Source organism: Tripterygium wilfordii, chromosome 10 (assembly GCF_013401445.1).
Source record: "Tripterygium wilfordii isolate XIE 37 chromosome 10, ASM1340144v1, whole genome shotgun sequence".
Lineage (NCBI taxonomy): Eukaryota > Viridiplantae > Streptophyta > Magnoliopsida > Celastrales > Celastraceae > Tripterygium > Tripterygium wilfordii.
The window spans coordinates 309,360-364,101 of NC_052241.1; the positions used below are offsets into that span (position 1 = coordinate 309,360).

Genomic DNA, 54,742 nt, shown 5'->3' on the forward strand with positions numbered 1-54,742 from the left:
ATTAGTCGTAAAATGTCTCTCGGATGAACCTATTACAAATTAAAATACATTTTTTTAATAAAAGAATGATATCTCCATAAACTAAGAATAAAATCAAACGATCTTCTCCAAAAATCATTGTCCCCTACGTGTATATATATAAATAGGCCTCCAGGATATCTTATAGTTATAGCCATTGAATTAGTTGGCCATATATATTGCATGCCCATACCTTTAACTTTAATATATATGATAAATCGTTATACATATATATGTGTGTGTAATTTAATTGATGGAGGGATAACTTGAACACAAGAGTCCTCTTTTTATTTTGTATTGTGTTTTTCTTCTTTTCATAGTCGGGTGTTCTGTCTGGTGTAATATCTTCGGTGTCCATTGGTATCAATAGATATTCGTTCGTTTCGTTCGTTGATGGATCTTTTCTTGATAAATTTTGTCTATCCATTGAGTAGTGAAAAATACCATTCGAGCAATAAGGGTTTTTTTTTTACCTTCCCTTCAAAAATTGATGGAGGAATCGATCATCCATTAATGTTCATAGCATTTTAAGGAACCAATATTTATGATATAGGTGTCTACATCGCTAGCCACTTGTTATAAACCATAATATGATCCATATATCTCTCTCTCACGTTCAATCAGTCTTCTTGCCAGCCAAACAAGTGTTATATATTAATATATATACACACACTTCTTACAGATATACTCTTGTTATATATATGATCACATAAAAAACAAGAGTAATATATATAAATTATGTTTTGTTTTTGTAAATTAAGTTTTTTTATAAGGTTTTTTTTGTGAATTAATTAAGACTAACAGCTCCATTCGATTGAACGTGATCAAAACTTTACGAAAGTCATTGGTGGGCCAGGCCCATCAGATTCTGTTCACATCACCCACGAGGGCACGAGAGCTTTCTACCCTGGAGCCTGGTTGGCGAACACTACACTACACGTTGCGATACGAACGGGGGTGACGTGGCAGAAGATCTGGACACGTGTGAGGGAAGTGTGATTGTCGGGATTCGGGGATAACGAGGAGGAAGGATTGCATTAGTGAGTGGCTTCGACTTCGCGAGCGTGCGAGACAGAGCAGTCAAAAATTGACGGAGCCTGGCTTCCGGTGATCGTGCTAGCTAGCTACACATCATCATGAGACATTATAATTGTTAGTGAAAATTTATCCACCATCTCGTTGTTATCTATGTGATGATACGGGATATTGTTAGACCTTTCGCGATCCTCTTGTTTCGAAACTACGGTGCAATTATGTGCCACCGTCTTTGATGAGTGTTTCTGGACTGTTGTGTATATAATGGTTGTTCTTGTGGGTTTTTCATCTTTACGGTAAATGTATATATATGCATGGATGATTGTTGTTGTACGGCATGAACATTTGCAATGTCTCCTGCCCATTTTGCTGTAGCTTGTCTCAGTATGTGTTGTCACATTTGGGTATACCTATTCTACTCCTTATCTGGGCATTTGTTGCTTTTGTCGTGTTCTTCACTTGGTTATCTATCTCATATAGACTCAAGTTCTTGACGGATACTTGATACCATTACTGTTTGATCAACACCGTATGGCGTAGCACGATAAGTGATGTATACTTGTTGATTGAGGTTGAGGGGGTAATAGATTAGTGTTTGATTTTTAGGTTCCGCATGCCTATAAAGAAATATATGCTATTTACTCTAAAAGTACATTTATAAGGGATATTTATACAACAAAACTAAAACTTTAGGGGTCTTATTTATATTTTCCTTAAAAGTAAATAAATAAAAAGTGGCCCTAGTGTGCAAATACTAATTTCATGGTTCACGTCAAAAGCTAAAAAACACAAAATGTAGATGGCTCGGCTCACATGGCCTCGTCCCTTCCCTTCTTAACACTCTCATTTATAGCCCATTTTGCTCTCTCTTCTTCATAACTCAATTGCTCATGAACTCTTTTTTTCTCTCTATATAAAACTTCCACTCTTCATCTTCCACAGCTTTTTATTCACAAATTTGTTGAGTTTGAGAGACGATAGATCTTGTTGTGAATGGCCATTACTGCTAATAATAATAATAGAAATGGGTTGTCAAAGAAGTTGAAATGGAGATCAAGAAGAGGGAGGAGGGGGATTCGTCCCCGGGGATTGGTGATGAGAATGAAAGTGAAGAAATTGCAGCAGCTTATTCCGGGAGGCCAGGGACTCCGAGCCGATCGATTGTTGTTGCGAACGGCTGATTATATTGTGCGTTTGAGGTTACAAATTCATGTTTTGCAAGCTCTTTCAAAGATTAATTACACTCCATGAGCATCCTCTCCCTTATTTTGTATCTTGTTCGTCCTTTCCTTTCCTTTCCTTTTCTCTCTCTCCTCTTCTTTTTCTCAGGGTTTAATGTGGTTAATTATTAACTAAGTATGTAAATCCTGATACAGAGAAACTTATTAAATTTAATTAAACGTCTTCTCTGTTATGGTTAAGTGTATGTTCATGATCTTCTCTCAACCTCCTTACATAATTGTACCATCAAGAGAGGGTTTTAAAGATTGAGTTTTGTTTAACATATGACGCATAAATCATCAACTCCTTGTCTTCCAATTAATGGCATGTCTATATAAATGCAAATATTTATGTGTGTGTGTGTGTATATATATATATATATATATATATGTTCAAACACTTGAGTAAAAAGGACAAAAAATCATGCAGGTCTTGAGCCTAAACATACTTAGAGGAAATGTCAAGTTTCTTTCCAGGACGGACAATCAAATTATACTCTAGTCTTGGCGACCTTCTTGAGTTGTTTTTTCATAAATATGTTTCAGTCCATTAGTTGAAGAAACTTCTAATTAAAGCTGAAAAGTCGATATTTATGAAGAGAGTTCAACAATTTCAAAACGTCAAAAGGAACCATCGTACTCTATTTATTTGTTTTAGATGTCTAACTTGTTAGTTTAGGCTCCGTGAAAATTTTCATATAAATATGATACCAAAAGAATAAGTTTTATTTAAAATTGGACAAAAAATGCGAAAAGTTCATCTTTGAAGAGAGTTGAACAAATTCAAACCATCAAAGGGGACCGTTGTACTCTTTATATTATTCTTAAATATCTAACTTGCAAGCTTAGGCTCCGTAGAATGTTTCGTACCAAAATGATTTCCAAAACCTACTTTTGTTTAAAATTGGATAAAAATAAAGATAAAAAGTACATCCACGAGAGAGTTGAGCAATTGCGAACCATCAAAGAGAACCGTTACACTCTTTTTATTATTTTTAGGTGTCTAACTTATTAATTTAGGCTCCGTAGAACGTTTACTATCAACATGATGTCCAACGATCTAGTTTTGTTCAAAGTTAGATAAAAAGAAAAATCATTTATTGAATAAGTTGAGTAATTTCGAACCATCAAAAGAACCGTTCAGAATAGATGGAGCGAATTAATTGCTGCTACAACAAATAAAGTATTGCCATGTCCATAAAAACACTGCCAGTGCAATATATGATTGAAGAAAAAAACATGTCAAGTGTGGTCTTGGCGAAGTGGGAGGTTGAACCGTCGGTAAGAGACCCCACCTGCTTCTACTTGAGGTCCCACATGAAAGAATGGTCAAAAAGGTTTTCTTCCTTATTGACTTTGAAAGAAAGACCAAACGAACACTTGGTTTTATGGGCCGACTATATCTCGGCCTCGTAACAATTTTGCGGGTCAATGATCCAATTAATCAAGCCCGTCTATATGTATCCAGGCCCAAATGAGATTTATATTATTTAAAATCCTTCAATTTTGAGTTTGGGCTTTACGAGTTGGGCTTTCTTTGAAAGTTCTAGGCCGGAAGACTGGACTCCTCTTCAAAGCCCAAGTATTATATCTCAAGTGGACACCAAAACCAAACATGAAAACCGGAGATTTTTTTTTTGTTTTTGTTTTTAGGAAAATTATATTTATTTATTTTTTTAGTTGTTTGTTAGAATGTAAACATTAATATCAAATGAAAATTTTAACACAAAATGTAGGAAAAATAATAGGCAAGCCCATTTTAAAGATAAACTTAGTCAAATATATGAAAATTAACTATTTTGTTTTCTCATAAAATATTTTTGACAAATATGTTATCCCACATCAGAAAAAATGTGTAATTTATTCCTTCTTATAAGGACAAGCACATCCCTTTACAAATCACTTAAGCCTTTTCACTAGCTTTGTGAGTTGGGCTTAGCTCACTTGTTGGGTTTGTTCACGAACAAACTCGTGAGGATAGTTCGATATATTCATGAGAACCAGAATCCCAAAGCAAACAATATAATTAGTTGTTTGAGGTATGCATGTTAGTTTTTAATGGTAATCGAGAATGATATCATATAAATTTATTATTTGAACATCCGATATGAGCCTAAACTAAGATATGTCATTCCCGCGTGTATAAAAATTTCCCACATAACGACCAGGTAAGTTGAGCCAAAGTCCAATGTGTGGGCACAAAAATATTGCCGTCAGTGTGCATGCATGTTATTCTCTCTCTTGAGCACAACTATTCATTTCCATATTGTAGATACTAGATATACAACATTAGATTCAAGTCCTTAAAATATTGAAAAACTGATTTGACCCATCCCACGAACTCAATATTATCTTGAAGATGTGATTGTTTACATTATTTTAATACAAACTTTTCTTCTTGTTCCTATTTCTAATGAGCACTTAGACCATCACACATGACATATAAGTGATGTAATTGCTTGGACATGATCAAATATTGTCTTGTCTTTACGTATACCTGCTCTTGGCATGAGGATGACTTTACAAATGGAAAAAGGAAAAATGATAAAAGATCCTTAAAGTTGGAGTTGGGTTGGATGCATATGATTCAAGTGAATTGATGGATTACTTATATGTTTTACATAGTGCACATAAAATCATGTATGTATAACCCAGCAACTCAGATATCAATCACCGATGGGATAACAGGACCAGCTGCGGGGATTCTTAAAATTACTAATTGAAAAGAATTTATAAAAGTACTAACAAAAGAAAAAGAAAAAGAAAAAGAATGGACCTTAAATTTTGGAAGCTACTAGCATGCCTTCTTTCCTCCTCATCCTTTACATTCCAACATATATAAAATCTTAAACCCTTTATGCACAAAGAGCGCTTATTGCTCTTGTTAGTGTTTCTTTTTCCACTGGCTGTCCTAGGGGCTTGCTCATCAAGTTAAAAGTGCAGCTCCATTATGGCAGATTTTGCAAGTACTGAGGTAGGTAAACTGTAACCTTGACATCTCAAAAATATTCGAGTTTTTCCCTTTGATTCCTCTGTACACAATCAAGGACAGATGGTATTTTAGTGTCTAAGCATCAATCAAGATTTATATTTTCCACTGATGAACTGGGTTTGTTGTAATTGCAAGAAATAGTGTGCCTATTGCTTATTTGCTTCATTAGATGAGTTGGTTGTCATTTCAGAAGAAGCGGCGAGAGATATGGTCTCAATAGGATTTATTTAGGGGGTGGGGGAAATTTTGGTGTTTTGGGTGTGCTCATGTCCTAAAATGTCTTGGATTCGATATCAAATCAAGAAGAAAGACGATCTCTTGATCTATTCATCTCAATCTCTGGTATCTTCTGCTTCTTCTTCTTCACCATCATTGCCATATAACAGTGATTACCATAAGCAATCTGCCTCGTTGTCTTCATCTGGTAACAAAGTGAGCCCAGCAATTCTATTCATCATAGTTATTCTAGCTGTAATATTCTTCATATCTGGTATTCTTCATTTGATTGTAAAATTTCTTCTAAGGCACAGATCTTCCTCATCAGTATCTGAATCTAACAGATACCCAGAAATGTCTGGGTCTGATGCTTTCCAGAGACAGTTGCAACAGCTATTCCATCTTCATGATTCTGGTCTAGATCAAGCTTTCATAGATGCTCTCCCTGTGTTTTATTACAAAGAGATTGTGGGTCTGAAAGAACCATTTGATTGTGCTGTTTGTCTGTGTGAATTCTCAGAACAAGACAAGTTGAGATTGCTTCCAATGTGTAGTCATGCTTTTCACATTGATTGTATAGACACATGGTTACTGTCTAATTCAACTTGCCCACTTTGTAGAGGGACCCTATACATGCCTGGGCTTGCCTTTGAAAACCCAGTTTTTGATTTTGAAGGTCGAAGGGAAGAAGTTACCATTCCAAGCACTGGAGAAATTGGGGTTCATCTTGGCCCTAAACTTTCAGACAGTGAGATTGTCAATTCAAAGAGGGTGTTCTCTGTGAGGTTAGGGAAATTCAGAAGCACAAACAATGGAGGAGTAGTAGTAGCAGCGGGGGAAGGAGGAGGAGAGGGAGCAGAGAGAATAAAGGCAGAAACTAGTAGTAGCAATAATTGTAATAGTATTAATTTGGATGGGAGGAGATGCTACTCAATGGGATCATACCAATATGTGGTTGCTGATTCAGACCTGAGAGTGGCCTTAGTTCCAACTAGAAATGGTACTAATGGCAGTATGAGTTTAGTGAAGAGGAGAATTACCCAAGATTTGAATTCATCAGTTGATGGAGATTATGAGGGGAAGAAGATTAACATGAGAAGTAAAGGTGAAAGCTTTTCTGTTTCCAAGATATGGCAATGGTCCAAGAAGGGTAAATTCCAAAATTCTGCAGAAACCCATATGGGTTCTTCTCCTGTTACTGTGGGATTACCATGGAGTGAGAGAGACCGAACCCATCATGACACTTGAAAGTTTGGAATATCAAAGTTTACTTTCTTCCTTTTGCTTTCTCTTTTTTGCTTTGAATATAAATCTTTCTTTCTACTGCAATGCACTATCTGCTTGTAACTTAGCACTTTATAAAATATGGCGATGTACTTTTATCTTTCCCAGTGAAATTCCAGTTAGTATGAGTAATTCAATCTTTTGGCATAGTTTTGGACAACAGAATAATTGCAATATCTCTTGCAATGTTTGACAGAGGAAGATGCATCGTTAATAGCTATTGAACTTTGAGCGCCTTTTTAGGCAGTGAGAGAAGCTTGAACTAGATAGAATGGGAGTCAAGTCTTCTTCTTCTTCTTTTTTTTTTTTTTTGGGTAATTTGCCATTTCGTGACAGCCAGATCCAAACGTGGGAAGTTGGGATGTTCGACTCTTACGCATAGTGGGTCATCAATTTAATCATGGATCAAAGTTCAGTGCGTGAAATAGGACTCTTAACTCCTCTTAAAAATAGGGTTGTGCCATTGGCCATTGTCTCATGAAATCTAAAAAAAATATTTTTTACTAATTCGAACGCTCGACTCAAGGGATCGAAACAACTTAAGGTTAGTCAAGTCACTAACCTTCATGGGTTTTAGATTTCTCGAGAGTTTTTTTTTTGATAAGAAACAAATTCTCCTGCTTTTTGGTTGGATGATAATGGTGGGATATGTGGGAAGTGGTTTGAGGGGCCTCTCATGATTTTTGAAACTACATCAATTGTAAACAGTAAATTTTAAGTGGATGGTGGGGGTCCTTGAATGCCATGCCAATATAATAACCCGTCTCTTCTGCAAAATGGTTACCATTCGAGTATGGAACTATGGATTGCATCATTATAAAACTCATACTCTCTCATGTATTAAATTTAGTGCCGTCTTATTCCAGGACAAGTTATTACGCAACTTTCGTTAAATCTAAACTCAGGATACCAATCCAACTCGCTAAACTCAGTTCATTAACCCAGTTTGCTCCACACTAATAACAAATAAGATCGGATTGAAATTCGTATGGGGAGGAAGAGATCAACTTAGGCAGTCAATCCAACTCGCTCCACATTGGTGACATATAAAAAGGGCCAAAAATTGTATGAGGAGGACGAGACCGAAGCCCATACGGAAAGAACAAGACCGAAGGCCACAAAGAAGTTAACTCTACGAAGCCGTTCATGAGTCTTTGACACATGCACAGAAATAACGCCTAAAAACTCATTTGCGTGAGAGTTAAACTTGTGATCACTCAAATTTACAAAAAGGTATCACAATCAACTTTATCATACCAACCAAAAGCTTCTTTGTTTTGTTTGTTTGCAACTTTGGCCTTCCATTGACAAGTCACAAGAAAAGATAAATTAGGTGAAGTCGGTCGTTGAGAGGGAAATAAGTTGCTTTTGTCTTCCACAAAAGTCGACTAGGATCGTGGGACTGTGATCAGTAGTCACATGATGAGATGAGACTGCTAAGATTACTGTCATTTATATTAGTAAAGATTACAAGAATCAAAGTGGTGATGTATGAGTAGTTGGTAAGATGACACAATGAATCAGCACTTGAAAACAATGTCTATTGTTATGCCGTCTCTGTCACGGTGTTGTGACAATAACAATAATGATAATGCAACAGCTGTTTACACAAATTTTGAGAGGGAGAAAAATTCTTTATCATACATTTGTTAATGGGCAGTTGGGGTGGAAGAGTCGTATGATAAATAATATAAATAGCTAAACAAATATTAGACGGTCCCTCAAATATATCATCAGTCTAATAACAAAAATTTTGGCCTGTTATGTTGTATGCCAAGTTCTGTTTCTGCTCTGAAGAAGTCAACTATGAGCCAACAAAAAAGTTCCACATGCAAAAACCTAACTGTTGATATAAATTTTCTACAATTATGATAGGGATCCAACAATTGATATTCTAGTTATTCCAACTACTGAATTGTACGCACATAATTTAATATATATCATATGATATGAGATATGTAGAACTCACGTATTCACTTGAATCACGTGCATCCAACTCAACAACTGATTGCTGAGTCGTACCCAACTATTGCTATCCCAACTGCTAAATTATACACACATAATTTTATATGTGACATGTAGAGCCCACGTATTTACTTGAATCATGTGCGTCTAACTCAACAAATGGGATAACTACTGGATAGAAATTAAAAAAAACTCAATGAACTTCTAATTCAGGCTCTTTTCTGCAAAAATCAAATTTTTCCCCGGAAAAAATCAGTTCAACAGCTTCTTTGGGTAGAAATAGAAAACATTTACAGCACAGCCTAATATCGAAAGCAAACTGATCACAGTTAATCTCCAACAGCTCACAAGTTCATAGAAAAAATCGAACAAAGAAGCTCCAGTAGACTATTTCATTCAACATGAAGAGGATGATTCTTTAATATTTGGAGAATCTTTTTTCCTTGGCTAACCAGATCAATGGTAAGCAAATGAACCAAATAAATATATTAATTGAATATCTTCAATGTAAATAAAACATACAATGTCACTGTTCAACCCAAGGAATTCCAACTTTGAGGGGGAAAAGAAAACGGGCTTTGAATTCATAAACCACACATTACTGGCAAAAACAGGGCCTCAAATATCTAACCAGACACGAGTTCCGTTCGCTCGGTAACTCAGAAATGCAAAATTCAGTTCCCAGCGCTACAGATGTTTATATATAATGTACAAAAAACAACCCTTAATGTGAGGACGTTTTGAAGGAAAGTGTGAAGCCATATGATATATCCCAAAGACAAAATCTTTCACCAATTGCTGCAAAGCCATGAGGAACCTAGAAGAAATTGAAATGAAGTATCAAACTGAACTACTGCTACAAACAGTGACAAGCTGCTTCCCGATGGATTTATAAACCATGATAACATTTTTATGTAATAAGCAACCTCACAAATCGCGAGGAAAATTGTTGATTTGTCCTTCCTCCAACACATCTTTGTTGTTTGCCTTGTAAGCTACCCTTATTCGCATAACAAGGGATTTCTGAAAATAAAATTTGGAAAAATAATAAATACTGTGGAAATACTCAAACAAATAGATCAAGACTAACATGCAGTTTGGCGTTGCTGGTGCTTATTGGGAAGAAGCTTTTAAAAGCACATGACTAAGCTGCTTCTATAAGAAGCTGAAAAAGAGGGCTTAGGTGACTAAATCTCCAAAAGCGGATTTTTAAAAGCAATAAGCTGTTAGGCAAATGATTAAAAAAAAATTGAAACTGTTTGGCAAATATTTATATGAAATGCTTCAAACTTATTCAAAAAGACCATAGCAAACATGCAATTTTAAATCAGGTGAGAGCAACAACGAAAATGTCAGCAAATTTGTTAGTTTTAGGGTAATTTTAATATTATAAATGCAATAATCTAAGATAAGCAACCTCATATTCACCCTAAGCTAATAAATCTTTCCAATAAAATGTCACTTATCAATTAAAGTTTGAATGACAGTTTGGGAAAATGACTCCCAAACCCATTTAGCTTAATCAGATGAATGGATTTCCCTAAAAGTTTCCAAGGAGCATTAGACAAGTTTCCGAGATGCTAATAAAGCCAGCCGACTGGACATAAACCTATTTTATTTTAAGCAGACTTTTGCCAGCTCATCATAGCGAGTAACATATGGCACTGTTTCCACTCACTGAATCTAGGGAGGACAACTATATGCAACCTTACTCTCACATTACAGAGAGTCTGGTTGGTTTCAACTCATGACATCAAGGACCACAACGAACAATTTTGTCACTACTTCAAGACTCTGTACCCTCTAATTTCAGTACAACATGACAATAAACAAAGAAGCCTACTTCTAACTCGCTTATACAATATCATGAAATTAGGAAGTGCAATGCACATAATGATGCAAAAAACAGACCATATACCTTTCCATGCTGGCTGTTCGTGACTCGCAAGGTCTGATTGATGGTACCAATACCACTTGCAGGTAGAGTGTTGCTGCTAGCTGGATCTAAGTGCAGTTGAAGAAACTGTAAATTTGCAATGGAGAAATCAGAATTGCCTGGCAAATAAATGTAAAAATTCTAGTAATAGTCCTTAGTTTATCAAGTTCTTAGTAGAGTCTTATTTACTTACGAAGTCTTGTATGTAAGGGCTATAGTCGGTGATTTTAAAGTATATTAAACTCAAATAGTCTTTCAATAAGTTTCCCATTAAGGAACATAGTTAGAATTACGAGTTAGTCTTGTTAGGCTTGGGAAATTTAAGAATCTAAAAATATTTATGTCTACTACTCTTATTTGACAGATAAATCTGATAATGGACTATTGAGTATTTGATTTCCTTTGAGGGCCGTGGCCTTAGCATCTCTCTCTAATTGGTGAGGCACCTAAGCGTAAGCGATGGCTAGCGGTAAGGATGATGAACAAACCAATCTTCTTCCTGGCGCAGTTGTTCCTGTTGCTAATCAGTACTGAGCTGTGTAACCTTGTTGCTAAACCCTTTCCATGCTCCAGCTGGAAAGACATAACGAGACGAGGATGACATCGAGACAAGGAGCTAACTGTTTCATTAGCATGCTCTTCTAGTCGCTATATATATATCTTTCATTCTTTGTTTCCACAGTTTTATCGGGAACTATTCACAGGAGTGTTCACAGCACCCACAAATTCTTTTCCTATCATTCACGTCAAAATTTCCTTTTAATACCATTCTTACTCTTCCCTTCAATACCATTCTTATTCTTTCCCAGTCTTTCCACACAAAGTCCAATCCTTTCCTTGCTGGCTGCTGCCAGACCTGATTTCTACCTCCGAAACCTGAATTTACAGCAATCCCTAATTTCCTAAGCCCTAAATTCACTCAAAAACACTTGTAGGTCAGAGTTTCTAAATCATATCACATCAGGAAAACTCTTGAAGTTGCCATCAGTCACCAACATAATTTTATTATAAGTAACGATGAGCCTTAATCTAAAATATTACTTGAACATCAATCCTAAATTAAAATTTTCACATGTTATCATGCCCATAAAGTTTATTGCATGCTCGCGCAATAATAAATGGAACCCATGTGAAGCTTTTCAAATCTACCATCACTTTTTCACGCATAATGCAAGAGCTCTGTATTGACATGAAATGGAAAGAGCTTACAAGAATTGCAATAAATGGAGCAGTAACTAAAAGAGTAACAGGATACCTTTGGAACTGCAGCCTGGAATATAAAATCTGTATAGGCCGTGGGTGACAAATTTGTAAAAGTGGCCTGGATCAATGTTGTTTGTGGGTTTCCAGGAGGCTTTGAGAAATTAAAAATTATTTTTAATGAGCTGCTTTCAAATGCAGCAAAAGATGGATGAGCTGGACCATTGTTCTCTGTTCACACAGATGCTAGTCATTAATATTTTAACATATATGTCCCAAAGAAGTTTCAAATATTGAAAAAAAAATTACCAGATACTGATGGATTGGGGCCAAAGCCATCCAACAGATCCATCACAGGTACTGGTCCTGCAGGAGAAGTGGCCTGTGTGATGTGTGAAGGAGATTTGAGCCCATCTAATGTGGCAAATGGCGATTTGTTATCTAGACCAGAAGATAGAATGTCAGGTGTGGATGAACTGTTTTGTACAGGAGGCGGCGATCCAATAGACAAGAGATCCAATAGAACATCTGTCCCACTTTTGGGAGTCTGCCCTGTGCCTACAAAGTTCAGTAAGTCAAAATAGATATTCAGATAAGATTTGAGTCCCTCAAACAAGGAAGTAAACAAAGGCAATATATCCTTTAATAGACCACAAAATGGTACAACTACAAAGGGTAAACAACTTCCGTGCACAAGACTCCAGTAGTGGGCGGAGTCGGTAACAAACAGAATGTACGTAGACCTTACCCCCACATAATATGTGAAGAGGTGGTTTTCAGGAATTGAATATGTGACCACCGGGTTGCACTCCTACAACCCTACCAACTGAGCTACATGTTCATCTCTAAGGTACAACTACCACTGGGACGACCTTACTCTCCTCCAAAGCAGAAAACCTGATCTCAACAATCTACAAACAAAAAAGTGAACAAGAAGACGTGGGAAAAAGCATAAATCCTCGCTATCGTTTTTTTTTTTTTTTTTTTTTTCCTCTTCCCTTAAGCTCCGCCCCTTTGTCTGCTCTTAGTTGCTAAAAGAGCCTTGCTTTCCTTTGTTTCTTGTCATCAACTTCTCATTGGCAAACTCTCGGTGTTTGATCCACCTTGAGTTTGAGGGGAGAGGGGGGTGTTAGAGATCAGGAGCATGTCTTGGGTGGTAGACGGGTCAACTGACAACAACGCTAGCATTTACCGTAAAGTGTGAGAGAAATAGCTGATTCAGTTCCTTTGGTGTGTCAATAGAAACCATTTTCATGGGAGAAGAATCATCTTTGTAGAACATCAGTTCTAGGTGGCTCACCATCCTTTGGTTTCGCATAGTGGAAAAGATTTATTTGAATGAAATATTGTCACTAGATATGATAGATTCTTTATGTTACACTATTCTGTACAAGCGGTTGGAGCCTTCCATTAATTTTTTTTATACTCCAAAATTTTTTTATGCAGCATCCTAGAGAGAGTTAACAAAAGGGGGAGTAGCAGAAGAAATACGAGAGGCTTATTCTTAGCCTCTGTTTTTGCAATTAAGTTTTAACTCAACACATGCCCAACTGACCTAATTGTGAGGAAGCTGGTGACAAATTGATGCCAAGAATATCATGAAGAAGATCACCACCACCTGAAGAGCTAGGTGCGGGGGCATCATCTGATGTAAGATCAAGTAAATCTACAAGAGGAGCAACAGAAGGCTTAGAAACTCCATTCGGAAGTTTAACAGAAGCTGCACTGGAAGTTGAAATGGTCGCTGGCAAAGAACCAGCCCTCCTTCCACTGAAAGTTGCCTCATCCAAAACCGGCATTCTTTCAACCAGCGTTGACCTGAACAAGCACATCCATCAGTTACAAGTCCTGCAGATGTTGTCACCATGTAAAGGAAATATTTTAAACATACGTAATATTCTGATGCCTCTCAATAATAGAATTGAATTCAATGGATCTCTGCTGCAACTCAAGAACGAGGCTTCCTTTACATTGAACTATTATATCCTTGATCCTCCTGCAAATACCATTCCAGGTACAGTATGTCATAATACAGAACAGAATATGATATTGCTAAAGATCATTAGAAAAGGGACACGCCGTGTCCTTTTATTTAAAATAAAAGAAAAATCTGGACACGGCCTAGACACGTGTCCAAGCCGTGTCGGTGTCTGACACCGGCACGTCTTCATTTGGGAAGTGTCCGTGCTTCCTAGGATCCATATCTTCATATTTCAAAGAGCAGCAAAAAAAAATCATTTCAATCGTATTAGGAAACAAGAGGACAAAATGGCAATCCGGCATCAATTTTATGCACACTACTTGCCAGCCATTTGTATCTGTCTACTTCAGACGCATAAGAGTAGCATGTCTGATTTTTCATGTAACATAAAGAGACAGAGGATATCCATAAACATATTACTATTTTCAATCATCGAACAAAAACTTAACACCCCTCCATCAAATATGCGGGCCATAATATAATACTCAGAGCATGATTTGACGTACTGTGAACAAGATGGAAAACGAGAAGAGAGCTTTAGAAGAGAAACTAAAGCCATTGCTTTAGTGGTAAGATCTGATCCATGATGCTTAATAGCAATCTCTATCACATCAACAGCATCAGACTCTGTTACCTGCACAGGAAAACTCACATTATCAGAAAACTTGAGAAAAGATATAAACAAACAAAATAACAGCAGGCACGGAACTAATTTCAGTCAGATACATTTTCAAATAAACAGGGCCCCATCATTGTCATAAATAAAGAAAATGACATTATGACAACTGGAACTGTACAAAGAAGACTAGTACCATGAAACTCTCAAAAAGGAATAGAAGTGATCGAAAGCTACATGGGCTTTGTCTTCTTTGGTGGGCAGCCGAGGACATGTTTCTCTAAATTGACAATACTGACAATATTTTCCATGATAACTAAATTTAACCAAAAAAAAAAAACAGTTGGGTCTCAGGTAGAGATGGAATTATTCATATATACATGTGTGTCTAGAAAAGAAATGTTTGAATGATGCTAAACTCGAAGTCGGATTTGAATGGTTCTAAGTTCTAAAAATTCATTATATGAAAGATTATACGGCATCCAAACCCTAACCATCAAAGTCACATGAGGTAAACAACTCCGGTGCACAAAACTCCCGCAAATGGCGGGATCGGGGACAAACAGGATGTACGCAGACCCTACTCCCACATAATATGTGGAGAGACTGTTTCTAGGAATTGAACTTGTGACCTCTAGGTTGCACCACTGTAGAGCCACATGTTCGCATGTCATCAAAGTCACATGAGGTCAAACAAAATCCAGAAAAGGTTTTAAGTTCAGCAATTAATATTTACTGAGCTTAGCACATAAGCCAGGTTCGTATAGTTCTCAGTTCTCACCAAGTAGTCGTCCCAAACCCTCGTGCGACCCTACCGACACAGCAAGAAGACTACAGCCTACATCAAGTTCATATCACTGGATACATTGATTGGAGCATACTCACAGTAATTGGATCCTCTGTGCCAAGCATCTCAACATTATTGACAAGCATGTCTCCATATTCTCCAATGCACCAAACTGCCACTCGAACAAGGCTTTCCTGATGAATGAAAACACTTTTCTCAAAAAGAGTGAACAAAACTAACAAATACGCTTCAAGACGAGGCAGGTTGATATTTAAAGTTAAAAACGCATCTTATTTAAGAAACACATTGATTACCTGCTCAGATGACAATTGCAGTGCTCTGTATAATGCCCTGACTGTGTATCCATGGAGATCAGAAGCATTGCTAATCACAACAATAAGGGCATGCCACACTTCATCTTTTACAAAATTTCCAGCCTACTAAGCATAAGCATAAATGATCAATACTTTCATGAAAGATAAAGGTAATTACTTACGCTGGAAAGCGCCAAATGAATATTAACAGATATAGAGAGTGGTCTTCTAAAAACCATATTTAACAAAACTAATTGCTGAATATATTTTAGCAGTCAGAGAAAACTCCTCCTGAGAGCGGTGCATCTAGAGATTCAAAAACAAAATCCTATCAACTGAATAACCCAATATAAAGCCAAAAAAAAATTATTAAAAAAATATAACTTGCAACTAAAAACAAACTGATGTCAAGCCATCTCATGGTTAGAGAAGAATTAATGAATTATCCCAAACTAAAGTCCTTGATTTCAACATTTTTCTGTCACAAAATCAATGTCCATATTAATGTTTTGAGTTTTTAATTAGGTTATCCTATTCTCTTTATTGACTTATATTTTTTGAGGGTTTTGAGTTTACGAAGGGGGAAAAAAAACTTTTACAAGGGATGTCTTACTATTGACAACTACAGCAAGGATACATTAGTACGAGGTGGAAGGCCTGGAAAGGAAGAGAGAGAGATGAAAATCAACAGAGGGTGAGAATTCCTGGAGTTACAACTAAAGGACTGATGAACGTTTGGGATGAGTTAAATATGTAATCAACTAACTTTTTTTATTGTTCAACTGAGATGGCAATTTGATGTCCATTAATACCTCAAGAATCCAGAACTGAATCAACACCATAGAAATGTCTCAAACAAGCTTCAGATACATAATTCATATTGTTACCTCAGAGAGAACCTTGAGCATCTGATCAATGTACCAATTTTTTTCCTGGGAAAACCTAAGTACAAAAGTAAACATGAATTAACTCTGATTGTTCTTTTGGCACACCATTATTGGTCTATAATATCACCACAATGAAAACTAAACAGTCAGTAGTTTCCCCACTCCGTAGAGGTGAAGAGAGCATGTTTTATATGCCAGAAACAAGAATATAAAAACCAAAAGCAACAAAGATATTGACAAGGAAAATTCACATCTGGAATGCACACCCACACATGGACGAACCGCAAAATCATCTACATTTATAAATCTAATCATAGTATGTCTAATTCAGAGGACAATAAACCTTTTTCCTGCGTAGGAAAGTTGGGGGTGGGGGTTTGGAGTTTGGACCCATGACCTCTGGGCCATGGGATGAGGGGATTGTCACTAGGGGAAGTCTTAAGGGCTATAAAACACATACATTAACCAATGTCAAAAGAGCGAAAGGAAATTACCTGAAAAATGACTATCAACCATCGATTTAATGACATAAAATCACCCATTGCAAGAGGCATTACTGATTCAGTGCCAAAGTAAGTACTATTCATAGCTAGGGACGCAAATTAACAAAACCTATTTCTTTTCTTCTTTTTTTCCAAATTTTTGGTGGTGGAGTTTGTTAGACCTCAATTGAAAAAATGTAGGATACTTAGATTACATACACAAACAAACTAACATTCTTAGACCTTTAGAGAGCAAAGCACATTTAGAAACACAATCTAGAATATCTCAAAAAAGACGTTAAATGACATCTTCCTCTAATTTATGAACTGCATCACTTACTTTTCAACAATGGAGCAAATTTTGGCAGTAAGATCTCCTTTAAAATCTTGATCACTTACTTCCAAATATTCAATAAGCTCTTTTGTCAAAGGCTTCACATTGCTCTCATTCACTAGAAGGTGAACAAGTTCAAGAGCTCTTTTTCTAATTGATGCATCTGAATCCTGAAAAGACCAAAAAAAGGTCAAATCAATATCACAAGCTTCCCAAGTTGCACATTGCCCATCATTTCTTCGTCAATAATTTAAAAGCAGAATCAAGGCCATGCATCAAACTTGACATCATAGGGATGATATCAAATGTCACAACTTGACAAAAAATTTGTGAAAATGGTTCTGTAGTCTTAGCCATCACAAAAGATGCAATAATATGAAATAACATATGGGTATTGGTCAAACAGATGAAAACAATTGTTAAGAGGAGGAGGGGCACGGAAAAGGACAAACTGATGTTTACGGAGAAGAACAGGGTTCCCTGAAAGTTTGCAACCCCTGAATGCAGTTACTATCATGATATCAGATTATCATTGAAAACCCCGTACATAGCCAGCCAGAAAATCAGCACAAGAAAAGGTTATATTTAACCAACAGTCATTTTCAAGAATTAGAAAAGCAAATTCATTCAAAAAAAAATTATGTATGTCAAGCATTTGAAAAACAATTAACATACACCAATAAACATTAAAAAATTGAATTAGCCAATAATTAAACTAGTAGCACAGCGAGTGTTATCACGAACAACAGAACAAGTTAAACTTGCCTATGCATACCTTCACACATTCCACAATTGTTGCACGATGCCTCTGCACTGCCTGAGCATCTACTGTGATAGCCTTCATCAACATGTTCAATGCAACATATCTAGAAACATATGAAGATGTCAACTGGGAAAAAAGTCAAGCTTATTCAAAATATAATTAATCCTGGAGCATAGCACTTTCAGGCTATCGGAGAACCATTAGAGTAAAATAAAAAACTGCAAAGTATCAAATGTTTGATTCTGCATTAACAGTTTCAGCCAAAAAGTTGAGTTGGAAATTCTTATCGTAGATTTGACATCTCAAACTTAGAACTAAAACTATGTTGACATTTAGGTAGTTCATGCCTCGCATACCAAGGGCTCAACATAGGTTTTCTTTAGTTGTTTTATTTCTTCCATGTGTGAAAGGAAATGGATTCAATAGGAGTTGAAGAAAATCTGATCACAAATAGAAATGAAAGGCGAAAACGAATATACATGGTGGATTCCCTTTGATTTACACAGACTCATGTAGCCAACCCGAACTTTTGGGATAAAGGCTCGGATGATGATGATTTCTTCAATGTGTGAGTAAAGAATTAAGGAATTCTGCATTTGATCTTTGCAGCAAAAGAAGTCGCACACTTACGACCTCTACACAAATATATAACTATAAATTGTAACTATATAAACTTCAGTGACATTATAGTTAAATCTGGAGCAGTACAGTGCAGGATAATCTGCCCCACCATGTTTAACTTGGGCTGATGAAATTCGATCATGTAATGATTGTTTTTGATAAAGGACAAGGTTCATCTTGTTGAAGAGTAAGCAGACCGCAATATGCCATGAATTCATATGAAATTAAAAAAAAAATTTAAAACAAACCTGATATTGTTGTCACGATTTGACAAGAATCTTCCTAAGATATTAATAGCAAGAACACGTAAACCGCCATTATCTTCAATGCTCATAATAGTTTCAACACATTCATATAAAATGGCATTCCCTGCATTTTTATTTGACTCAGTTTTCGTTGCCACCTATTAAAAGAGGAAAACAAGTCAAAAAAGAAAAAAGAAATGAACTTCAACAGATAGCAAAGCCGATTGCTTCAATATAATTACTTTTCGCTTCATAAAACTAAGACCACTTTATCATCGTCTAAAAGATATAATAGGCTGAAAATAATGAACCAGTAATGTTTAAATTTCATTTGGACATAAGACCAGTAAGAAAATAATTCACGAAAGAATAAGTAAAAAATCAAAATAACAAGTATCCAACGTAAGCAGCAAAGTCCAGCATTCATCCATGTCAATATATCAATTGAAAGCAAACATCTGAAACTTTTTGGGACATAAGCTTTATGGTGTATACTCCCATTAAGCCTAATGACTACAACTTTGGGGCCTAAAGAACTTAAATTAGATTTTGATTCTCACGATTCTCATCCTAGCGCTTGACCCTGCGAAGATGGTAGAAACTAATAGTTGACAGAGTTCACCGTATTCAAAGTGATTTTACTTCACAAGTAGGCTCCATTCGGTTCATTCTTGAATGGAAGGCTCCATTCAGTTCAATGATTAGAGATGAGCTAATGTGATTACTTCAAAGCGCTTAAAATAAGTTGTGCAATAGCAATCAGCAACTGAAAATAAGCTCCTTTTAAGACTGGAATTGCATGTGCACGGCTATTTAATGAAAATTTCAATCGCGGCAATAGAAACACCTTATTGGAGCTCAAATAGCTGCACCAAACAGTACCCAATTAATTAACCTTTATTGACAAAGCCAAAACAATGGGGGTTCCATTTTTTATTTTCTTGAAATCCCCATACAAGCTGACACAACAAGAAGCATTTCTACTCCTCACTACCAAGTAATTCCTCCCATAAGTTGAATGGAAAGTTCCAACAAGGCACACACTCTTATAAGTGAAAATATTAATTCGAAATGTCTATTAAATCCTGGATTCGCCACTGGCCTTAGAGCTGTCAAAATTTTACAATTCCACGGGTTACTATTGACACCTGCTTCCCATTATAGGAAATTTTCCTCTTCTTAAGCTCAAAACCAGGTGTTTGTTTCTTTTCCATTCAAAAGAGGGGGAAAAGCGTGTGTAAATTTGAGAACTGACTAACAGTCCATTACAATCTCAAAGCTTATAAAATAAAATGAAAAAGGGGGAGAGGGGAGGGGGGATGAAGATCGAATGTACTTGGGCAAGGATGTCATTCATAAGGTCACTAGCATCTGCATCCCCTTGGCCAAGCACACGTAGAAGTTTAAGCAATCTGATATGGAGAAAAGGGTCCGTAATCCCGGCAATGTCATATTCAGGGGAATAAGGACTATTTGCAACATCCTTCAGAGTTTTGACCAAACCCTCTGTGCATTTCTACAATAAGATATTTAAGCATGTTAGAACATGAAGACACACCAGACTGTTTAAAGATTAGCATGATAGCTTAGTTCTTTCAACAATACCTAACAGGAGGGGGTGTGGGAAGAAGAATTACAACCCCCCCCCCACCCACATTTTAGTCATAAATGATGTGATAAAATCTCAAAATATAAAAAAAAATGCAACCTTTGTTCCTGGACCAGAATGCAACACGTGATTTTTTGTTATGTGAGAAGAAGCTAAAGTATTTGATATGGATAGACTAGAAAGAGAATGGTAGTTTTGCAATACAGCTGAGCTTTCTTACTCGTGATGGTTTCCTTCCGTGCAATGCAACCCAAATAATGAAAGAACAAATATAAAACAAAGTAAATGCATCAAAAAGAAAAGGTGTCCTCACTATATACCCTAGGCAAAGTACTAAACAGGGCAAACCAAACTTACTTTTCTAAAATATTCAAGGGCTTCTGCACTGACTTTACATAAATCTGTGCACAATTGAACTCCAGTTATTAAAACTCCGTGATGCTTTTCTTTAAGTAATGCAGCAGCAGGATTTACAAAATTTTCAGAAAGGTCTGGAACTTTCTTTATGATCCGTATGGAGCATAATGCTGCCTACATTAATCAGAGAATCATTGAGAATAAAAAATTAGAAGTATATTAGTTTAACAAACAAACAAAAAAGCAAGACAATACAAAGCAAATGATATCGTCATATGCACATTTTGCCAAAGAAGCTCCAAACAATAGCTCGCTACACTTGCAGCTTTTATCCTAAAAATAGGAGGTATATGAGATCAATCTTGGAATTTGCAGCATAATTTTCAACCATGTGCTCATGCAATTTATAACCACCAATTAAAATTAAGCATTACGGCCACAAGATATAATCCTTGTGATAGTGATCATACACATAAATTAAAAATACTAGCCAAGAGTCCCATTGCCCAAGGTAGGTACACAACACCAGTACACAAGGCTTCTGCAGTGGGTGGGGTTAGGGACATGCATGATGTACAAAGACATTACCCCCACATAATATGTGGAGAGGCTGTTATCAGGAATGAAACCTGTGACTTCAAGTTCTAGGTTGCACCCTTGCAACTCTACCATTGGACCACATGCTCGCTTGTTAAAAATGTATATGCATTAAAAATCAAAGCACTCCAAATAAACAAATAAATCCAATCCAAATAAAACCAGAATTTATGACATCTTTAGCCAAATGGCAACACAACTATTGGGAAGAAAACTTACTTTCTTCCGAACATTTGGATCTCGAAATTGTAGCAATCGTACTACTTCTGGTGCAAGATCTTGAGCCATTTCTGTAGAACAAATATTTCCCAGAGCGCATAGAGCAAGTCCCACAATATACTGGTTTGAGTGATTGAGATCTCTGCAAGTAAGTTAAGGATGCTACAAGGCAATATTTATTTCCATTTCTTTTCCTACTTTTCTTTTTAACTGCGATTTCTACCAATTTAAAGGGAATGCAGCTCAAAAAGGAATCTACAGAGAGTTGGATACTGCTTTAATGAGTTTGTGACCAACATTAGAACTTCTTGTCTCTCATCAAGAAGCAACATGAGGCCAAGATATCCTATTCGCTTCTCTGGAAATCCAGCAGATGCTATCAACTTCAAGCATTCCATTTGGCCAAAATGAGTTGGATAGCCAAGCATGTGAATAAACATAAGCTTTGCAACATTACGATGCCTATAATCTTGATCATTTTCATTGATTGAAGCCCGGATAGTGGCACATTCTTTTCTTACAACAGCACGTTCCTCTGCTGCAGTTTTGCACGCACGTATTGCCCGAATCATGTCCCTGAATAAAAAGTCAGTAAACATCACCCAACAGTAAACACAAACACTCAGAACTCTCATAACAAATGAGCCATCGTTTACCAAATGCCTTAATAGTTCCTTGCACACATTCATGGACCCAACAAATGGGTAGAGCATTTACGTCCAAAGTGATATATCTATAAGCATTGCATTAAAAAAAAATTGCAGATCAATGTCAAGTGTCAACCATTATAAACTTGGAGAAGGTCTATGATAGGGTGCCTATGGAAGTAATATGGTGGATTTTAGAGAATAGAGGAGTCTCGATTAGTTATATTACTATGATCAAAGATATGTATGAATGAGTTATGAGTCGTAGGCTCGTAGCTAGTGTTAGATGATGATGACTTTTTTTGGGGCATAATAGAGAGGAGAAGAAATTGTCATCTTGTAGCTTGGTCTAAAATATGTTGTCATAGAAGAAAGGTGGACTAGTGCTGTAGTGCCAGAGAAATCTTAAAATGTTGAATGCAGCAGTAAGGTGCGCAGAACTAACTCTGTGGCCTAGATCATTAGCTGAAACTACAGACCATGTCAGTGTTGTGCAAATACCACCCCGTCCACTCATTCATTATAAATCCAAGGTTGGGGTAACAACTCCAGCGAAAACAAACAATATGACACAAATGTATCAGCACAAAATTCACAACTACATACAATCGCTATCTCCAGAATTACTTAGATTCCATAGCAACCAAACATGACGGTCAACAAATGTAATTCGAACAGTGCAAGCTCGCAAATACGAAATATAGTTACAAAACTAATTCAGAACGCGATCCATTGAAAGCCAGTGGCAAGAATTCCAGCTCTCACCTTAGACGCGTTACGGACGAGAATGGATTCATGATTGGGTTCGTAGAGAAGCTCCGCCCACGCTCGATCAGATCCAAACGGAAAAGGAATGGAAAGGGAACAGTCAAGCACAAATTGCCACCAGATTTGCTTACAAACAAACGGATGGCCCGAATTGGATAATCGACATCCGAATAGAAACTTAGCAGGAAATCTGAGAGAGAGATTTGGATCTGCGAGACGTTTACTTCTTTCACTAACGGAGATGCCTGTGATTCGTTCTCTCTCTCTCTCTAAAAAATTTTGGGAATTGGGAAAAAAAAAGTTGGGCAACAAAAACTGTTATGAGTGGTGTGGTTCAGGCACCTGCTGGTGATGGTTGAGGCTCACCCGCAAAATCTGATTGGACACTGTGCATTATTTCCACATTTTTAAGCATTATTTGCAATAAATATTGATAAAAAAAACGCTATCCGGTGTCCTTAAGATTTAAATTTTGTGTTTGGAATTTGGGTGCAAAGACAAAAATCTTGTTCGACTTAATTCAATTTATGATTGATCAATTAAGTACGTCTGAAATTCAATCTTGATTAATATTTGGACATGTAAATATTTCGTAAACACATGATGTTGTTCAACTCGAAATTGATTTTTTATCACCCCTAATTAGGACATTGATAAATGACATAAATGTGTTTTGGACTTTGGAAAACCTCCATTGTAACTAGGTTGATACCCTGCCCTACGCGCGGCAATGAATGAATTTGGAAAATATGTAAACGATCATTTTCATTAGGAAGACTTCTCTCGACTTGATCCTCCAATCAAATTTGGAGAATATGCAAACACCTAGTTTGGAACAAAATCTGAAGTTTTGGTTGTCCGTATATTCTTATGCGAGTGTGATTACTATTCAATCCACAATATCCATTGTTTCGAGTTCAAAAAAGAAGAAGAAGAAAGGTTTCATTGACACCTTCCGCTTTCAAATGCAATACATACATGAAGGAGATTGCACAATTGCGAGATAGTGATTTTTACTGCAATGTATTAATGAAAATATTAGGTAGAGAAAATTATCACACATGACATATGCTCCCCATTATATGTAGTATCGGAATCAAGCCCGATTGCCGGACGAACCGGTCCGACCGGCCGGCCCTTCCGGTTTTCAAAACACGGATTTATCCTAAAGGCTAAAGCAATCAATTGCTTATCATCTACGCAGACCACCATAAAAAGCAACCCCCGCGAACAGATTATCAGTTCCCTCTCCGCACTCTCACCAGTCTACCTTTTAAGTCGTTCCTAGGTAAACGTTGGGGTTTAGCTTTCTCTGCAAGCACTTGGCCATGGCTTCTCATCTCTCCTTGATCTCTGTCTTCTTCCTCTTCGGTCTCACATTACCTTCCTTATCCTTAAGCGGTAAAATTTACTGTCATCTTCATATTACTGTCTAATTTCGTGTACTAATTGTTTATCGGATACTGCATTTTCAAAAGTTAAGAGAAAAATCGTCTCTGTTGCAGTTCCGGCGAAGCTTTTACTGGAGGAAGGTTACACGGTTACGACGGTGATGAACGGTCACAAACTGAACATCAATCCATACGCGATTCTTCCTCGACCGGGATCGTCGGATTTCCTCGTTCTTGATTCTTCTGGTAGTTCGATCTACACAGTATCTTTTCAATCGTCTCCAGGTCTGTGCTACTTAACTCAGTATGGTTAAAGATGTAGTTATCTTGTACTAGTTTAGTGTGTTCGTTGTATAATTCGTTTATAATTACTGTGCTTTGTAGATGGTGTAGTTGTTAACCGGTTATCTGGGGATCGGGCTCACGTCGCCGATTATCAGGACGGGGAATTGGGTTCTGCCTGGTTCAATCATCCCCGGAGCTTCGCTGTTGATTTGAAAGGGAATGTATATGTTGCTGATAAGAACAATATGGTTATAAGAAAAATCACCAACACAGGTAAATTATTATTCAAGCATGTGTCTTACTTATAGTATTATTTGATCAAGTGTACATTTAGATTTTTCACTATCATCACCTGTCATCATTATAAGTAAATAGATAGAGTGAAATATGTGGCAACTGATGCCAGTGGTGGTTTTAGGGGTGACTACAATTGCTGGAGGTTACTCACGGAAGGAAGGGCATGATGATGGTCCCGCGCAGAATGCAACATTCTCAAATGCTTTTGACCTGTTTTTTATCCCTGAGATGTGTGCTTTACTGATTTCGGACCATGGGAATTTATTGGTTCGCCGAATTGACCTTAAGCCAGAAGATTGTAAAAGGACTTCTAAATCTGGTGAGCTTTTGGGGCCGTACTTTGTGTTTTGAGTATCTTGGAACAGCATCTAACATTGCAGTCTTTGATTTGTTCATCACACATTTTTGTCTGTTGCAAGTCATAATATGTCCAGACTCTAGAGAATGTTGTAGTCAGTGAAATTCATGGCGGCGGACCTAAAAGTTTGGACATTCAGATTTTGCATTTGATGAATATCGGTGTATATTAAAATGATAACTCTTAAATCTTTGTTGTGATTCATGCCTGAGTAATTGCCCCGATCTTAATGTCGAATAGGAGTAATTTTTCCTTAATTTTTTTTTCAGCACTCGGAGCTGCTGCAGGTTGGGTTCTGGGATTGGGACTTTCATGTTTATTTGGAATACTTGTTGGAATTGTACTTCGCCCATATATCATTCCCTCTGTAAGTGTGCCTTCATTTTTCTGTGATGCATTGCATCTCAGATAGATGCTTACAACTTGTCTAACCAAACTTTATAGACAGGAAGGCCACAGTCTATGCAGCTTCAGCAAGACATGGAAGCACTGCCTAATCTCTCTGGAGAGAAAGCTGCTGACACTTTTCTGCGGCAGCAGAAACGCAATTGCTAGCTTTGTGCTTTATGTGCCGCTCATGCAAAAACTCTTTTGGTTGTGTGTTTCTCATCTCTCTCTTATGTTTAAAATAAACAATGTACAGTCTAGAACTTCAAACAGGGAAGTTATCTCTTTGCTTGACTGTGATGTCCCTGGTCACACTGAGATACGAAATCCTCCTATGTATACCGAACAATTGAAGGTCTCGTTTAGTTCTGATGGAATACTGGAACATTCAAGCTCAATAAATGAAATCATCTTTAAGCAAAGAGAAGAAAATCAAGAGACGGGTGATGTTTCATCCGACCACCATGAAAGGCTGGATGCTATGATACAAGCTAACTTCATGGGCTTCACTGCTATGGACAAAGAAACAACGCCACTAGATTGTTCTTCTGTAGGTAATTCAGGTTTAGTGAAGAGGAGATGAAGCAACTTTGACCATCTCTCTATGTTGAAGCTACTAGTCTTATCACTAATGAGCTTGTAAATACCTAAGATTTCGTGTGTACGGTGTGCTCCTTTTGTTATCTTGTGATATGGTATATATTTTCATGTTTGGCCCTTTATTTACTATTGTGGTGCGTTTGGTACGAGGGTAATGGGGTGTAAGAGCATAAGCATCAGTTTCTCTTAACAGATTCCCTAAAATACAGATAAAATGTCACTTTCCCCTATTTTACAGATTCTCTATCCAATCAACACTGCATCAGATTACCTATCAAATTCTCTATTGCATTAAAATAATATTTATTTCTCTTTCCTTTATTTATTCTATTCATATAAACTACTTCTATTTAAAATAATAAATTAATTACATTTAAAACAATATATTAATTAAAATAATAAATTAATGTTATTAAAAATTAGAGAAAAAAATTGAGGAGAGAGAAAAAGTGAGGAGAGACAGAGGAGAGAGAAAGAAGAGAGAGAGAGAAAGTGAGGAGAGAGAAAGGAGTCAAAATGTGAGGAGAGGAGAGAGAAAGAGATGAGAGAGAAAGAAGAGAGGGAAAGAAAGGAGTGAGGAGAGAATGAGGAGAGAGAAAGAGATGAGTGAGGAGAGAGAGGAGGGAAAAAATGAGGAGAGATGAGAGATGAGAAAATAAAGTAGTAAAAAATATTATTTTATGTTTAGGGAAGTGAATAGTGGTTCTCTAGATGTAGGGAACTACTGTTCATATTATGTAAAATAGGGAACCTCTAGGTAATCTGATGCAGAGCTCTATTTTGACAAAATCTCTATAATCTTTCCCTATTTTACAGACAGACTCATGTTTAGGTAATCTGATGTGGATGCTCTAATAGTTACAAGGGTAATTAAATTTTAAGTTTACTTGTGTTTGTTATGTCAGTATAATTTTTACTCCTGTAATAAATTTTAGTAATTGAGCGTATTTTTTACACATAAAGTTTATTAGTGGGGGACCTGGGTAATAAAAAGTAATGAGAAGTTTTACTCCAACCTATTACCCCTTTAAATAAAAAATTCTAAAAGCTCATAAGTTATATATATACACATATATATTATATATTATATATATGTATATATATATACATATATATATATATATATACATAGACACGCACACACATATATACACACACATATATATACACACACTCACATATGCACTGTCTGTGTGTATATACACATATATATACACACACACATACACATACACACACACATATGCACTGTCTGTGTATATATATACATATATATATACACACATATACATACACACACATACATATATATATACATTTGCACTATCTGTGTATATATATACATATATATATGTATGTGTATATCTATATACACACATATACATATACACACACATATAAATATATACATATGCACTGTATGTGTATATATATACATGTGTGTGTATATATATATATATATATATATATATATATATATATATATAATACACATACATATATACATATACATGCACTGTCTGTGTATGTGTGTGTATTATATATATACATACATATTATAAATATAAATATATATAAAAATAAATAATGTCGGGCTTGGGTCGGGCTCGGGCTGAGCCAAAATTGGCCTGAGGTGTCTGGCTTCGGGTTGGGCTGACCCAAAAAATGGAGCCCATGCCCGCCCAAGGGATTGGGCAGGGCCGAGCTCCGACCTAGGCCCGCGGGCCAAATGATGACCCCTATTCTTGTGTTACGTCTTTGTCATGGATTTGAATATTATCAGATTATTTTGTTGAAATTGTTAACAATTGTTATTATATATATATATATATATATATATATATATATATGTCTGGCCGTGTGTGTATATATATGCATATGTATCTATATTTTTAAAATTTTGATACATGATAGTCGTAATAATAAAAAACATAATCTCACTTTTTTCTAGTTTGGTTCATTACAATAATAACAAACAAGGGTAATGGTATTACACCAGTAATGTATAGTCCTAACAAACAAGAGTAATGAATACTTTGATAAATTTTACCCTTCTTTACCAAACAAGGGTAACACTTATTCTCCATAATTATTATTACCCTTGTAATATTTACATGGGTAATAAATTATACCTCCAAATTCTTACCCTCTTACCAAACGCACCCTTGGGATTAATACTCACATGAACTGTCAAAACATTTTGATTTGGTTGCCCAAAGTTTAAAATTGTGTCAAATACGTCATTCGGGCAGAATTTCTTGGGTAGTCAGCCTACGTTATGTGGCAAAACATATGGCTTTCGCTCTTCTGCAACCAAAAGTCCTGCGTAACTCTATAACCATCCCCACTGTGGGTTTTCATCTATTAGACAAAACATGTACAGACACTTTATAATGTTAAACATGGTAAACCATCCCCACTTCCAGTGTGGAAGCATGAGGTACACTTAGTGTATATGTTGCTGCTCTACTGTTTCTCCTCAAGAATTCATATCCATAATTAATTACAAACTTCTTAATCATGCTAGACCCTCGCTTTGCTCTCATGTATGAATGCCCTAATATGTAAGCAATCCCCGCTTCCCTAGCTTGCACAAGTTCCCGCAACTCCTCCTGTGCTACCCTGTCGATCTTTGGGCTATCTGGTAAGATAAATCTTACCTTTTTTCTCTGTTGGATAACCGGCGGTGACCGAGTGTCCACGGATTCTACTTTGTCCGCGTCGTTATCGCTCATTTGAATTCCATCTTTGTGAGTGCAACGTGTCCCAACAACCGTCAATCTGTCTCCTTCCTTTCCCAAATCAGGATTTGCACCATTGGAGTGGATGCTCCGTATAAACTCAGCTATGCTGCACACAAGGTCTTTCTCAAACTCCATGTCATCCTTGTGAACATCGCGATACCCATATCGTACAATGCACCTATAGAGTCGATACTCTCTGGGGCCAATATGTCCAAGTAGAAACCGTTCGTCAGGTCTAACGTGTGGAACTGGGACGGACTTGATGCAGACAAAGACTAGGACCTGGTGGAACGCTGGAAGATTTGTGACAAAGTGGGAGAAGGTTGCTGGGATTCCAGTAATTAGCTCAGTGTGTACGAGACCAATGCCCGGGACACGTACGATACCAAGACTTGGACCCATGCTAAGCAGCCATTGGAGGGACACCTTGTTCTGGACATCAAATTCATACTTTTTAAGTGTTCCATAGTGCCAGACGCACATGATGATTAGGGAGATGAATGCAAGTGCAATCGGTACCCAGGCCCCTTCCAGAAACTTTATAAGAGAAGCCGAAAAGTAGAGAGCCTCAACTGCCCCAAAAAATAACACAAAGCATACAGCAAGGAAGACACTCTTGTGCCAGCATAGGACAATAACCAAGGACATCAGGCAGGTGGTAACCAGCATAACCGTAATAACTGCCAAACCTGTTTCACAATGAGCAAAAAATTAAAAATAACGGCATTTTTTTTATGCGAAAAAGGATTTCTTAGAGATGCACACCAATGGGCAAGACTTCCGTCTTGAACAAACAATCAAAACTTCTACATTATGACCGACCTGCAGAAATTTCATTTGATGCACTATGCAGCATGCCTATATACTTAATTGATGTCCGATTGGGAGTATCAACTTCACATGGTTAAACTTATTTCCAAAGGATATCTCCAATATTATATGATCTGGATTTATGACAAATTTTCAGCTAAGGAAATAGCCCGTTGTGTGAATTTACTCTGTTGTGCTTATTTTCATGATTCTCGGAAAAGAAAGCATCAGGCTAGGACCAAGATGCAAGATACCTCTTAATAATACACAGTCTCACAACGACACTTGCCTACTTTATCAAGCTACAAGCACAAGAAATTTTATCGAGTAAAATATACATCATACACCAATTAGAATGGTAAATATTGTGAAAGATAAAAGACTCTTTGAGCAGAATTATCATATTTATTTTTATACCTGATGCATGACCCATGCCCTTTGTGTCCTGAAAACCAATTGTCACAGCCAAGCACAAAACCATCAAGATCCAGTTAATCTCAGGGATATAGATCTGTCCATGGATTCTGGATGATGTGTGGACTATTTTGACCATTGGGAAGCAACCCAGCGCAGAGCATTGTTTGATGATAGAAAAGGTTCCAGTAATGATGGCCTGGCTTCCAACCACTGCAGCAAGTATGGCTATGACCAGAACAGGCCATCTTAACTTTTCTGGAAGAATAATGTGGCACATTTTCAATCAGTTAGAAGTTGCTAATATCCAATGATATAACCCCCCACAAATTAAACTTTAGATACCCACCTGGTACAGATACATAGAATCCAATTTGGTAATCACTATCAATAACATGATGCCGAGACAGATAAGCAGCTTGCCCCATGTAGGCAAGAATTAAGGATGGGTAAACCAAAGATGTGAATGCAATCTGCATCAATGAAAAGAGCCATCAGAAAAGTTACCATTATCTAATCAAAATGTTAGCTTCTGTATTGACATTTAGTACAACAATAACTGATTCTCTTTGGCCCGGCATTTGTCATCGTAATGTAAGAAAGATCATAAACAAAAGTAAAGAACCCCGCTACCACGAAGTTAAAAAACATCTGAGTATGCTTCAGGCAAACAAGTTCCTTTAGCAACATGACCCTTCCTTAAGTCAAGAAATTAGCTCTTTTTTGAAGAACATGGAATGTCTTGAGCCAACATTGGACCCAACCTCTGCCGAGGAAAACCCGGATATTAGCAGTTACGCGCTCACAGCATTTTAAATCAAAGATGCATCAGGTTAGATTCAAACCAAAGACCTCCAAGTTCAAAGAAATTAATTCCCTCCAACAGCACAAGAAAATGCTCCCCTAAGAATGGCCAAATAAGAAGAGTAGCTACTAGCAAAGAGCTAGGATTGACATAGTCAAACTAATTATTTTCATGGGAGTGATTTGTAGAACTTAAGAAATGAAATACCACACAAATTGCATGATAGTGGCTACGCATAAATCAAGTTCAACCATTGCACGTAAAAGAATGAAGACTGTTTTAGTGAACCAGAAAGAATTTGTTAACCAAATGAAAATGTTTACACTGAAATCAAGTTCATGTGACTCATGTCAGTCAATCAGTTTAGCAGGAATCATAATGCAGAGAATTTTTTTGGGAGATTTGCATAAAGTTTAGTGGATATGTGCCATGCAGAGACATCAATGCCACTGTACAACGAATTTGGAAAATTCAAATAAGAGCTACTAAAAAGAGGAGAGAAACTGAGAGGGAAATGGATGTGAGTGATAAGGAGGAAAATGGATGACAACAGGGAAGAATATAGGTTTAATAGAAATGAATCGCAGAGGAGGGATAACAAGGAAGTTGAAAGCATGGTTTTGACTTTTGTTCCCATGTCCCAACAACATTCCTATAAGTCTATAGCCACAGTAAATTTATGTAGGAGGCATCTATCTCTGCTTCTATTACTATTGACTTAGCAGTATCCACATGTAAAAGCTTCATACACCTTAGCTCCACATCTGCTACCTAAAGATAGTGAGAACACATTGAATTCCATGACCTGGTAGGTTGGACTCACTGAAAAAGACGAAAACCTTTGTAGGTATATTGGTCAACAATATAACAGGCACAACCAAGGAACACCACCAGTTCAAGTGGTCAATCTCTTCACAGCCACACCTAATACCGGGTGGGCATCTGAATCCGCATCCTCATGAAACCATCGCAAAAAGAAAAGGAAGACTTCCGCACCCGCTTATGATAGGGAAGAAACTTCAACAAACATAAAAAAGATATACCTTGATTGATAATTGTGAAAAGTGGCCAAGATCAGCAAACATAGCTTCTGAACCTGGAATATGTAACCTTTTATTAGTGACACACAAAATAACCAATTTGTTTATTAAAGGCTGAAAAGACAAATTTACTATCTATGTACCTGTTATGCACAGTAAAATTCCACCCAACGACATCCAACCTCCTCTTTGTGTTTTTCTCAGAAATTTGTAAATGTAATATGGAGATAGGGCTCGATAAACGTGAGGATTCCAGTGCACTATATTATATAACCCAATGGTACTGATACACAGAAGCCATAATACGACTATTGGGGCAAACAAAAATCCAACCCTGTGGGTGCCATAATGTTGAAGGGCAAACAAGCCAATCAAAATGATGCATGCAACAGGAACTTCAATGTCTGCTAAAAATTACCAGGTTTCAGGAGGCGCTAAAGCTAAGAGCACAACATTTACAGTAGCAAAAGAAGAAACAGTCATAAAATTCAATTTGCTGATGCAAGTATTAAGTCATACGTATGAAAATATGGACAAGTAAGCAACCAACAATAAAGAACAACTAAAAGAGAAGCACCAATGTTGGAATTTTCCAAGTCCTGCATCCAGCTCAGCCAACAGAAAACAATGCCCCCTCCAAGCCACCTACCGGCCACTATTTGAAATTGAAAACGAACCACACACAATGAAGAAAGGCTTTTTAAGCAAAAGTCTAAAAATCTGTCTATTTAAAAGTTTTGATGTGTAAGATTAGTTTCTAACATTAAGAACTTCAGGAATCTGCATGTCACATCCCCAGGAATCGATTTAATCACAGTGGTTTTGTTCTTAAAAAAGATCTCCTCCGGCTTCTTTTTCTTATCTTCAACTCTTAAAACTGTCCCAAGGAACATTTTAGAGGTAGGTATAGGAATATTGTAGAACATTCAATAGAAAACTGAATGAAATACCATTAAATATGTGAAAAAAAATTACACTTCAAATCACTAATAATTTTGAAGACACCAAGAAGCTACAATGGAAAAGGTATTTTAAATAGAAACCAGGACAAGGCAGAAGATCTTACATTTGTGATGCTCTTGTGCCACTGAAAGCTCAACCCCAGAAACCGCAGAGAAAACTGCAGAAATCATCCCATTGACCAATGAATTGGAGATGTAACCGGAAATACTAGAATCGCATAAATTCAAATACAAAAAAAAAAAAAAAAAAAAAGTTCTTTTCAAATAATAAAGAAATCGTAAAAGTAAATAGAACCACAATGAAACAAAGAAATCATAATTACCAGAAATAGCCGGTGTTAGGACACCATCGCCAATCACCATGCAAGTTCCAATCAAAGCCAACAGAAGCAAAAATCTCTGCAACACTCTATGTCTCTCTAGAGAAGATTTCAACTTAGATGCAAAATTTGATTTTGGTTCCGGACTTATCCTATCCTTTTTGTACTCGTATAGTTCCTCATCTGCCATCTGACAACTGGGTAGTGAGTTGACTCGGGCGTGGCGACACAGCAACGAGTACAGAGCAAAAGTCCCTCCTTCGCCATTATCATCAGCTTTGAGAACTATAAACACGTATTTGAACAAAGGAACCAAAGTGAGAGTCCAGAAAACGCATGACAAAACTCCATATATCTCTTCATTTGTCCTTGAGTGTTCAATATCGTCGGCAAATGTGTTCCTGTACACATATAAGGGTGAAGTGCTTAAGTCTCCATAGACGACGCCAAGACTTTGATAGGCCAAAGTTAACACTGTCCTCCATGATTCCTTCTGCAACAAAAAATAACAAACAAATTACAGACCTCACCTCCACGAATCGACCATTGCTGCATAGTTGTGCAAATTATCTGCAAGATTCTTAGTTAACAAAAAGGGCAAAAATTTTTACTTCAAAACTGCTATGGGTACACGAAAATCGACTACGGAAATTAACTGCTATTACATTAAACTCGTCAATGGATGCTTAGTGTTGAACTGAACAGAGTATCAGACCCATCTTACGAACTGAACAGAGTAACAGACCCATCTTACCTTAGCACGTTTTTGATAAAACCCAGTTTCCAGATCCATGATGCGTGATCTCAGAAGTTCAAAGTTCCCATTTTTGCTGCGAAATAAAGTTATTCAACAAATACCCATTCTCATAAAGCCCCGTCCGGCAGTCCCCAAAGAACAAACACTTGCTCGACAGACACGCAGATACCCACGAAGATAACCGATTTCTTTATTCAATGGAGTCAAATTTATTGAGTGGTGAATACATCAGCAGTTGAACCACCACGGATTCAATGGTCACAGTCAGAAAAATAAACAAGTACACGAAAACAAAAGTGATGGGCAGCTGAAATTCGGAACCAAAATACACCAACGACAAAAAATCAAGAATATATTGCGTGAGGGATTTATAGAGAGCCAGAGCAAGAGCATGAGAGAGAGAGAGAGAGAGAGAGAGGGAATTCGTTTGTTGTATAGTGGGAATTTTGGTGAGTAGATGTATGGGTATTTGTTTGTATTAAGAATTCAATTTTCCAGTCTCCGCTTAGATTGGAACGAAGTGGGTGAAGTGACAACGCGTTATACCGAAATATTAGATAATGTATATCCAAAATTCCAAATTTCCAATACATAAGATTTTATTAATTTGTTTCCATTTTATTTTAAAAAATAAAGATTCAATCCTATCTACACTAATTCCTTGTATGGAAGGATGGATTTTGTTTTTTTAATGTCAAACCTACCTAGTTATTTACCGGACACCTAACTAATAAATCTCGGACCATATGAAAAACCCTACAACTCCTATGAACCAATTGAGACATGGGCTAAGGCCTAGTGCAATAAAATGCAGGGTGACACTCGCATACGTTAGTATGAGCAGGAGTCCATCTTACAAATTGCAATTATGAATAATATCCATGAGACTTGAACTCACGATCTCCTGCTTAATTGCCACGGTCAAACTTTGATCCAACTAAATATGGATGTCAAACCCAAACCACACCACACAACTTATTCAAATACACTTGTATTAATGCATTTTTGGGGTTCTAAAATTATTTTTGACTATTTTGATAAATAAATAATTTTGGACTATAAAAGGTGGAAAGGATAAAAGGCAAATCCATGATAAGAGCGTTGTCGGTTCATATAGTTGAAAGTTTACCTGAAGTGATAATCCATCCATCACATAAATATAAGGAAGCTTTTAGATAGATTAGTTTTTCAAACTACAATGGTTTTGACTCAATTTTATGTAGACATGTGGAGGGGCTTGAGAGATCAAAAAGTAGACGTCCATCTTTTTATTTTTTTCAACTACTCAACCCATCAAAATATTGTGCTTATTTTTCATACATTCATTGTTTTCATTTTCTAAATAATATGAAAAACACATACACCCGAGACACTAGTTAGGGTAGTAAGGATGATGTGTATCTCCCTGATAGATCAGTGTTCAAATTCCCCCTCTCTCGTTTCAAACAAAAGATCTGAAAAACACATTTGATTGTAATTTAAAAAAATTTAGAAAAATTAAAATCACTATAAAAACATTTTAAAAAAAACATAGAAAAGAAACCAAACGAACCTAACTATTGCATAAAACGATTTTTACCTTAAACTTATAATCTTTTAAACATTATGGTTGAATCTAGAATATAATCATTCGATGTAAGGGAACAATTCGGACCACAACATCCAAAACAAATTAAATCAAAATTGATTGATTGATAGCAACATTGTCTTCTTCTTTTTCCAGTAAAATACAATATCTAATTGAAGAATTATAGGATATTTTTTAACAAATCGTAAACCCTAAACACTAAATTTGATCGGTACTAGTACGCTTATCTTTGATTATGGAAAATTAGAAATCATACAAAAGGGACTATCTAGAGATGTCCAAAGAGACTATCTAACGTTTGCCAAAAAAACAAAATGTACGACATTGAATATACTGATTGATGTTTTCTTTAATATTGTTTATGTCATAATCCATATTCGTCTTTGTTGACACAGTACAACAAATAGGAGCATCAACACTTTCAAATTACTGTGTTGTAATCGATGCCAATCTTGTTATTTATGTCCGCTGTTTGAAGTTTCAAAACAAAAACAAATTTAACCTTAAGTTATCAAACTGAGACGATGCTTTTGAAGCTGGGTGTTTTTTTTTTCCTTCGTGTTTAACGTTAAGAGTGTCCAGATTTCTGTCGACAAGACGACAACTGAAGTGTTTAAGGTATATACTCGACAAATATAATAGTGAATATCTAGACGTCGATACTCACTTGATAAATATTAATGTATTTTACATATTTGTAACAGATTACGATGCAACACCATTTTTGTTCAAATAGAGTATGTACTTTTGGATCTCCATTTTAACTATTTGTATCAGTTTGCAGATACTACTAATGCAAGTGCTCTTAGCAAACTGAGAAGATGTCTTTGAAGCCGGGTGTTTTTCTAATTTGGCATGAAGAGTACCCGGATTTCATCCTCTTCGGCTGAGTACTGTTTTCATTTACCGATTCATTGAAGTGTCATTGTTTCAAAAAAAAAAAGAAGGCGTTTGGAACATGAACTTGGTCTCCCAATGAGCATGCACACAGCCACTGTCAATATGTTTGGCTGCGTATGCATATATATATACACAGTATTTGGATCAAATTGTTTCCACACAAAGATGGCTAATTTTGATTCATTCAATCATGTCTAATACCTACCAGTGCTGCTGTGGGATACAGTTGGAGTTCTAATTAAGTTCCAACTCTTGATAGTGAGGGTTTTCCTAACAAAGTCATTTTCATATTTCAATGTACAATTAATGTGTGGAAGCCCACATATTTATTTTATATATATACACACACAGAGCAACTTTACTGTACATTATTCCCATCAAAAAAAGAAAAACAACCAACCCTAGTACCCCACTATAATTATATAAGAATTGGCATATTTCAATATATTTCACGTAGTTATGATAGAGATTCCAACAACTCTTATCCTAATTATCTTGTTGAGTTATACGCACATGATTTCATGTGCATCATGTGAAGCTCATGAATTCACCTGAATTCTATGAGGTCCTAAACGAGGTCTTAAAATGACGGTTAACCTAATTAATTAGTTGGCGACCGTGCACTTTGTATTATTAAATTTGCAGTTAAGCAGCTGTGATTGTTTAATTTATCATATCTTATCATATAGTATCATATCTATAATACACACACACACATATATATATTCCTGCTTAACCCAATTAATTAGTAGGTGACCGTGAACTTGTATTATTAAATTTACAGTTAAGCAGCTGTGATTGTTTAATTTATATAATATCATACATATAATATTGTATCTATAACACACACACATATATAGAAAGCGTGGTCACAAGAAATGCAGTTGCTTGGCGAAATTAATTGAATTCAGAAATTTCAAAATAATTATTAAACACTTAAGCCATTTAGTTGGAGTGGTACAGATAGTGTGTTTGTGTATGACCCTGGATCAAGGTTTAAATCTTTTTCCCCGTTTAATTTTTTTTTATTAATACTAATTTTTGAATTGCAAAATAAAACTAGTAGACACACGCGTATACATATAAATAAAAAACATTCTAAAAACTAAAATAAAACATACTAATTTTTGAATGGCTATTGGCCTCAATTCCCAAGACAAGCATCGGCAGTTCGGCCCAAGGCTCTGCATAAAAAGGCCCAATGGGTCCATATGAGTTTGGGCCGCTCAGCAGTATCCAAGTCAATCAAACGGCAAAACCCTTGCTCTGTAGTCTGTATGGTCGGTCATCAAGAAAAAGCGACTTTTTTTCTCTGGAATATTGGATCCAGTGCTCGCAATTTGAAGCCCTAGAAATCGTTTTGAGGTTACTCTGCTCTACCAAGCTCACTGTGTCCTTTTTTTTTTTTTTACTTTATTTTCTCTTGATCTGCATGATTTAACCCTTTTTTTCGTGTTCTCTACAACGATAATTGCAATTAAAACCCTCAGTTTCCCACTGATTTCTTACGGCGATTCTGCGATTTTCGTTTGGAAAAGGGTTTGGATATTATGGTCCTCTGGAACAGAAGATTGGGCGTTGAGGATTTCAGTCTCAAAGTTTCTTTATTGTGTTAGGTTGGAATCTGCGCTCGAAGATGTCTCGGGTTTATGTTGGGAACGTGGATCCAAGAGTGACTGAAAGAGAGCTTGAAGATGAGTTTAGGATGTTTGGTGTTCTTCGCAGGTAATCCGTAATTCCTTTGCCATTCAGTTGCTTCCCTTCTATCCCTTTGAAAAGATTTTTTTGGAAAATTTTAATCCCTATGATTTTGTGTGAATTGGTATTTGAGTTTTGAAATATCTGAAATCTGAACCTGTTACTTGGTAATCTTCCTTCAATTGGTGTTGTTTATGGTGCATTATTTGTTATTTCTTAATCTCGCATTGGGTGTATTTTGTTCCGAGATTTTTGGCTTAATTTTACTTTAGCTTCTTATCCCTAAGATTATCTTGGTAATTTTCTTGTCGTTGAATCAATAGTGATGATACATGTAAAATTTATTGATTGACATGAGATTTTTGTGTTTGAAAAGTTAGTATCTACTAGTTCTTATCCTGCTCTTGACTGAAATCAGGGTTTAGGACCCTGGAGTTTGCTTTCTGAAATATTTTCTAGCCTTTTGACCTAGAAAACATTGCATACTGTGGTTGGTCTTTTAAATTTTTTTTTATGAAATTGATGCAGTGTGTGGGTTGCTAGAAGGCCTCCTGGGTATGCTTTTGTTGAGTTTGATGATCGCAGGGATGCCTTAGATGCCATCCATGCATTGGATGGTAAGTACATGGTTTGTAGTATAATGAATTATTATGGTACCTTTTATGCTTTACTGTATCTTACATGTCATTGATTTTTCTGTTTGTGGGTATTGTATATTTTAAGGTCATATGCTAATAATCATGTTTTGGATGCACCGGCACAATCTGTTAGTGTGCTGTGCATATATAATGAGATTTTGGCTCATGTAACTAGAAATATGTTCGTTTCCTGTGAGAACTTGTGCTTATATTAAAACAAATGTTGCCATGAAATGGACATGATAACTCTGTTGACCTGTAAGAAGCAAATCTTAGGCATGAAGAAGTTTTATGCACAAGGAGAGTGTATTGATGTTGTGACATGTATGATCTAACTACAATTTTTCTCTTTATGTCTGCATATGTTAAAATTGTTGGAGTTTTAACTTGTAATGTCAAAGCTTCCAAGTGTGATTTTGGGGATGTATCTGCTTAAATGCTACAGCTTAGCAACTAATTTGCTTATGTTATCAGACTGTTGCAGCTTGTGTTTTGACTGTTTGGCTTGAAGAAACTTATATATATGTATTGAGTTACTTCCATGTACTTAGTTTAGATTTAGTTTATTTGCAGTAGTGCGCTTCTGTATGGAGATGCTATTGAGAAGGTCTGTGATGGGCTCTTGGAATTTGACTCTATTTGTTGTTTTTATTTTTGCAAGTTATTTGAGTTATAATTATTTGCCCTGCCCTCTTTTTTTTGCTTTTCTCTAGAATCTCTCTAATTTTCTCAAGGATTTTTTTTTATCTTGTCAAGTCCCGTTCTATGGGCCATCTGAGATGATTTCTATGCTCTAATATGCCTGTTCTTATAACCATGTATGAGGATACGCATTTTCGGTAACCTTGTACTTCCCTGCAAGGCCTTCTTATGACTTGTGGATGGTCTATCAAAAGATTGTATGTTTAATCATTATCTAATTCATTGTGATCTGATGTGATGTTAGAGTTAGCTTGCGTGTTTTTCAATAATGTTCAGGTTGCTATTGTAAATTCTCCTGGCCTATTCTGATAAACTATGCTTGAGGGATGAAGGCAGAAACTTTTAAGCTAGTCAAATTCTAATTTCTTTCAGGGAAGAATGGGTGGCGTGTGGAGCTTTCTCATAATTCAAAAGGTGGTGGAGGCCGTGGTGGTGGTGGTGGTGGGCGTGGTCGTGGAGGGGGCGAGGATTCAAAGTGTTACGAGTGTGGAGAACCTGGCCATTTTGCTCGGGAGTGCCGTTTGCGCGTTGGTTCACGTGGCTTGGGAAGTGGTCGTCGCCGAAGCCCCAGCCCTCGACGTCGTCAGAGTCCTAGTTACGGGTATGGGCGCAGGTACATCTAAAGGAAATTTCACTCTGTCTTTGATTTTCCTCCTGGAATTAGTTTCTAGATAGATAAACTGTGCTTGCAAAGAGGGTGAGACCATGCACAGGACAAGTAACCCTGAGTCATCTGTGTACTCTACTTTTATCTACAATGATTTCCAAACAGGGAGCTTAAACGGGTTCTTAGTTGTAGCTTTTGAAGTTCAAATCTTTCACCATGTCAAGTTGCATTTCTTATGATTGCTTATGTTTTCAATTATGAGAAATAATGGAATAGAATTTTTCAAAACTTTCCTTTCGGTTTCTGTTTTTTCATGTGACAAATTTTTTTCCTATTTGTGTCTGTTACTTCAAATCTTGCCTCAGTGGTGATTGTCCTGACATTTCAGATCTACTGTGAATTTTCTGTAATTTATGTCGTTTTCGATAATTAGCCAAACGGAATTGAGTTGTCTGAAAATTTACTTGTATGCAAATATGCAACATATGACGCTTGAACAAAATTTTGTGGTGTGGTGGTTGCATTAGTATCGTTTCCTGTGCGTTTCTAGGTGACAATGACATGGAATTACTTCCAAATTGCTTATAGTTGAAGTTGCAATGGTAGATTGATAATAGAAATCTTTGCAAATAGATTTTTGGTTTGCTATTTGTCCCTACCAAATTGGATTTTTCTGAATGCGTAGGAGATGATGCTAGCCTTCATGGGCTTATTTTTCTTTTTCGTTTTTGTATTCACCCTGATTCTTGTTTCAGGAGTTACAGTCCTCGTGGAAAAAGATCTCCACGGCGTCGCAGCTACTCTCCTCGTCGTGGTCGCAGCTCCACCAGGTCCCCTCCATATCGCCATGCTCGCCGTGACTCCCCTTATACAAACGGGTATGCCTATGGTGCCATACTTGGGTATTTTTGGCATAATAGTTTGCTTTTATCTTTTATACTGCAAGCAGCCGTGGCCCTATTGTATAATGCAGTTGTTGCAATTGACTTTGAAACCTAACTAACATCTAAAAATAAAATTCAAACAAGAAGATTGACCTGGTGCAGCAAATATTTTAGTTGCTACTAAGTTGGTATGCTCGTTGCTATCAGGTCATCGTGATTCCCCTTATGCAAATGGGTTTATTGTGGTACCGTGGTTAGGTTTTTGTTTGTACTTTTAGTATCTTGCATATGGCTATATTTTGTTATATTCAAGCTTCTGCCTCTAGGCCCTAGTGGAGGATGACATTCAGGACCTGATAATCTGTCTTCTTAAAACGATTAATAACATTTCATGGGGCATCCGTTGCATTGCATGTAATATGATCGTAGCTACAGCATGTCCTCTGTGTGGCCATGTTCATCGATTCACCTTATGTTTTCGTATACTGCTTAGTACTTTATCAGTATATTGCGTGTGGCGTGTGGTCATTATCCACTGGGCAAAAGCTTTATGACTTTATCGTGCAATATGTGTTTTGGGATCATTTAATACACCGTCATGTGATAGAATGAATTTATAACTAATTCATTTGCTTGTAAAATTATAGCATCTATAGCATGTACAAGTCCTTTTAATGGGTTTGTTGTTATTCCCTACCTAAGCCATTGTCAATGATATGTTTTGTGGTTCCGGTCAAATCACATTATGAAGTTTGTGATTAATTATAAATGATCAAGCATGTACTACATGTAATGTGTCACCGCTACAGCAGGTCCCCTCATGGTCGTGCTCGTCGCTATTCACCTTATGCTAATTGGTAAGTTATCACACCATGGTTAGAATTTTTAAACAAATGGTGCGTGGTTTGTCTGCTATTATCTGACCTGCAGCTGAAGCCTTATTGTATAATGTATTTGTGATCACATTAAGTATCTAGCAGTTTCACTCACACAAACAAGTATTGTAGAATATCAAGTGAATTTAATTTATATGTATGTTTTTGCGTAAATTTTACGTCTATTTGCGCCTTGTATGATAAAGAAGGCATGGTCTTCTACAATCTATGGCTCAGTTCCTGTAAGATGTTTGTGGTGGACTTCATTAACCAAAATAAAATCATTGTTACATTATCATGGACTGAGGTTGCTTATAAATTACATGAAGTTCAATTTATTTTCTTGACATTGCAGGGATTGAGGTTGGAACTGAACTGAAGCAAACAAGAGGGCTGAAAGAACTTCTACAATATTGTAGTACTAGGATCAGTTGGACAAAACAAGGTTTATGTTAGTTATGGTCATGTCATAACAGTGAGGTTTGTTACAAACTTGGTTTTGGATGGCTTCTACAAAGTGTTTCAGCCGCCAAATGGGGGTGCTATTGGCATCAGTTTGCGTCGGCTTGATATCTTCAGCTTACTGAAACTTGAAGGTCTCTTTCCCTACTTTAAATTTGCTACCTCACTGCTGTTTATATGGTTTTTATTTGTAGTTTTTTTTGATGGTATGATCTGTCGGAAGCCGATTTTCTAAAAGGTTTATATGTTTTGTTTTGAGGTGTCCTTTTCGGCTAAAACGGCATCGTTTCGCTTTTTCTGCATCTCTGCTTCTTCTCTGCGCGCCATCTAGTTGTTGCTCTGCATGTCATTCAGCTTGAACCACATGTCGAACTAGTTTGTGTACAGAAATTTTGGTTGTGAACTACCTATTTTAGAGGACCTTTAAGAACCATATGTCTACTCACTGGCTCAAGATGATGAAGCTGGTTGTTGCTGGCCCTTCTGAACTGCCCCATTTAGTCGTCGTCGTCGTCTTTCTGGGCGCTTGTCCAGCTTGAAATAGATGTTGAAATTCCGATCACCTGGAATATCAATTGCCTGAGACCCTCTGCCTTGTGTTCTCCATCAACAATGCTTCTGATCTAGTTATACATCTTCTGGCCACAATTAGCTCAGGGTTCTTGCTCTCGTGGAACGGTGAGATCTTGGTAGTGGTGTCAGCATAAGAAAATGATGGTTATAAATGCATGAAGCGTCTGAAGAACAGGATGGATTCTTCCGTCGGCACCCGTGCGAAAATTGATTTAAGAGCAAGGAGTTGCATGCTTGTAAACAAAGGGAAATGTCATGAAGCGAAAATCAACTGAGTTATGGCTTATAAAAGTCTGTAAGGTATATATGGGAACAAGAATTTTATTACGAAGACACAGAAATAAATGGAGTAGTTTCATCTCATGATCCAAATGCTTATAAAAACTCAAAAGGATCTAAATATGCGCAGCCGGTTCATCGGACTTCCAATGTACGGTCTGTGACATCGTGGGCTAGGCTACTGAAAGATCAGTGTAACAGTCCATTGGACTGCTACGGCCCAGTAGGGGACATCGTGATAGTGGGCTGGGCTATTTGTAGATCAGTGAAACAGTCCATTGAAGTGCCACGGCCCAGTCAGTGACATCAACGTGGGCTAGGCTATTGATAGATCAGTGAAAGTGTGAAACAGTCCATTGGATTGTCACGGCTCAGTCGATGACATAGTGGGCTAGGCTATAGGTAGGGGTGTTCATTCGGTTTTTAACCATAATCGAAATGTCCGCATTGATTCGGTTATGATATTTTAGAATCCATAACTGAACCATATAGTTTGGTTAACCAAACAGAAATAACCATATTTTTTGGTTCGGATCGGATCGGTTTTTGAAGAAATGAAAAAGTATGAATAAATCTCAAATAGAGTGAGAAAATAGCTATGATCGATTCCAACTCCGTGTAACAAAGTTTGATAAAAATTCATGATAATGATAATAAATATATTGTTTCATCACAATTAAAGAAAAATAAATTTACAAGACCGAGAGAAATAATATGATCAAGAAAAAAAAAGAAAACAAACATGAAAATGTCTCCCTATTTTTCACTTTAGCAATAATCAATTTTAATTTGTATGAATTTTAAAATGATAAGGCTACCATGAGTTTCAACTAATCAATCTTAATTTATAATTTGTGTAATGATTAGGTTAATTGATATCTAAATTTATAATTTGTTATAAAGATATAATCATAGTTTTAATCTAAATATGTAACTTTTATATATATATATATATATATATATATATATATAATGTATATAATGTTTGGATATTTATATAATATATATATATATATCATATATATCATAATGTTTGGATATTTATATAATATATATAAATATTTTTTAGATTTTTTCGATTATAACCGTGACCGTAACCGAAAAAATATCCGAAATTTTATTAAAATTATAACCATATCTGAAATCAAAACCCAAAAAACCGAATCGAAAATCAAATAACCACGATTATGGATCGGTTTTCGATTTGCGGATCAGTTGTAGACACCCTTAGTTATAGGTAGATGCCTAGATGGTAAGTAGATCGGTGGATTTTAAAAGCCCAAGCCCAAGCCCATCTCTAAGTTAGACCAGACCACCATAAGACGCACGTCTCTCTTGCCATCGCTCCCGATAGTCTCTCCAACACGTCGATTCTTTCTCCTCGCAACATCAACAATCTCTTTGCATTTCCTCCTCCGACCGTCTTTCTGCTTTTTGCAGAGGTAATTTCACTCTGATCTTTTCTTCTATGTGCTAGGGCAGGAATTGATTGGTAAATTTTTTGATGCTGTGGCCTATGTGTTTGATGATGGTTATTTCAGTTAGTTAGGTTTTCTGTAGTTGATCCGGTTGGATATTCTATTTCGGGTGTCTGATTTTTTTTTTTCTTTTGGCGGTATTTGTAGGCCAGTGTTTAACTTCGGTATGGTATTGTAAGTTTGTTTTTGTTTCCCTCTAATGGCTTCTTGTTGTATCTTCAGGTTGTGGCCTTGTCTAAAGTTGTTGTATTGTTCATTCTTGAAACTTTTCTAATATCTCTCTTGCTCTCCTTCTATCAAATTTCGCCCCTTTTCTGTGCTTGGTAGTTGTTTTTAAGACTTGATTGATAAATGGTGTGAAAGTTGTTTTTTAAGACTTGATTGTTGTTTTCTTAGCTAGTGTTAGTTACCTAATGAAGAACTTACACCTATTGTTATTGCTATGCTATTATTTATCTGTGGAAGAGATAAAGATGCTTTGCTAAACTTTTTTGGTCCTTGTATGAAATATGGGCTTTCGGCAGGCATAAAAGAAGATTTGTATATGGACATCTGAAACTAGTCGGGCTTAAGTTTATATACCAGCTATTTGGTGACAAACGAATCCCATACCCGTGTCAAAGATCCCATGGCTAAGAGAGGAAATACGAAAAAGGGACCAAAGACACAATCTATATCTCGTAACTCAATCACATTGAGAGAAGAAACCAGTGGCAAGAAGCAACAAATCAAAGGAGGACTTGGCACACACAAATCCAAGTCCCTATTAAAGATTGATCACTTGCGAAGCCTTGCAGTGTGGGCCAGCAGTGAGGGCGCTATACCTTCTTTGGGTGCTCTTTTTGGGTACCAGTTTGCTGCTGCTGGAGAGGCACTTGGGGCACTGCCCGATCCTTCCCTGTTCTCTTGCCAAAGGTGTGTCTAGACATTCTGTTTACCAAAAGTGCTTTAAATTGTCCTTTTTTGTTCAATGAATTACTGTTAATTGAGTGGAAAAACATTGATCCAAGGTTTAGCCATTGTGGAAAATTATTATCTGTGATGGTAGTGGTGCACGACGGTTTTCTTGTGGATTGTGGACTGCTTATGTGTTCTGACTGTCGGTCATAGGTTTTGGATAGCTCAAGTTTTGTGGTTGTTTCTGTGAAATTATTTGTTTTCATTAGCAAATTTGAAATTTTTTTTGCAACTTCCAAGTCAATGTGTGAACTTGAAAAATAAAATTACAGTGTCTTAAAATTCATGGGAATAATCAAGCATTTACCTAGCCATTTAATACCTCAATCCAGGAATATAATGACAAGATTCCAAATATACATCCAGTGTTGGATTTATTTCTTCGCTCAATACTATTTAACCTTGAATATTGTCAACATTCATTTTCTCTTTACAGATGTGAGTCAATTCTTCAGCCTGGCTTTAATTGCTCTGTTCGAGTTGAAACGAATCAAGACAAGAAGCACCGTAGGGCCAAGAAACCGGGGACAATGACCCAGAACAGTGTGGTTTATGCATGCCACTTTTGTTCACATCGGAATCTGAAGAGGGGGACTCCAAAAGGACATATGAAAGAGATATGCCCTCCCACACCCAAACGGTGTTTAGAATCAAAACCCGTCAAGTCTGTGCTTCAGAAGCATGCTAGCTCAGAGGAAGCACTGGAGGAAGACAAATACCAATTCCCGATAGACCAGTTAGACAAAACAGATGAGATAGCTTTACCCAAAATAGCTTCAAATGATAATCCAGCTACTCCTTCAGTAAGAACTGGAATTAGTTTGTTGTATGAAAAGCGAAGAAAAAGAAGCAGATCAGGACTTAAACCACCTGCTGAATCTGGAAGCATTTCTACCATGACAAATACAGAAAATACAAGTGCATCGGGTAAACGGAAGAGAAAGGCTTGGACAAGCCTTAAAGAAATTGCTGAGCAAGGTAGCAATCAAAAGTCTAACATTGCAATCCCTTTTGTTCTATGAAGGGTTGGTAAGTTATGAGTTTGGAAGTTTTGATAATCGAAGAATAGTTGTTTTTTTCCCCTTCCCTTGTGTTAGTCGATTGTGAAGTTTTATGTGCTCCAGCCATTCCAGCAGTTCAATAGATTTATAAATCCATTTGAATTTCCCCCTTGTTTTTTGGCTTGGGATATACTGGGAGAAAAGAAAAACAAGCCCTTATTTTCTACCAGAATTTTTATCGTAATAAAGAAAAATCGTTTTGACTTATTTAGTCGTAAGTTGTATGCATAAGATTTCATGTGCATTATGTGAAACATGTGGAGTCTACAAATTCACTTGGATTTGCACGATCAACTCAATGGATAATTGGGATACGGATGGCCATTGATAACTGGGATACTAAATATTTGAGATACTAATGGTTGGGATCTTATCATTAGGTGACCACTTCTAAATTTGTCTTCACTTTACATTACAGACGTTTTTCAAAAGAGAAGGTACAAGTTAACGCAATAAAAGAATAATACATTTAGGTTTACAGAAAGCAAATACAAGTTGGGGAATGGAATCCATGGTTCTCCGACTCTTGGTTCTAGCCTTGTTTAGAAGGTTTTTCCGATGAACATTACTCAGATGACCCAAAACCAAGACAAAATGGACCCAATAGCCAGACCAACAACCATAAACAATACCATCACAATCCCTGCAACTTCTGCATGTTGTAGAGGGACAACTTTAGGAGCCAAGATCATCAAAACACTAGTCAAGTATCCGTTCGTTAGGCCTAAAAGGCAAGTCAATACGGTGACCGGAATCTCTGTTCGGAAGAATTTGGGACCATGCAAGCACCCCAAGAAAAGAGGGAAAAACAGCAATCTTGCAATACAACCACCAATTGCTACTTTTGCATTTTCTAGCATGTATACTGCAGTTAGGGACTTGCCAACTAGATCAAACACATTGTAGCCTGTGATAAGGAAAATCGGGTACCAGTCTTTGAGAACTTCCGAGTGGACATCCTCCGTAATATATCCTGGAAAAATCGACAGAGTCACAACGTAGATGATGAGTACCCCAAAGCCATACCATTTAACCCTTCCTACAGTGTCCATTAAGGTTGATCTCCAAACAGATTCAGTCAATCCTCTCTCCTCTTTCTCTAGATTTACAGCTTGAATTTTCAACTGTGTGTAGTACCTAATAACTGGAAGTTTATGCGCAACGTTGTGAAATATTACACAAATCACCAAAATCACAATCCCAACAGCAAAGTATAGATTTGAACTTTTTCTCAGGCCGCTGGCATCTTGAGCGTATACCGATTTAGTTAGGATCCTTAGAAATGAAACAAGAACTCCTGCAGTCAACAATTCAGAGATTTAAAATGTTCCTGGCAAAGACTGTCTTATGGGAACTTAAGTATGAAACATAGAATTAGTTTTTGCAGATCAAGTTAGAATTTGAGACCTATAAAAGGTGACAATAACCTAGGAGCAGTAGGAGTTTGTAACAAAAATTTCACTTACTTATAGGCTTATAGCTCACCTAAAGCTCCTAGAAGAACAGATTGTACAACATACACCATCTTCTTGAAGTTCAGGGAGAAACAATATCATGCAAGCACAATTATGACACTTGAGAAAGAACAACAAAAGCACATGATTACGATTTACGACCACCTAATTCCAGCATTACATCAACTTACTTTCACCAAAATCATCCATTTTCAAGCGCTTTCTTTGAAAACATGCGAATGAAAGCACATACGCAGAAATTTTGGAACAAATAAATTATTTCTTTACCAAGCAAATGAAGAAATCATATATGTATTCTTTAGCTTGTTAAGAAATTGCATATGGATTCACATTAAATAACAGTATACTAGAAGTAGTCTTTAAGCTAAAGGAAACTGTAAGGAAGAATGATTAATCTGAATAAAGTTGATTAATTAATAACTGTAACATCATCATCAATCCCCCATCCCAAACAATTTGAGGAACTAAATAAGAAAAGGGACCTTTTTTTCCAATAAGCAATAGAACACTAGATTTAACAAAAAGAGAAATTTCTTTATCAGGTAAACACAATTCCCACATTTCACAAGCAGGCTAAGCTTATTTGCAACAATTGGGATGAGAATCAGATTCTCCTTTTTTCTTAAGATTGACAATTTGTATTCATGAGAAAGCACAATACAGATGCAACTGAGAGTGTGGAATAAAAACAAATAAGCAAAAGCCCTTAAATAGATCTGCTTGAATAGTGAAAGGCTAAATTGATCATCTGAAATCATTGAGAAAACAAGAATCTCAATACCAATTCAAAATCTAATTTGGATCTGAAAGGCCAACTGTTTTCAGAATTCATTGAGCAAACAAGAATTGATTTTGGAATCCCTTGTAGTTGGATTTCCGAGTGCCCGTGGGAGTTGCAAAACTTGCCAACAAACAGTGACAAGTCCTCTCAATAAGACAATAACCAGCATCTGATCAAACTAGAAGATCTACCATTCTATCCCAAAAGAAAACAGAGCTGAACCCAACTCCATTTTATCGTACTGAAGAAAAATAGCAGTGAAAGTATAAGAAAATTTACCTGAGCCTGCAGTGCCAGCAACGACAGCTTGCATATAACGCTCAGGCAACTCGCCGGCGGACCCAATTAGCCCACCCTGAACAAGCGCGTCCGCCACACCCGAAAGCGAGACTGCCCCGACTGTCACGTAGAATCCATCATACAATCCGACCCGGCCCTTGATATAAACGGCGTCCATGACTGGGATTACCAGCAGGGACACCACGAATAGCACCAAGCCAACGTTGATCCGCACATAGGCGTCCGATTTATGAGCATAGTAGACAATGATAAGGAGGAAAACTAGGCCGACGAGCATGTAAGAGACGGCGAAGATTCGGTCAACGGAAGCATCCGGGTAGAGGTAGGAGAAGTAATCGACGGCGGTAATGAAGGCGTTCCATGGAAGGAGAAAGCCCAGGCCCATGGTGAAATAGATGATGTAAGCAAAATGGAAGCTGTCATTGGGGATCTTTTGGGAGGGAATTGTGGGATTTGTGGCGGCGGAGAGGAGGAGGACGGAGGACTCCGAGTCCATTTCTTCATTTTGGGCGTCGATGAGTCCCATTCAGATCGGGTTTCTTTATTTCTATTCGCGGGTCTGTAACGAGAAAAACGTGGACTCTTTTTTGGCGTCTCGCGGCAGTTTTAACTTTTATGTACTCCAGATAGAAGATATTTAGAGATATTTAGGGATAAGTATTAGGGAATCCTGAACTTTCAGAAAAATGCTAATTGAGTCTTTAATCTTTTTTTGGGCCAAATCAGCCCTTCACCTTTCAGATGTGGACACCATTTTCTAACACGTATTTAATTTTGTTAAAAATTAAAAATATTTGTAATAACTGACATGGAAGAAAACGGCTCCAGTAGAAAAATGGGAACGTCAGCAATTAACGACAACGTCAGCACTGTCAAGACGCAAAAGTGAACAAAGGGTTAGTTTGGACCATTGTTTTAAGTTGAGGGGCTTGATTGCTCCAAAAAAAAGATTAGGGGTTCAACTGATTTTTTTTTAAACTTGTACTAGGTTGGTACCCGCTCTACATGCATCTAAGGGTGGAAAAAAAAATTCGGTTCCGGATCGGATAAATCACGTGTTTACAAAATATTTATATGTCTAGACCATAATTCGGATTGGATTTCGAACATACTTAATTGATTAAATCCAGATTGGTTTAAGTTTAGACAAGTAAATCGGATAATAACCTAATTTAGATTAGGGTCCAGACAAATATATCAGATAAGATTTTTGTGTTTGGACCCGGACCCGAGATTTAAATCGGACCAAATTTTTGTGTTTTGGACCCGAATTTCAAACATATATGGTATGTCCAAACTTAATTCTATTTGTGCATTTATCATTTTCCATTTTTTTATTTATTTTGCATAATTGTTTGTGTGTACACAAACTCTAGGGTCTTGAATCCTCCACAAACCCAACTTCTCCACCGCAGGAGAATCTTAGAGCAATGAGAATATACCACATGGATTTGCTTGGCATGGAAGAAAGCGCATCTTTATTCAAAAGTTTAAGTTATTAAATTGGACCTCCTCATGTCTTATAAACCACACAATTTCTTTCTATTTTGAGGGCATCTGCAACAGAATTTGCTTTGCTCGGGGAGCGAACGAAGCTAATATCAGATATTTGAGACAACATATTCCTAATATTGCATTAAAATCATTACTCATATCTTCCACGGTGCTGTATCAGAAGGTTCTCAATCCAGGAAAGAGTATTAGGCGAGTCGGATTCAATGACCAGTTTGATTCTTTTCTTAATTGATTCTGGACAAAGAACAAAGAGGTGATCGACAGTTTCAGGGCTATTTCCCCAAAAAGGACTTAGGTTAGCAGAAGAATCAATAATCCCCTTCCTCCAAAGAGTATCTTTACATGAGATCTTGCCATCCATAGAAAAAAAAAATCAATCTAAGGAGGATCTCGTCCTTTCCAGACTTTACTACAACTTGTATCGATAACTGGACTATCCAATTGGCACGTCTAATAAAATAGAGATTTGACAGAATAACGACCTTCCACTGTATATTTACGCTGGTGACAGGTAAAACCGGATCGAAATTCGTGTGGGGAGGATAAGGCCAAACACCACAGAGGAGAGTTAACTCTCACATTGGCAAGGAGGTTACCACAACAACTTTACCATTCCAACCGAAACTTCTTTGTTTTTGTTTGCTCTTCAATCTTCATTCAACTCCCCAAAGAGAAAAATTTTAGGCCATACAAGATGCCAACACCACACAAAACCATCCCAAAATCCAAAACAGACTATATTATGATTTTTTCAAGGCTGAAGCTTAGGTATGGCTGCCTAGCTTTGTATCTTTTGGTTCTTCAATATATCTCATATTTATCAAAACAAGAAACACACACAGAAAAAGACTCAAACACCATAGTATAAGTATTAGTAAGGGTAACTAGGCCTATAAAGCAGATCAGGCTCTTGGCCCAAAACGGTAGAACCCATGTACTTTGCCATATCAAAAGGCTTGAAATGTAAGGGGTGATCTTCATCCACAAGCTCTTCTGGGATTCTGATTATGTACCCTTCCTTCGGCATCGAAAACAATGCAACCGAGTACCGATCCTCATTTCCAGTCACCGTGACTCGATGATAAGGTATGTGCAACCGACCATTCGACCATGCCTGTAATACTCTCCCACAATGCAAGATTTAGTACTATTTTCATCCAGTTACGATGGATATCCTAGCAGCTGGTATTTATTTCAGATATCCCAACTCTGAGTTGCAGCGGGATGATTGAGATACCAACTATTGAGATTTTTTTATCATTTTCGTATTCATAATAATCTTATATCACAAATAGAGAAGCCCATGAATTCAAATAAATATGAAGAATGATGACTTACGTAGAGAGATTCTCCAATCATGACCACAAAAGAGTGTGGTGATGAGGGTTTATAAGTGATCCAGCCTCCATCTTTGGTTTGCACCTCCAACCCATCAATCTGATTTTGGCAGAGTATAGTCACATAGCTTCTGTCGGTATGGCCATTCAGACCAAGCTTTGTTGCAGAGGTTTTCGGCCCTTTATATTTTGAGACCCTAAGAAGATAGTTCGTTGAATTGATGTGTTCATCCAAATATTTCTCGACACCCAAGCTCTCCAAGATCATCCTTCTGATTATTTCATCCAACTCCCCTACCTGCTCCGAGTAGGACTGTATCTTTTTGCTGACACACAGAAAAATGGCAACATAAGAAGAATAGGGGTTAATATCAGAAGTGAACCTACATGCATTCTCAATGCTACTTCGGCTTTGCATTCAGGTATTGTCTGCTATCTCTAGGATGCGAATTCACTCTAGGATGTGGACCCTGAACACCTTAAGTATTTATTTTAAAAAATAATCTCGTCTCCTACACTCGAACCCATAAACTCTTTAGTTTGGTAAAGTGAGTACCTAATCTACCCTTGTGTGATTCCTGTTGAAGCATATACTTGGGGTGGATGCAGAGCGGACGATTTCAAATTGGACTCCCCACTCATTAGATAGAAAAGATCACCAAGATTTCGTGATCCGCTGCCAAACTTATTCAAATTCCAGGATCTCGGATCGAATCGATATTAATATACCGACTCGATCTGAGATCTCTTATTGAATTGCTCATTCAACGGGCATTCTCAATATTATGCCTTGAAGAGGGCTCGAACCTCCATGCTCTTTAGCATGAGATTTTGAGTCTCGTGTGTCTACCATTTCACCACCAAGACATCAGTTTAGGGTTTAATTTTCTAAAATAAATCAATGAGGGAGGATACAAATGTCCATAGAGACAGTCCAGAACGGACAATGAGTGGATCAATACTCGATCCCCTAAATTTATTAATAAAAAGTGATTCTAGTAAAAGGGAAATCAGTTTTATAAGGTTAAAGTAGAAGGAGAATAAATAAGATACATACCTAAAACGTTGGTTTCCTTGAGGCCACAAGGTTGTAGTCAAGCTTTCCACATTTTGGGTGATGTTGGCACCATCAACGCCAATGCTTTCAAACAATGGAATCCCAGGAAATTGCCCACAATAGCCATGACTGGGCTTTTTAGAAACATTTCGCCTCTTGGTTTCTAAAGGAAGCTCAAAGAGCTCCTCCAGTGAACCCAAAACGGTCTTCCTGCTGAGCTCTACAGCAACTCTGTCGTATAATGCTTCGAACCAACCGTATTCTTCGAGGGCTCGCCAGACCTGGTCTTTCACCGAATCCCATCGGGACGAGCCCGGATTCATGTCCGGACTAGAGAAATCTACGACTGGAATCTCAAGAGGAGTTTCAAAGCTCATTTCTTTATCTCTTTTTTTTTTCTGAACCTAGCTTGCTGGTGATTAAGCTGGGCAGATTGAATTTGTATTTTGACAGCTGCTTGGCAAACAAGAGGGAAAGATGAGCAATAACGACAAATGGGACGTATTTCACTATGCTTATTAGGACAAATAGGACGTAGCAATGGGAAGATGTGAACAACAAAATATGCATTTTTTTTCTACATTCTCTTAGTCACAAATTCAACCTATCAAATAGTTCACTAGGAATTCATACAGACACACAACCTAATCAAAGAGTCATGTAAATTTGGAATTCAAGGTTTCAAGAAGCATTGAATCATCCGACATCTTATATCGTCTATATGACTCCAAACAATTCATATGCAATCCCTATGGTTGTCAATCACAAGAATAAACACGGGAATTCAATAAGCATAGAAACCAGGAATTCGTAATCAACCTCGAGCACATAAATCTAGAATCCATACAGGCAGAACAAGATTAAGGCTTCCTTTCCTCACCCACTTCTTCGGCTGCTGTCCGATCGTCTTATTCTCTGTTTTAGGTCAAATCTTGTGTTTAGATGATGACAAATTTGCCCCTAAAAGGGCTGGGCGACATGGACTTCGTGTGGGCTTGAAATTGGGCCTAAATCATTTGAGTGTTTGAACTCTGCACTTGATCTGATTTTGCACCTCACTTCGCACACCTGTAACTTCCTCATCCGTGATCCGAATTTTAGCAAACTTGATATCCACGAAAAGCTTGAGAAGTCCAGTTTCCACTGCCACTGAAATCGCTTCAATCGGGGCTCTGTAGGAGCAGCCACGGTCACTTGACTATGAGTACCTCAAATCTGGAATTTAAGCTCAAAATAATCTTATGTGAGTCGGTCTTTTGTGAGCTCAGAAGTGAGAGGGACATGGGGTTATGTTGATCCTGAATACAGAATG

The 54,742-nt window shown here is 37.0% G+C and overlaps 8 protein-coding genes across 19 annotated transcripts; 4 read left to right on the forward strand and 4 right to left on the reverse strand.

Moving 5' to 3' along the window:
* The first annotated feature begins 5,088 nt into the window (after window positions 1–5,088).
* On the forward strand, window positions 5,089–6,895 carry LOC120006894 (RING-H2 finger protein ATL47-like). The gene has a single exon (XM_038857013.1). The coding sequence runs from the start codon at window positions 5,542–5,544 to the stop codon at window positions 6,727–6,729; it is 1,188 nt and encodes a 395-aa protein (XP_038712941.1). The 5' UTR covers window positions 5,089–5,541; the 3' UTR covers window positions 6,730–6,895.
* A 2,293-nt stretch (window positions 6,896–9,188) lies between these two features.
* On the reverse strand, window positions 9,189–23,412 carry LOC120007538 (AP-1 complex subunit gamma-2-like). Its single transcript, XM_038857831.1, has 18 exons — window positions 23,091–23,412; window positions 21,952–22,254; window positions 21,679–21,820; window positions 20,863–21,036; window positions 20,233–20,412; window positions 18,900–19,054; window positions 18,043–18,133; window positions 17,274–17,437; window positions 16,452–16,506; window positions 15,565–15,687; window positions 15,349–15,444; window positions 14,354–14,481; window positions 13,758–13,862; window positions 13,422–13,684; window positions 12,176–12,424; window positions 11,922–12,097; window positions 10,649–10,753; window positions 9,189–9,753 (listed from the first exon to the last, which is right to left on the reverse strand). Exons 1-18 carry the CDS (start codon window positions 23,120–23,122, stop codon window positions 9,658–9,660), a joined length of 2,637 nt encoding a protein of 878 aa, XP_038713759.1. The 5' UTR covers window positions 23,123–23,412; the 3' UTR covers window positions 9,189–9,657.
* Window positions 23,413–24,314: 902 nt separating this feature from the next.
* LOC120006921 lies at window positions 24,315–26,537 on the forward strand. Of its 4 annotated transcripts, none has more exons than XM_038857045.1 (6): window positions 24,315–24,494; window positions 24,599–24,769; window positions 24,869–25,042; window positions 25,176–25,385; window positions 25,694–25,791; window positions 25,873–26,537. In XM_038857045.1, exons 1-6 carry the CDS (start codon window positions 24,422–24,424, stop codon window positions 26,392–26,394), a joined length of 1,248 nt encoding a protein of 415 aa, XP_038712973.1. In that variant the 5' UTR covers window positions 24,315–24,421; the 3' UTR covers window positions 26,395–26,537. The 4 variants fall into 4 exon arrangements, with proteins under 4 accessions (XP_038712973.1, XP_038712974.1, XP_038712975.1 ...); XM_038857046.1 differs by having other exon boundaries at window positions 24,318–24,494; window positions 25,188–25,385; XM_038857047.1 differs by having other exon boundaries at window positions 24,318–24,494; window positions 25,869–26,188.
* Window positions 26,538–28,731: 2,194 nt separating this feature from the next.
* Window positions 28,732–34,644, reverse strand: LOC120007573 (potassium transporter 6-like). Its single transcript, XM_038857884.1, has 8 exons — window positions 34,261–34,644; window positions 33,510–33,999; window positions 33,291–33,344; window positions 32,368–32,628; window positions 32,228–32,280; window positions 30,729–30,852; window positions 30,383–30,637; window positions 28,732–29,844 (listed from the first exon to the last, which is right to left on the reverse strand). Exons 1-8 carry the CDS (start codon window positions 34,297–34,299, stop codon window positions 28,808–28,810), a joined length of 2,313 nt encoding a protein of 770 aa, XP_038713812.1. The 5' UTR covers window positions 34,300–34,644; the 3' UTR covers window positions 28,732–28,807.
* Window positions 34,645–38,028: 3,384 nt separating this feature from the next.
* LOC120007576 (serine/arginine-rich splicing factor RSZ21-like) lies at window positions 38,029–43,553 on the forward strand. Of its 9 annotated transcripts, none has more exons than XM_038857890.1 (7): window positions 38,029–38,116; window positions 38,368–38,476; window positions 38,978–39,066; window positions 40,162–40,402; window positions 41,152–41,274; window positions 42,090–42,137; window positions 42,511–43,553. In XM_038857890.1, exons 2-7 carry the CDS (start codon window positions 38,388–38,390, stop codon window positions 42,515–42,517), a joined length of 597 nt encoding a protein of 198 aa, XP_038713818.1. In that variant the 5' UTR covers window positions 38,029–38,116; window positions 38,368–38,387; the 3' UTR covers window positions 42,518–43,553. The 9 variants fall into 9 exon arrangements, 8 of the variants coding, with proteins under 8 accessions (XP_038713818.1, XP_038713816.1, XP_038713817.1 ...); XM_038857888.1 differs by having other exon boundaries at window positions 38,032–38,116; window positions 38,242–38,476; XM_038857889.1 differs by having other exon boundaries at window positions 38,034–38,116; window positions 38,290–38,476.
* A 1,211-nt stretch (window positions 43,554–44,764) lies between these two features.
* Window positions 44,765–47,153, forward strand: LOC120007575. Its single transcript, XM_038857887.1, has 3 exons — window positions 44,765–44,911; window positions 45,472–45,862; window positions 46,341–47,153. Exons 2-3 carry the CDS (start codon window positions 45,576–45,578, stop codon window positions 46,924–46,926), a joined length of 873 nt encoding a protein of 290 aa, XP_038713815.1. The 5' UTR covers window positions 44,765–44,911; window positions 45,472–45,575; the 3' UTR covers window positions 46,927–47,153.
* A 158-nt stretch (window positions 47,154–47,311) lies between these two features.
* LOC120007574 (equilibrative nucleotide transporter 1-like) lies at window positions 47,312–50,139 on the reverse strand. The gene is made up of 2 exons (XM_038857885.1): window positions 49,501–50,139; window positions 47,312–48,262 (listed from the first exon to the last, which is right to left on the reverse strand). Exons 1-2 carry the CDS (start codon window positions 50,045–50,047, stop codon window positions 47,535–47,537), a joined length of 1,275 nt encoding a protein of 424 aa, XP_038713813.1. The 5' UTR covers window positions 50,048–50,139; the 3' UTR covers window positions 47,312–47,534.
* Window positions 50,140–51,760: 1,621 nt separating this feature from the next.
* Window positions 51,761–54,365, reverse strand: LOC120007170 (probable 2-oxoglutarate-dependent dioxygenase AOP1). The gene is made up of 4 exons (XM_038857364.1): window positions 54,250–54,365; window positions 53,431–53,883; window positions 52,375–52,699; window positions 51,761–52,150 (listed from the first exon to the last, which is right to left on the reverse strand). Exons 2-4 carry the CDS (start codon window positions 53,805–53,807, stop codon window positions 51,908–51,910), a joined length of 945 nt encoding a protein of 314 aa, XP_038713292.1. The 5' UTR covers window positions 53,808–53,883; window positions 54,250–54,365; the 3' UTR covers window positions 51,761–51,907.
* Window positions 54,366–54,742: the final 377 nt, after the last annotated feature.

Coding starts and splice junctions, on each gene's coding strand:
- LOC120007576 (XM_038857890.1), top strand. CDS start 38,388: ATGTCTCGGGTTTATGTTGGGAACGTGGATCCAAGAGTGACTGAAAGA. Junction 38,477..38,977: donor ATGTTTGGTGTTCTTCGCAG/GTAATCCGTAAT, acceptor AAATTGATGCAG/TGTGTGGGTTGCTAGAAGGC. Junction 41,275..42,089: donor GACTCCCCTTATACAAACGG/GTATGCCTATGG, acceptor TCACCGCTACAG/CAGGTCCCCTCATGGTCGTG.
- LOC120007575 (XM_038857887.1), top strand. CDS start 45,576: ATGGCTAAGAGAGGAAATACGAAAAAGGGACCAAAGACACAATCTATA. Junction 45,863..46,340: donor TCCCTGTTCTCTTGCCAAAG/GTGTGTCTAGAC, acceptor TTCTCTTTACAG/ATGTGAGTCAATTCTTCAGC.
- LOC120007573 (XM_038857884.1), bottom strand. CDS start 34,299: ATGGATCTGGAAACTGGGTTTTATCAAAAACGTGCTAAG. Junction 32,629..33,290: donor GGCACAAGAGCATCACAAAT/GTAAGATCTTCT, acceptor AATTTTTAGCAG/ACATTGAAGTTCCTGTTGCA. Junction 30,853..32,227: donor TTTCACAATTATCAATCAAG/GTATATCTTTTT, acceptor TCATTGATGCAG/ATTGCATTCACATCTTTGGT.
- LOC120006894 (XM_038857013.1), top strand. CDS start 5,542: ATGTCTTGGATTCGATATCAAATCAAGAAGAAAGACGATCTCTTGATC.
- LOC120007574 (XM_038857885.1), bottom strand. CDS start 50,047: ATGGGACTCATCGACGCCCAAAATGAAGAAATGGACTCGGAGTCCTCC. Junction 48,263..49,500: donor TGCTGGCACTGCAGGCTCAG/GTAAATTTTCTT, acceptor TGTTGACTGCAG/GAGTTCTTGTTTCATTTCTA.
- LOC120006921 (XM_038857045.1), top strand. CDS start 24,422: ATGGCTTCTCATCTCTCCTTGATCTCTGTCTTCTTCCTCTTCGGTCTC. Junction 24,495..24,598: donor ACCTTCCTTATCCTTAAGCG/GTAAAATTTACT, acceptor TCTCTGTTGCAG/TTCCGGCGAAGCTTTTACTG. Junction 25,792..25,872: donor GCCCATATATCATTCCCTCT/GTAAGTGTGCCT, acceptor CTTTATAGACAG/GAAGGCCACAGTCTATGCAG.
- LOC120007170 (XM_038857364.1), bottom strand. CDS start 53,807: ATGAGCTTTGAAACTCCTCTTGAGATTCCAGTCGTAGATTTCTCTAGT. Junction 52,700..53,430: donor CAAGGAAACCAACGTTTTAG/GTATGTATCTTA, acceptor TCTGTGTGTCAG/CAAAAAGATACAGTCCTACT. Junction 52,151..52,374: donor TGATTGGAGAATCTCTCTAC/GTAAGTCATCAT, acceptor AGAGTATTACAG/GCATGGTCGAATGGTCGGTT.
- LOC120007538 (XM_038857831.1), bottom strand. CDS start 23,122: ATGAATCCATTCTCGTCCGTAACGCGTCTAAG. Junction 16,507..17,273: donor ATTTGCTCCATTGTTGAAAA/GTAAGTGATGCA, acceptor TTTTGTACTTAG/GTTTTCCCAGGAAAAAAATT. Junction 13,685..13,757: donor GAGAGGCATCAGAATATTAC/GTATGTTTAAAA, acceptor GTGCTTGTTCAG/GTCAACGCTGGTTGAAAGAA.